Below are 60,948 nucleotides of genomic sequence, written 5' to 3'. Positions count from 1 at the left end.
AAATGGTTGGAAATCTCTCCACCCCACTTTGATAGGGCGTTACTACAGTCTGCAAACTTTCCTGGGAGGTTATCATTCGGACTTGCTTTCCATGCACTAGCTACGACTTCGTTGCCTTCTCCTATCCATGCATTTTCGAAACAAAATCGCTTCCCAGGTTTTGCCCAAGAATTCTGGTCGGTTGACAAGTTAATATATAGTGTTGAATGGTCTGACTAGAACATTGGAATATTATGAACCTCTACCATAACATGCATTAATCGCCATTGATCCGATGATACGACTCTATCCAATCTTTCTTCTACGAAAGCTCTCGTGCCGCGATCTCTCTCCCATGTATATGGATATCCAAGCATACCTACGTCCGTAAGATTACAGTCTTGCAGTGCAGTATTGAACCTACGAATTAGATAATCCAGATGAGGATTTTCTCCTCTTTTCTTTGAGTGAGTTGCTAAATCGTTGAAGTCCCCTGCGACTAGCCACGACAAATAGATTTACCTAAAAGCCCAACCCAAGGAAGTCCCAAGCGTCTTTCCTTTGACTTCTTTTAGGGAAACCATAAAAGCATGGTAATCGCCAAGGATTTGATCCAGGTAGACGTACTACCACATCAATGTGGTTGTGTGAATAGCTAAGGAGGCTAGTACAACCTCTTTCCTTCCAAAATAGGGCTAATTGGCGAGCTGTCGTAGACTCCCAAATTAAAACCTTACAAACGTAGTAGCGGGAGTAAGGATCGATCCCACGAGGAGTAACTAGTTTAATGTATGTGCTCAAATTAAAGGAAAAGGGGTTTAGTATGAAAGTGATAATCAAAGTAAATAAACGAATAAAGCAATAAAAAGAATATATTGAAAGCACTTATAATAGAAAACCTTGGTTAGTAAAGATCTACCACCGGAATTTAGCACTGACCATTGATTCAAAAGGTAATTAATATGCAATTGAATATTTGTCGTGAAATTATTTCATTTCCGTTTTCCCTTAGTTGTAGATAACTAAAGCACACGCGGTTTAATTACCCCTAACTACTAAATAATCTAAGACAAGCGCTATAGATTTAATTTAATAGCAGCAATAGGAACTAGGAAAACCGACAAACTAAATAACACAAGCACAGGCAGTTGCATTTAATTTAGAAAAATATTCTACCTGAGACCAATTATCACTAAAGCCGTCAATATTTAACCTCAGTTGCTACTGAATATTAGAATAATTTGTAGCACAACATTATCTAATATAGAAAATAATTATATCAAACAAATAACTAGTAGGACTCCCTACCGATTAAATGATACAACTATTCAAATAACTTAGAAGAATATTTAATACTAAAATACATAAAAATTATATAATAAAAATAAATAAATAATCTCACCGCATAATGAACTCCAGGGCTTCAATTTACTAAACCGAGCTAGAAGAAATTAGCCACAAATGGACATTAAAACAACTTTAAAGAATAATCTAAGGGGGAAAGAATGAACGACTCAACAAAAAAAATCATCTACTATTTATACGCTCCTCGAAGTAGACTAAAGCCATTTTACGCCATACATTTCCTATTTTTTAGCCGTAGGAATACGTCATCCGATGTTGCCGTACGCCTCTCCGTAGAAATTTCCACTGAAGTTTGACGAAGGTGCTTTGTCCGTACGTGAGCTGTGCAGAGGAACAAAACAACAAAAATCTTTTTTGTTAGTAAAGTGATTAGATTTGGGCTTTGAATTCATTAAATAAATGGGAAATGGGCCCTTAAATAACATATATAAAAATAAACTCAAAACTAAGCCCAAAAATTAATACAAAACATTTATTTTGACTAATTAACTCTTAAACTCTAAAAACAAATAATTATTATATAATTATAAATAACTAATGTAGAAATATTATAAAGATGTACATAAAATAAGAGTGTAAAATATGTCTATCACTAATCCACCACTATTGTCCCTACTATCGATATGGAATTGAATAAGCCATCAAATCCCATGACCACTCGTAATTTCTCAGCATGGTGTTGGGCAACCTTAGTTTCTATCAAACATACGAATTTTGATTGTTAAGTTTTCGGGCAGCAAGGTCCTTGATTTTTCAAACTGTGCATGGTTGCCCAACTCACGACAGTTTCAATAGATAGTACTCATTGGTTCGGCCGAATCTGGGATCCAAAACTCGCCTTCTGCAAGTTTTTTGGTACATCCTCCACAACTTCATCGTATTGATTTGATTCGAGAGTGGAACTAACATCGACTACCCTTTTGCTTTTTTAGAGCTAGGCCATAGAGTCCAGGTTAGGTTCCAGTACAGTATGCTCATTCGTAACCTCCGTAGTGTTTATTGTCTTTTCATTACTACCATCATATGGGATAAGCCATTGAGAACTAATCCCTTTCGACTGCCTTTTCGGATTGGCTCGTAGTTCAGAGTCAAAATTATATTCCGGGGGAGGAACGTTAGAAAGTAAGGCCTTCTCGTAGTAGCGATATGATCGGTGTGTCCAAGAATGCCATAGAAGTAACAAAAAGTATGTAGCCTTTCAAACTTGAAGTTTATCCACACCCATTTGCCATCTCTTTTGGTAAGCTTCATAGTCTTCTGTAATGGTTTAGATACATCCAATTCAACCCGACAAACGGTAAAAACTTCTCCCAGAACCCTGAAATTTGTTTACATCCAGTTTCACGAATTTTCCTAGAAAATTGCCAATTTGTTAAAGAATAACATCTGTGGCATAGCCGTAGGGGAGTGTAAGTGTACAAATGATACACATTTATACCCTATTTATGTTGGCTATATTATTTAAAAAAACTTAGAGAATTTAATTATTATTTTCATAGTAGCAGCCTTCTAGAACAGAGTCAACATTGGTCAGAATTCACAGTATAATTATTCTCAGCAGCCTTCTGGAACAGAGTCAGAATTGGTCAAAATTCACAGCTTATTTGTCTAACTAATTTAATTGGTTAAATTATTTGACAAAACTTAGGTTATAATCTTGTTATAATTTTTTGGACCGTACCCCTATCTGGATCTCTTTCAGTGATGCTGTTTCAGGTTTTCTCTCAGTATTCGTTTGAAATCAGTGTCAGCACATCTCAACATTATTCTCTAACAGAATTAAGTTCAGTCGAATTGGTTTTAAGCTTGAATTTCAAATGGATGGTGTTCATTAATTGTGGATTTCTAGTCAGCTGAGTTATGGGAAGTTTGTTACACTTTGTTGAGTATAAAGTGAAGGTTTTGCTTTTCAAAAAAAAAGTGAAGGTTTTGGGTTTCTTATTGACAAATTTATATACATTAATTCAAAGGACTATCTCTCTATATTTTAAACAGATTATTTCATGTCATTATCATGTATTAAGAGGAAATCGATTGTTATAGCCATTTTGGCATTGTCTTGGACAAAAATAGGACGCTGAAAAATTATAGACAGTCAAAGGAAAATCGAGTTTGGGAAATGCGGTTGGGATGAGAAACACATTTCCCAAACTCGATCGTAATATTTTTTTTTCTCGTGACCATCAACATTAGACGCATTTGGGAATTGCGTCTGATGTATAAAATACACCAAACGCATTTTCCAAATGCGGCTTTCGTATTTTGCTACAAGGCATAATCCGCATATGGGAGATGCGTTTCTCCCACAAGCGGATCTCCTCGCCGGAGTCCGGCGAGTTGATAGGCGTTTATGTTGCGCCATCGGCGAGTAGGATAGATTGACAAAGAAAGTGAGGATGGCAGAGGCTTTGGCGGGTTCAATGCTGCGGTTTCCACCGATCAAAACCCAGTTCGACAACCCCTTATATAACCCAAGCGGTGGTCGCCGGTGAAGTTGTCGTCTCGTCTCTGGGTTGCGAACGACTGGTGGAGTGGTGGTTCGCATGGGGGAGTTCCGGTGGCTGTGGATGGGTCATTCCCGGAGTTGGCACGGAGCTCAAGAAATTGACCTTTCATCAGTTTTTTTTTTTTTTTTTTTACTTTATGCAGATGGTCTCCTCAAGGGCTGTCATAGCATTTATTGTTCTGACTTTTTTGACACTCTAAATGGTGACCAGGTGAGCTTTTGCTTTGCATTTCAAATGAATAAAATTCTAGTTTTGGGGAACTAAAAACAAAAAAATAATCTGGAAATTGAAGATTTCCACCTAATATAAAGAACTTCTTATGGAGATGTGCGCACAACGTTCTTCCTACTATGGCAACTTTGGTGAACAGAAGGGTGGAGGTTGAGATTTTATGTCCGTTGTGCAAAGCAATCCCTGAAACCATGAAACACTTATTTTGTGAATGTGTGTAGGTTGAGCCACTGTGGAATGATACGCTATCAAATCGCCGGCGCAATAGAAACGCCTATCAACTCGCCAGTGCTCGCCGGACTCCGGCGAGGAGATCTGCATGTGGGAGATGTGTTTCTCGTATTATACAAGAAACGCATCTTCCACATGCGGATTACGCCTTGTAGCAAAATACGACAGCCGCATTTAGGAAATGTGTTTGGTGTATTTTATACACGCAATTCCCAAATGCGTATGATGTTGACGGTCCCGAGAAAAAAAAATATTACGACCGAGTTTGGGAAATGTGTTTCTCAGCCCAATCGCATTTCCCAAACTCGGTTTTCCCTTGACTGTCCATAATTTTTCAGCGTCCTATTTTTGTCCAAGACAAAGTCAAAATGCCTATAACTGTCAATTTCCTGTTGGGTAATATGGTTGTAAAATCCCAAAATAATAATAATCCTACGGAAAGATTAATATTATATGGGAAAACAGAAACTGGGAAGGAAAAGGTTGAGTGTTTGGGGTATAGGTTTAGCACGAGTTCGAACACAAGGTTCTTTTCCTTAAAACCTTATTTGCTACCTCCCACAAGTGCTAGGAGCGTTGTAGCCTAGGTTTCCCAGGATAAAACGTGCTACGATTCCTTGTTTAAGCACCTAAACAAGGAACTCGGCAAACAAAGCACAGTATGAACACTGTTGGCAAAAGAAGAGAGTAGAAGCAGAAGTTTTGAAGCTGAAAGCTACTGGAATTCCCTAGTTTCGTGTACTGTATAAAAGGCTACTGCTCTACCTCTCTTTATATAGGGATGTTGGAAGGGATAGCATTCAACATGGCCTTTAATTGGTATTAAACCAATTGTATAACACCTGTAACGGTCACCCACTAAGTAGGATTAAACTCAGAATTTAAAATTGGAATTAAAACAGTATTAATTCCGTAACAAATGAGTTTAATCTGTACAACAGGCTGAACTTAGCCCGCAAGGCCAGCCCATTTCCGGACGACATTCGTGCCCGCAGGTGCCGGCGCACGCGAGCTCGGGCTTGATTTTAAGCCTTTTTGATGTCCTCTAGTTGGATTTTGATTTGCACCCCCCCCCCCCCCGCGCGAGAGAGCCTCTATGCTATACAATTCTACAAGCTTGAAAAGAGCTCATGTATATAAGGGGGGCAAATCTTGTTTCCAAACCAATGTGGGACAAAGTCCTACATTTTCCCTTCATTTCCCAACTTAAATGGGTCTACTTTGAGAATCAATATCTCATTCACCCATTATCCGTTTTGAGCGTACAATATATCAATCTCTTCGTCTTACTACGAAGAATCCGAATCCACTTTGACCCGACCCGAATCGGAAGTGGACCCCACTGATAATTGTACCACAAAATAGCCACTTAATATGCCATTTTAAGCTAATTTTTCCAACAATCCCCCACATGAATGAAAATTGATTTTCGGGGGTAGTTTTAAAACGGAAACAACTGTGTTCAACGGTCGATCCCTGCATAGGATAGGTAGGGTCACACCCTTTGAACCTTCCCTCGTGAAGATACATTTACTCTACTGACTGTACGGTAGAACGCGATGTCTTTGAACCGACTGCCGTTTGTGTAGACGATGACATATCTCACACAAGAACCTCCCAACCATGCTTTGTTCTCATGATTGTGCCCATTTTGGTCGTGGGTCACCATTCCTGGTTCTGCAAGAGTTTGTGAAGAATTGTGCCCGTCAATTCTCCTTTGAAGCGACCCTCACTTCTCTCTCACATAGGTGATTCTTTCCCGAGTATCCCGCATACTCACATATGTCAACCGACATTCGAATCACTAAAGCATTTAACATGCTAACCTTGTGCGGGAGCCACTGTTTCTAACGAGGAGTGGTAGGGAATCCGAGACCCCCACAGTGACACGCTCCGTTCCATAATTTAGTTGTCCCATTGAACCTAGGTGCCAGCTAGGTTGGGTGTCCACTATAGAACTTTATACCAAGGGCTTTAGACCCATTCCTCGTCTCAACTTCTCCACAGCTACTCTACATAACCCTTTGGTTAGCGGATCCGCTATATTGTCTTCTGACTTTACGTAGTCAATCGAGACAACACCAGTTGTGAGAAGTTGTCTAATGGTATTATGTCTACGACGCACATGTCTAGACTTACCATTATACATATGATTCTGTACTCGTCAAGTACAGCAGGATATCTCCCATAGTGCAGTCCAAGGTCTCGAGTATACCTTAAGTATCTCAGAACCTTCACTATTGCCGTCCAGTGCATGGCACCGGGGTTACTCGTATATCTACTGAGTTTACTAACCGCAAAGGCGATATCCGGCCTAGTACAGCTCATTAGATACATCAAACTACCAATAACCCGAGCATATTCTACTTGAGAAATACACTCTCCGTGGTTCTTGGTTAGATGAACGCTTCGATCTAATGGCGTCCTAGTCCCTTGATGATTATCCTTGTTAAATTTTCCAAGGATTTTATCAATATAATGTGATTGGCTTAACACCAGACCATCAAGTCTTCTAATGATTCTAATCCCGAGGATTAAATCAGCCAAACCCATATCCTTCATGTCAAATCTCGTATTTAACATGTTTTTGGTAGACTTGATCATCCGATCGTTACTACCAACGATGAGCATGTCATCTACGTATAAACAAAGAATGACATAACCGTCTATCGTTTCTTTAACGTAGACACATTTGTCACTTTCGTTTATTTTAAATCCATTAGTCAACATCGCATGGTCAAACTTCTCGTGCCATTGCTTAGGCGCTTGTTTTAAACCATATAGCGATTTAACCAATTTACACACTTTCCTTTCTTGGCCCGGAACCATGAACCTTTCGGGTTGTTCCATATAGATTTCCTCATCTAGTTCGCCATTTAGGAAAGCGGTTTTAACGTCCATTTGATGAACTTCCAAATTCCGCAGCGCGGCTATAGCAAGTATCATTCTAATGGAGTTTATTCTCGTCACGGGAGAATATGTGTCGAAGTAATCAAGGCCCTCGCGTTGCCTGTAACCCTTGATTACAAGCCTAGCCTTATACTTCTCGATGGAACCATCGGGTTTCATCTTCCTTTTAAAGACCCACTTGGATCCTAAGGGTTTACTACCCGGAGGAAGATCAACAAGTTCCCAAGTGTGATTCTGTAAAATAGAATCCACTTCACTTTTAATAGCCTCTTTCCACATTGGTCCTTCTGTAGAAGTCACGGCTTCTCCGTACGTTCGAGGCTCGTTTTCTATCAAACAAGATAGAAAATCGGGTTCATTTTCTAATAAACAAGTTAGAGTACTCGAATCGTATTCCAACAAGTAAGTTAGAAAATCAGGACCAAATGATTTTCCAACTCTCGCCCGCTTACTGCGTCTTGGCTCGAGCTCGGGTTCTCTCTCGGATTCCCCACTATCATTATCCATAGCTTCGTCAAACGTTCGTTTTGACGAACTCGGTCCCTCATTGGACCTACAAGGAAATACATTTTCAAAGAAAGATGCATTCCTTGATTCTATTATCGTGTTCTCGTGTACGTCCGGATTATGGGACTCGTGTACTAAGAACCGATAAGCACTACTATTATGTGCATAGCCAATAAAGATACAGTCCACCGTCTTAGGACCTATCTTTACTTTCTTAGGTGTTGGCACCAAAACTTTGGCAAGACACCCCCACACTTTCAGGTACCGGTAGGAAGGTTTACTACCATTCCACAGCTCATAAGGAGTCTTATCAAGCTTCTTGTGGGGTACCTTATTTAAAAGGTAATTACTTGTCAAAATAGCCTCACCCCACGCGTCTTGAGGTAGGCCCGAACTTATAAGCATCGCATTCATCATATCTTTCAATGTACGATTCTTTCGTTCGGAAACACCGTTCGATTGAAGTGAGTAAGGTGCAGTACGCTCGTGTATTATACCTACACTCGCACAGAAGTCACCAATAGGTGCTTCGTACTCACCACCTCGATCGCTTCTAACTTTCTTAATCTTACGATTAAGTTGGTTTTCAACTTCATTCTTATAAAGAATGAATTTTTTCAAGGCTTCGTCTTTGCTTTTAAGCAAATACACATAGCAATAACGTGTGCTATCGTCGATAAACGTGATAAAATATTTATTACCACCTCTCGTTTGTATCGATCTAAAATCGCACAAATCACTATGGATTAATTCTAGTGGTTCAGTTTCCCTTTCAACTGATTTGAAAGGTACTTTCGTTAATTTTGCCTCAACACAAATTTCACATTTGTTATTTGTGTTAATTTGAAAATTAGGAATATGGTCCATGTTAATTAATCTACGTATAGAATTATAATTAACGTGACCTAGTCTACCATGCCACAAATTGGAAGACTCAAGCAAGTAAACGGAATTAACTTTGCTCTTATTCATGATAATAGGCATTACATTGAGCTTAAAAAGCCCATCAGTTACATAACCTTTGCCTACAAACATTCCTAACTTAGACAAAACAACCTTGTCTGACTCGAACACCATGCGAAAGCCATGCTTGTTCAACAGTGAGCCAGACACCAGATTCTTCCTCAGCTCTGGAACATATAGCACGTTGTTCAACGTCAGTTCCTTCCCGGAAGTCATCTTCAGAACCACCTTGCCCACGCCTTCCACAGCAGACTGAGCAGAGTTTCCCATCCAAACCTTCTCGCCCTCGACGGTCTCAAAGGTGTTGAACATTTCTCGGTTGCAACACAAATGCCTTGTTGCACCAGTATCAATGAACCACTCTCGTGGGTTCGAGTCCACGAGGTTCACCTCGGTCACCATAGCCGAAAGGCTAATCTCGACCTCCTTCTGATTTCTTTCCTCAACCATGTTGGCTTCAGAACTCTTGTTCTTCTTCTTTGGAACTTTGCACTCAGAGGACTTGTGGCCAGTTTTGCCACAATTGAAGCATTTTCCATGAAATTTCTTCTTGGTAATGCCTCCTTTCGGACCTAGCTTTTGCTTGTCCTTCTTGTTCTTTTTGGAGTTTTTAGCATGCTCCACAACATTGGCTTTAGCGCCAACAGTGACAGAATTTCTGCCATCATTCGTCCTGTTCCCCTCCTCAATTCGGAGTCGCTGGATCAGGTCCTCCAGGTTCATTTCCTTTCGCTTATGCTTAAGGTAATTCTTGAAGTCCTTCCACCCTGGAGGCAGCAAGTGGATAACAGATCCCACTAGGAAGGCTTCACTCAACGTCATGCCTTCGTCACGGATTTCATCAAAGATTAGTTGTAAATCTTCAACCTGACTTAGCACGGTTTTGGAATCAACCATTTTGAAGTCAAGGAATCGGCCAACCACAAATTTCTTTGCGCCGGCATCCTCACTTCGGTATTTATGATCCAAAGCTTCCCACAGCGTTTTCGCTGTGCCAATCTTGCGATATACATCGTATAACGCATCACATAATTCGTTTAGGATGTAGTTTCGGCATAGGAAGTCCGAATCCTTCCAATAGCCAACTGCCATCACGGATTGGGCATCCTGTTCCCTTAGTTCGGGAACCTTCTCGGTCAAAAATCTCGCCAAGCCGAGAGTTGCCAGGTAGAACAGCATCTTTTGCTGCCACCTCTTGAAATTCGATCCAATACCGGTGAATTTCTCCGGTCTTTCGGCCGAACCACTCGGTACCGTAGGTACCCGAGTCATGGGAATATATCCCTCGGTGCTCCCACCATCTTGTGAACCAACGTTCACTGGTGTAGCCTGGGAATTAGCAACATTATTGCCATTCCCACCACTGTTGTTCTCAACAACATTCTCCTCCCCGAGAGCTGGCAAAACTGGATTCTCCATTTCTTCTAGGAAATTAGAGATAAACAACCAACGGGAAACAGATATAAGGTTTTAAGATTGTTGGGTAATATGGTTGTAAAATCCCAAAATAATAATAATCCTATGGAAAGATTAATATTATATGGGAAAACAGAAACTGGGAAGGAAAAGGTTGAGTGTTTGGGGTATAGGTTTAGCACGAGTTTGAACACAAGGTTCTTTTCCTTAAAACCTTATTTGCTACCTCCCACAAGTGCTAGGAGCGTTGTAGCCTAGGTTTCCCAGGATAAAACGTGCTACGATTCCTTGTTTAAGCACCTAAACAAGGAACTCGGCAAACAAAGCACAGTATGAACACTGTTGGCAAAAGAAGAGAGTAGAAGCAGAAGTTTTGAAGCTGAAAGCTACTGGAATTCCCTAGTTTCGTGTACTGTATAAAAGGCTACTGCTCTACCTCTCTTTATATAGGGATGTTGGAAGGGATAGCATTCAACATGGCCTTTAATTGGTATTAAACCAATTGTATAACACCTGTAACGGTCACCCACTAAGTAGGATTAAACTCAGAATTTAAAATTGGAATTAAAACAGTATTAATTCCGTAACAGATGAGTTTAATCTGTACAACAGGCTGAACTTAGCCCGCAAGGCCAGCCCATTTCCGGACGACATTCGTGCCCGCAGGTGCCGGCGCACGCGAGCTCGGGCTTGATTTCAAGCCTTTTTGATGTCCTCTAGTTGGATTTTGATTTGCACCCCCCCCCCCCCCCCCCCCCGCGCGAGAGAGCCTCTATGCTATACAATTCTACAAGCTTGAAAAGAGCTCATGTATATAAGGGGGGCAAATCTTGTTTCCAAACCAATGTGGGACAAAGTCCTACATTTTCCCTTCATTTCCCAACTTAAATGGGTCTACTTTGAGAATCAATATCTCATTCACCCATTATCCGTTTTGAGCGTACAATATATCAATCTCTTCGTCTTACTACGAAGAATCCGAATCCACTTTGACCCGACCTAAATCGGAAGTGGACCCCACTGATAATTGTACCACAAAATAGCCACTTAATATGCCATTTTATGCCATTTTAAGCTAATTTTTCCAACATTTCCATGTATTAAGTGGCTGGTATCTGCGTGACCTTTAAGATGTCCCAAGCTTGTTTTGCTGTTTGAGCAATCAACACCATGGTGAACTGTCCCTATGCCAATTGATCTCGACGTGTAGCGGCTGCACCAGCTCCTTCTGGTAGATCGGGATCAACAAATCTCCAAAGATTTTGACCTTTCAAATGTGTGGCAATCATAATTTGCCGATAATTGTAATCGAGTTTCCCATCCAATTTGGGATCCGACCATACAATATTAAAATTTGTTGTCATATTTCACTACAGGTAATATCTCGAGGTTGGAAAGTTGACTGGCTCTGATACCAAATGTTAGATATATTTAATATAATATATGTATATATATAATTGAAAGAGAAAGAGAGGAATAGGAAATAAGAATGTTTATTACCTTTTCTTCATAATATTTAAAATGCTTATGAACATATTTATAGTAAATGAAGATAACAATGATGCTAAATTGATGCTAAATTAATGTTCCACGTACTATTGCAATCAAGGAACACTCTACGTACTACCATGCTGCAATCCCACCTCCCAAGCTAATGTTAATAATCCCATGTATTTTCACCCAGTACTTGGTTATATATATATATATATATATATATATAGGGAAGGGATGAGGTGCGAGAGGGGGCTTCTCGTGCGGTTGTGCAGTTGGACGCACATTAAGCATTAAACTGACGCATTTTAATTACATAATACAGCACATTAATCACTCAAACGAAACACCTTAAGAACACTAATCTCACGCACATTAAGAACTAATCTCACGCACATTAAGCACAAAACTCACGTATCTTAAGCACAAACTCACGCACCTTAAGTACAAAACTCATGCACCTTAAGTTTAAACAACTACTCACATTAAGAACACAAATCTCACGCATATTAAGCACAAAACTCATGCACCTTAAGCACAAAACTCACGCACCTTAAGCACAAAACTCATGCACATTAAGTTTCAAACACTACTCACATTAAATACATATCCACATACCTTAAGTACAAAACTCACACACATTGATCACCGCACAGGAGACACTTAACCTCACATGAACATAATTAATTATATATATATATATATATATATATATATATATATATATATATATATATATATATATATAAAACTTATATTTAATATAATAATAATAATGTTATTACCTTAATTACTTTACTTTCTATATTTCTTAAATAAATTATTATACTTTCCTTTTGAATTACTATTTTCCACCTATAAACACAAATTTATAATTCTTTTAATCCCTAGCATCCCCCAGCATTTCCTTCTCCACATCGGTATGGCTTCTCCAACCCTATCTTCTCCATCTTTTCCTTTTATGCATCAGTAGGTTGACGAGCCTAGAACTGCCTTGCAGTTTCGTTGTCTCATCATTCAAACAATCAAAAGTTCCCAAATCTCGCCAGCAACAACAGAAGGCAATGCAGAGCGCTCAGACTCATCTCGATGCTTTCTTTTCGTATGAGTTTTCTACCTTTTTCTAACTATATTTCCCCATACTTCAATATGTTTTGCAGTTTATATCATCTGTTATGAGCTTGAAGATACTTAAGGAGGCCCTGCTTCAGCAAAAGGAAATTGAGGAGGAAGAGACTTGGTAACAGAACCCTAATGGTTTAGTTTTTATAGAAGAGCATAGAGATAGATGCGATCGATGATGATAAAGACGGTGATTTTGATAATTTTTTAAGATTTTCTGAAACTTAGAGTTAATATGTTGACTTTGAGATTTGTACATGCCATTCAAGTTTCTATGTTTTTTTTAACAAACAGTGTTAATGGTTTACGTGATTCGCTGGGCAAAACAGCAATCAAGCAAAAGTTAAATCGAATTGAGGGGTGAAAGACGTTGTAGATGAAGACCTTTTCTCATCCTACTTTGCCTTTTTCTAGAGAGAGTGAGAATGTGACGATGAGGAAAGAGAAAAAGGAAATGGAGAGATTTCTTTTAACCAGAAGTTTCTATACATTTCTTATACAAATTTATAATTGTAAATTTATATTAATAATACTTATTAAGACAAGTATAATTTATTTTATATTGTGGACACATTATTTTTAATAATTTTAAATTAATAATATTATACATTAATTATAAAAACTATACCTAATACTTTTAGTATTAAATGTCATACAATAATTACCATAAACAATGTTTAATAATTGACAAATTCTATTAGGCAATAAAAATTACTATTATAAAATATTTTGTAAAATGGACACATTATTTTTAATTATTTCGATTTAATAATATTATATCTTATTTATAAAAATTTGAAATAATACTTTTAGTACTATTGAATATTGATTAACTAAAAATTATCTTTATTATTAAGGCAATTAACATGTATTTAGCTTTAAAAACTTTTCAAATATATGAATTATACATAGTAGCATGGAATCAATTAGTAGGACAATTATATTAGGTAATCTAATTAATAATTTCCTTTTTACATTATATCCCCTTTTCAATAATGAATATTTTCTTCGAGTATATATACATACTATGCTTATCAATATAGAATTACAAATATATATATATATATATATATATATATATATATATATATATATATATATATATATATATATATATATATATATATATATATATATATATATATATATATATATATATATATATATATATATAATGTATTATATTATTAGTACAAAATAAATTATACTTACCTTAATAATTAATTATTAATAGTATTGCCTAATAATTATGTATTGTCACCTTTTCGTTGTAATTATTATGGTAATTTATATACATATATATTTTTATACTTAATATATAATATTATTGACACAAAATAAATTATACTTACCTTAATATATAGTTAATTTGTAATATAATTTCCTAATTTTTATTAAAAGTAATTATTCTAATAATTTTTCTTTCCTTCTTTTGTGTAATTATTATGGTAATTTTATGATAATACATTTAAATATTGGAAGAGAACAAATATTATAATTAATATAATTAATAAAATTATTATGGTAATTGCCACAATATTTGGTAATTATAATTAATATAATTAATGAAATTGAGAAATATAAGATTTTTTTTGTAGAAATATTTGTGGCAATTTCATTAAATTATAATTAATAAAATATAAAATATAATTAAAGAAATGAAATTATAAAATTAACAAAACATGAGTATTTATAATTTTTTAAATATACATACATACACTTATTCACTATAATAATCATACAAAATTTAAATACTACTTCTTAAATTTCTAAATGTAATTTTTTAATTATAAATCTATCAATATAAATTATAATTAATGAAATATTATGTGTATATACAATGTATTATACAATCATATAAGGAAATGTGTCCCATAAGAATTTAAATTTATTCATACAAAATTTAGAATTTACATTTTTTATTGATTTCTAAGTACAATTCTCTTACCAAGACTATGTGGTCTAATGGTACCCAGGTTGGACTTCCATTTGGAAGGTTATGAGTTCGAGCCTTAGTGGAGGTGTTGTTGGTTCTTTGTGTTTCAGTAGGTTGAGAAAGTATATGAGTAGATACTACAGTGTAATAGGGCCAGTAACATTCAAAAAAAAAGTACAATTCTCTTAGTTATTATTCATATTTTTAGAATTATAATATATATGAAATACAATTAGGAATAAATTAACTTAATTATGTGAATTTTTTTTTCTAAAGTCATCTAAATATGTATATGATTTGAGATTATATTAACCACATAAAATTTAAATTTTAATTTTGTATGTTATGAAATAGATACTTTACCAAATATATAAAATTTCAACTATATTATTATATTGTATATTTTAACATTTTTTCATTTTTTTCTATTTCTAATTTTAAATTCATAATAACAAATAAAAAATAAAAAAAAATCGTGCAACGCACAGGTAAAACACTATATTTTTAAAAATACAATTTGATAATTATCATAAGTTAATTAGTACAATATCATTTTTGTTTAGAATAATTAAAGAAAAAAAAATAAATAATTCAAATATATGAACCAATGATTTCAAAATGAAATTAATATACAGTTACAAATAAATATAGCATGATTAGATTTACTTTAATTAGTTTTAATTTCCTTAATGAAATGACTTTTCTTTATCAGTTTTTTAGGGCAGACTAAGGGAGTGTGCGGGTTGCTGAAAATATTTAAAAAATAAAAATATACTTACTAATAAAAAATAATTTTAAAATATTTTTTTAACCCCCCATAACATGTGTGAATCTTATACTTTTAAAAATACAATTTGATAAATATCATAAATTAATTAGCAGAATATCATTTCTGTTTATATTAATTAAAGAAAAAAATAAATAATTCAAATATGTGAACCAATGATTTCAAAATAAAATTAATATACAGTTACAAATAAATATTGCATGATTAGATTTACTTTAATTAGTTTTAATTTCCTTAATGAAATGACGTTTCTTTATCGATTTTTTTATGGGAGACTAAGAGAGTGTCTCGATTGCTGGAAAATATTTTAAAAATAAAAATACTTACTAATTAAAAATAATTTTAAAATATTTTTTAACCCCTCATAACATATGTAAATCTTATATTTTTTAAAAAATTCTCAAAAAAAAATATTTTTTTAAAAATACAATTTGATAAATATCATAAATTAATTAATATGATATTATTTATGTTTATAATAATTAAAGGAAAAATAAATAATTCAAATATGTGAACCAATGATTTCAAAATGAAATTAATAACCAAAATGAAATAAAAATAGAACGAAAATTAGGTAAAATTGAAAAAGGAAATTAATATTAATAATTGACTGAAAATTAAAAATTAAAAATAGAACGAAAATTGGGTTAATTGAAAAAGGAAATAAATATTAATAATTGACTGAAAAATAAAAAAAAATCCATAATAAACTAAAATGGAAAAGTAATGATCAGATCATTGCTTTTTAATTTTGCACTATAATATTATACAGTGGAATAAATCAAATCACAATTATATCATAAATAGTTCACAATTTTAAACAATAGAACGAAAATTAAAAATATAACAAAAATATTTCAACAATAATATTCTACATTATCAAGTAAAGGTAAATTAAAAATGAAAAGAAAATATTTCAATAATAATATTCTACATAGTAAAGGCATATTTTAAACAATAGTAAATGTAAATTAAAAATGGAATGGAAATATTTCAATAATAATATTCTATATCACCAATTAAAATTTGAATGAAAATTAGGTAAAAATATCATTGCATCTAATTTCTAATTGACTCATTGACTAATTGATTGGAAAAAATAATAATTGGTTGAAATTAATCTAATGTTACTAATTGACTGAAAATATAAAAGGATTGACTACAAATAAATAATGATTCATAACTGACTAAAGTGAAAAAAAAAAGAAATGGTCAAATCATTGCATTTTAATTAAAAATTAGACGAAAATATTTTAATAATAATATTCTACCTCATCAATAGTAAATGCATATTTTAAACAATAGTAAAGGTAAATTAAGAATGGAACGAAAATATTTTAATAATAATATTTTATATCATCAATTAAAAATAGAACAGAAATTAGATAAAAATATCACTGCATCTAATATTCTAATTGACTAATTGATTGAAAATAAAAAAGAATAATTGGCTGAAAATGAATATGATATTACTAATTGACTGAAAATATAAATGGATTACTAATTGGCTAATATTCTACGATTATATATTTTCACGCGAGTCACCTATCCTATTGGACTGGAGATGTTAGCTATAGACGAGGATGGACAAGATTGTGTTGCTACTACCAATGTCATCTACAATGGGGTTTCAATAATGTGTAAATACAATCGGTGATATTATGTTTTTTTTTAATGACAAAATTGTTATATATCTAGACAAAAAATATAGTTTCCATACAAATGAATTAGGATACCAATTCATTCCTATAACTGAGTTGCTAAAGAATGAGCATGTTTGCCTAATTTATAAAAATACTAAACAATAATAAGTAAAATATTCAAAGTTACGACACTGCACGCATACGTACATCTACACATTAGCTATTAATTTGAGTAATTATTTACTTAAATTCATGTAATGATAACATCAAAACATATAAACGATCCAAATCATATATTCAATTAGATTATATAATATTTAATGTTCTAATTTAAGTAATTATATATCAATCTAAATATTCTTAATATATTAAGACAAATTTATTCCATGCACTCCACAAGCGAAAATACTAGTAATATTATAACACTAATATACAACAAAAATTGACATTCTCCAAATTTCAAAATCTTATCAACTCGTCCATTTAACACACGAAAGGAACAAAATAGAAAAATAAGATCATTTGGGAAACATCTTTCAAAAAAAAAAAAAAAAAAATATCATTTGGGCAACACCTTGGTTAATACTAATTTTAGACAAACGTGTCGTTTTCTTGAGTAACAAATTCAACGGTGTCTATCCCATGCATTATCTTAATCACCTTGCTTTTGTCATCATCAATCAATCAATTCATTATTATATCTATCTATACATATCATATCATGCATCGAAATTATATATGTCCTCTATCTTAGGCTACAACAATATCTATCAATCAAATTTAAAATTATTATGATTCTCACTTTATTTGAAGGCATTGATCAAACACACGTGACACTAATCCTACACACAACTTTGGTTGGAAAATATTAGTTAATCTCCGGACGATTATTTCCTAATAAAACTTGGCCTCTAATTTAATATAATGCTATTTTTAGAGCATACAATGATAGGATTGCTCGTTCACATCAACAACATTGTTTTTCTCAATCATGTTTAGATAGCTTGAAAGATATTATGCTTTCTTGTTTATTTATATTTTATTTTATCTTTTGGAATTTGGTAACGAAAGAAATTAGGAATGAAAATAGGAAGAGTGGTAGGCAAATTAAAAGTAATATACTTTTCGTCCCGGTCTTTGAGACCCCTATATCTTGTCCTTGTCCCCAACAGGAAATTGAAAAAATTTTCCATCCTCAACCCAACAGAGAATTAGAAGGGACGGGAATTCCCCGTCCTCGGTCAATCCCCTAGCTAATCAATGTGTGAAATTAGTGTAATTATTAATAGCCAAATAAAAAAATTAAAACCTAAATCTTAATTTCGAAAATTAAAATAGTTAAGGTCTCTCTCTCAATATAAATAAATAAATAAATAAATAAATAAATAAATATATATATATATATATATATATATATATATATATATATATATATATATATATATATATATATATATATATATATATCAGTTCACGTGTGAAGACTCTTTCAGGTGAAAGACGAGCCGTTAATCTAGATTAGATCGACGGCTCAAATCAAGAAAAATTATTAAAAAAAAAAAACGCACTTCTGATGCTATCCTAGCTATCTTTCTGGTTCTCGAAGTTTCTTCCATCAGTAACTACAAATAAAGTAGACAGTTTCTAAATTTATCTAATGAAAGTGGGATGGCAATGTGCCCCGTCCCCGACGGGGATCTCCGATCCCCGCCCCGATGAATACGGGAATGGAGAAATTTTTCGGGGAATGGGGACGGGGACGGGGAATATGTGTGATTCCCCGTCGGGGACGGGGACGGGGATGGGGATACCCCCGCCCCGCCCCGTCCCCGAATAATTACATGTATATATACTGGCATGTAATTATGTAATGAACTATATATATATATAAATATATATATATATATATATATATATATATATATATAGTATGCTGCATGTATATGTTGTATAGTGCATTACGGCCAGTAGCAACATTATGTTAATTATATATATAGTTCATTACATATATAAATGGTATGTATATTACAGTGCATTACTGCTAGTGGCGACATTATGTTAATTATATATATATATATATATATATATATATATATATATATATATATATTAACATTCATATAGGAACTCATCCTTAGATAGGAACCTAGGAACTCATATTAACCTTTATTTTGATTGATCAATGGTCTATATTTATAACAAATTTTAATAGGTTATTTTACACGCGATTAAAAAAATTAAGGGCATTAGTGTCAGTTGTGTTCATTATGCATATATGTAATTCCGCATTTTTCTCCGCATAAACACACCGCAATGGCGCAATCCTTCTCGAAGTGTAGAACTGAAGCACTCCCAATTTGTTGATTTCCCCTCTCCAGTTCGTAGTTTTAGTGTTTGAAGCGATGGACGACGAGAGGAATCCCAAGCAGCGAAATTTGTTGGTTGCTGAACAAGTTTCAAAAATGGAGGTTGACATTTGTTTAGCTTTTTTTGTGAAATTCAGCCGCAAAATCAAATTTTACACCATAGCTTCGATATTTGCAATGCAATTGAGTCCAACCCTTTGTACTGAGCAGTAGCCATAATCCATACACTCCTTCTTTTTTCTTCCAGATGAGAGCAAGTCAAAGTTGCGTTATAGCAAGCACTTGGTGCGCACTCTTTTGCCAGGTTCATCAGTTTTCTTCAGCATCATGGCACAAACTCCATAACCCAAGTGCACACACAGTTCTATCTAAGTGCACACCAAAATGTTTAACGTCTTTTCATACAAAAACTAAGTCTACAAATTATAGCATACACAGTGTAACCCAAGTGCACATAGTCACCCCAAGTGCACACAATATGGCACACACTCATCCTTTATGTTATGGCATAGACATTTTTAAGTAACTACACACAGAAATATATAACATCATTTTGGTTTCCGTGGATTCAATCTATTAGAATTTTTGCACATAATGGCACACACATATCAACCTAAGTGCACGCCAGTTCATGGTCACAATAATTCTACATACATATTATGGCACACTCAATTTTACCCATGTGCACAACGCCATCTTTAATATCATCCTGGTTTACACGGATTCAATCTATCAGTGTTTTTGCACATTATGGCACTCACAGTTCATTTTTGCACATTATTGAACTCATGGTTCACCCTAAGAGCTACATTGTATTAGTAGTATTAATCTGGCTTCCGCGATTACATTATATTAGTAGTTTTACACATTTAGGCACACACAAATGCAATATGGCACACAGTGCAGTATGTCACATACTCATCCTCTACGTTATGGCATTGACATTTTTACATAAGTTCACACAGAAGTGTATAACAACATCATGGTTTTCGTGGATTCAATCTATTACAATTTTTGCATATAATGACATACACAGATCAATCTAAGTGCACGCCAGTTAATGGTCACAATAATACTACAATTATGGCACACATAGTGTAACCCTCGTGCACACCAACTTCTTATTTGCCTTTCTGTGCAGAAACTAATTATGCACAGTATGGCACACACGTGAAACCCAAGTGCACACCATAGCACAACACATCATCCTGGTTTCTGAGGTTTCAATCTGTTAGTACCACTGCACACTTTGGCACACACAGTATAACCCAGGTGCACACCAGCTTCAGTTTCGTCTTTGGCAGTATGTGTTGCTCTTAGTCTATACATCATAGCACGACAATTTTTCCGAAAGTGCACACCGAAAGGTATAACATCATCATGGTTTCTTTGGATTTGAACTCTCAATTTTTTTTTTTTTTTTGCACATTATGACACATACAGATAAACCTAAGTGCACACCTATACTATCAGATTGCATATTTGAAGATTCATTGACAAACCTGTTCAGTGACCAACAATCGGGATTTGATTTCATCGATAATGTATTTTCTGATTTTGAGGCTGCTTATGCAATACGTTAACTAAAAAAATAAGTTGATAATAGTGTGTCAAAACATTAGTTGGTGACTTGGTATTAGTGGGCGGCGTTGGCACAATGGAATGGACGTTTAGAAGTAGGACACAATTATACGGATGCAGATTCATATGAAGCCAAACAACACTATAGTAAATATATGGATAATATTTGAATTCCACTCAAAAATTAACGTTAATATTATTTAAATATTATATAATTTAAGTTCCACTACAAATCATACGAATGCCCACAGATTCATAATCAATAGGACTCCTTTCTTATCTTGTCATCCTAAAATCTTGGAAAGAATCTAATTATAATATTTGATTTTAATCTTGGTAATTGGATTAAATTACACTAATACCCTTTCTAATTAATTATGTTTAAAATGCACATAGAAATATTTAATTATCTAGACCATTGATTAAGCAAATTTGAATGGATCAGATTAGTTCTTAGGTTCCTACCTAACAAAGGGTTCTTACTTGAAGCCTCCCCTATACATATATATATATATATATATATATATATATATATATATATATATATATATATATATATATACACTTAGCATTTTAATTTTTTAAATTATTATTTAGTTTTTAAATTTTTTATTATTAAAAATTATAATTATTTAACATTTTGACTCGGAATTGACGGGGAATGGGGAATCCCCGTCCCCGCCTAATTCCCCGCGGGGACGGGGACGGGGAATATTTCCAAATCCCCGCCGGGGACGGGGACGGGGACGGGGATGAGGACAAAGATAATTGCTCCTTTAAAATGTTTTGCATACTATCATTACTAGATGCATTGTCTAACGTCAAAGAGAACACCTTTCTTTCAATTCCCCAATCCTTAAAAAATTGAAATATTTTTGCAGCTAATTCACAACCTGTGTGTGGTGGAGGCGTCTTAGCAAAACAAAGTATCTTGCTATTCAATTTCCAATTCACATCAACAAAGTGCCCAGTTAAGCAAATATATCCCTCACTAGTGCATGCAGTCCATACATCAGAAGTTAAACAAATTCTATTTTTGATATTTGCCAACACTTGTTTAAGCTTCTCTTTTTCTTGAAAGTAGATCTTAGTAATGTCATACACAAGTGTGTTTCTAGAGATACAAGGCACATCGGGATTCAAATACTTCTGCCATTTTCTAATACCATCATATTCAACAAATGAAAATGGTAAATCATGTTTGATGACTGCAGAAGCTAACAACTCCCTAGCAACATTTGGATCTACTTTCCTAGATTCAAGTTTGCCTTCATGATTAACAAACATTTGTCCAACATCATGAAACTTTAACATCCTACATGTTTCTTTGTGTCTCTTTAATGAAGAAGTTCCATGTTCCCCCCCCCCCCCCCCCCCCCCCCCCCCCCCCCCCCCCCAGCTTTAAATTCTTTTGAACAACCATTGCATTTTGCCCTTGGAATACCATCTTCACCAGTTGGAAGCTTTTTAAAATAAATCCACACATCAGAGGTAAGTTGTTTAGACTTACCTTTCTTTGTAGAACTATCCATTCCTGGCATTCCATCAACATTATCATCGTCAATGGTATGAGTTGTTTGGTCCGCATTAGTTTGGTTCAAAGACATAGAATCCATCACGAATCACGAGCAATCTGAGTAGACGGAACAGTACACATAAAATCAGTAATTATATATTTATATACACATTGAATGGCTTAAATGCTTAATGCCTTAATACAATGTACCATTATCATTATAGTGATTTAGTGAATGACTTAATGATTATATATTAGTAAATTATCATTATCAATACAAATTACAATGTCTAAATTCTGTATTTCTTTTTAAAACTCTAAATTATTATTATATACATTATTATTTGTTATATACAGTACATATATTATATATAGTATAACAGTAATCAAAGCTTCAAAGGAATGAATGATTCATTAAGCATTTAAGCCATTCTTCATAAAAGGGAATGAAAATATACAGTAAATCAGTAATCAAAGATTCAAACTTTATATAGTAAAAAAAAAAAAGAAACAATGACTTTCCTTAAGATGAAGGAATAGAATAGAAGGGACTTAGACACATGCAATACATAAAGTTTGAATCAGTAAAGTTATTCAAGATTTTAAAGGGAATGAAAAAAAATACCTGGAGACTGGAGTTTGCAGACCTGGACAGTGAAGACTGAAGACGGGCGTCGTTGGCCGTAGCTGAACGCCTGAGCGGTGGACTCGCGGTGGCGTCCGCCGCGTCGCCGGTGACTCGTGGGCCGCCGGACGCTGGAGTCTCCGGTCTGGTCTTGGACACTCGCGGTGGAATCGCAAGTCGGCAAGTCTCCGGTCTGATTCGCACTTCGCAGAAACGATTAGGGACTTAGGGTTTTTATTTTTAGATATTAGTAATTATACTAACTAATATTAAATATTTAGAATTAAAAAAAATAATAATACTAGCGGGCTGGCGGGCTAGCCCGCTCCGCCAAGCCCGTGGGCTAGGCGGGGCGGGTAAAAAAGCCCGTTTTTAATACGGCATTCTAAACTACGAGCCCGGCCCGCCCTTTTGGCGGGACGGGGCGGGAAAGCCCGACGGGCTAAGCCCATTTTGACGGCTCTACTTCCTACCGCCGGTGTTTCCGCCCGCCATCTTGATCCCTCTGCTCCCCGCGGCATACGTGCTAAGATTTCTAAGGCCGAACTTGATTGTCTGGACAGTTGGTTGGGCCCAAATGTTGAAATTACCGTGCCCGGGGAGGACCGGACCATGACCGATCCCCCATCGGCCGATAAGGTGGCCGTGCATTATCACTCAATCCAGGCAGGCCTTCAGTTTCCCCCTCATCCTCTGGTCCAAACGTTCCTTGAATGCCATGGGATAGCGCCCTGTCAAATGACTCCGAATGGTTATCGCTTTATCACCTGTTTTATCACCCGGTGTCGAGAAGTCCAGGTAGCACCTTCCCTGTCTTTACTTCTACATGTTTTCAATGTGAGCCAGAGTGGGTCATCTTTCCTCCACCTTCAACCTGTCTCTAATCACCCCCTCGTGACCTCCCTACCCTCTCTTCCAAAAAATTGGAAAGAGAAGTTTGTATACCTTTGTTATCCCACTGGTGATTCTGGGCTGGGGTTTAGTAACGTGTGGGTGCAGCGCCCTCCTCTCTATACGCCCCGCGGATATTCGGCTCTGGATGATGACAGGACGCGACTGTGCGCTGATGGTCCCCATGATCACCGTAGGTACCACGAGCCATCTCGGCTCCACCAACTTAGCACCGGTCCGCCTCTAGCTACGTTTATATATATATATATATATATATATATATATATATATATATATATATATATATATATATATATATATATATATATATATATATATATCTTTTTTTTTTGGGACGTACATATCTGTTTTTTTTTTTTTTTTTTTTTTTTTTTTTTTTACGTACTGATGGTTGTATCCGCTGCAATGTTGCAAAAATCGCGCCTAGGTGTCATTGCGCCGCCGCGAGGAACGGCCTCCGCGGCCGGCTAGGCGGTCTAGGCAGCCGCCTAGACCGCCTAACCGACCGGTTCGGCGGTTCGGCGGTTTTTTTTTTTTTTTTTTTTTTTTGAAAATGTCGGAAAAGTTTCGGAAGGCATAACTTTTGACTCGGTTGGTCCACTAATTTCTCAAAAAAATGCTTCTTTAGCTCTTAATTTTAGTTTTTTATGTATTTAGATGGTTTAAACAATCATTTGAACACTTTTACAACCACTTTCGTAAATAATTTCTAAGAAATAACTATAGAAACCTTATGTTTTATTACTAAATTTTAAAAATTTTAAATTTTAAATTTTATTTTTAATTAAAAAAAATAAATAAATAATAAAAATAAAAATAAAAAATCGGCGCCTAGGCACCCCCTTGGCGCCTAGGGGGCGCCTAGCGTGTTTTGCAACATTGATCCGCTGTGCCCAGCTCCCGTGGAGAGTACTCCCCAAATGCTCAAGGCTTACCAGACTCGTAAGCGACGGTGGGCTCCTAGTTCGGAAGCCGTTTCTGGTGATGATGCTGCTGAGGATGACGATGACGGGGCATCGTCGGTGGGACTTATGGATGACCCTGTCACGGACGGGGTGGATTCCAACATACCATTTTTGCCTGCCCATTTCTCCCCCGTCACTCCTTTGCAAGCTGTGGACTCGCCTTCTCGTGGGCCCTCTCTAGCCGCACCGCAGGCTACGCCTGGCCCTACCAGTGAGTATGATGCTCGGGATCCTCTACCTGCTCGGATTTCGACCGGCCCGGGCCGCCCTCGTCTTCGTCCTTACGATCCTGATCATGCGGACTTCATTGTTCGTGGAGTGCGAGATATGGTACCAGCCCATCGACGCTTCTGGATTGATAGTACACCGATGGAGACCTTGAGTTCCCGCCAAGTTGGAGATTTCATGAACGTGAGTGGTCCCTCTCCTTTTTATTTTTATTTTTATTTTTATTTTTATTTTTTTTTATTTTTTAATGTGTGTATCCTGTGGTTCCCTACTGTATGCAGATGATTATGCAATCCATCGGGCTTCATCAGCACCTGCAGGAGGCCTCTCGAGAGTATGCCGAGTTAGAAAAGACACAACAGGGTTTGGAGCATACTCTCCGGGAAGAGGAGGAGGCTCATAGGCGCGTCATGAGAGAATTAAAAACCTTGAGGGAAGTGCACCAGACCCTGCAGCAAGAGCATCAGGCCTTGGGAGATAAGCAACAGGCCCTCTGGGAGGATCACCGGATTCTGGGGGAAAAGCACCAGGTCCTCCAGGAGGAACATAGAACTTTTGGAAAGGAGCATCAGGTCCTTCAGGAGAAACATAAATCTTTGGGGGAAGAGCACCAGGTCTTGCAGGGAGAACACAAAACTTTGCAGGAGGAACATAAAAGACAACGGCTAGATCATGACAAGGCCCTTGAGGGTTCCGTGGAGGACTGGCAAAGGACTGAAGATTTTGCGCGTGCTGCTAGTGAATATTCGTGCGCACGTATGCCTGGGCTAATCCGCTGGTGGTTGGGGCATTCGGATCGTTCTGGCGAAGGCATGGTCGAGGCCATGTTAGGGTGGCAGTCTGTGCAGGAGTACCAGGATTATACGGGCCCTCCACTGGTACAAGTCCTCCAAGAATGGGCCACTACCCCCGGGGGCAGGGCGGCCATGGGGCCGGTAGCGGAGGTGTGGTTGCGCGAGACGCTAGAAGGTCAAACCAGGTTGGTGCAGGAATGCAATGCGGCGTTTTACATGGGGCAACGAGATATGTAGGATAAGCTTTACGGGAAGCTGGAACGTCGATTTACCTCTTTCAGTATTGAAGGGTGGAAACTGCCAGGCGTCCTTCCTCTTCGACCTACTCGAGCTCGGGCCACTCCTTCGTCTACTACGCCCGCTGGCGGCGATGTGCTTATGACTCCCGAGGCGGCCCAACATGGTGTGACGTCGTCTGTTGCGGCTCCCTCGGAACCTGTGGCCGGATCTGGTATTGTCGGGAGTGTAGACCCTTTCGATCTTCATCTCACTATCAACTCAGGCTCTGGATTTTCCAGCTCGGCTGCTGCTTCTGCAGCCCCATAGTCTTTAGGCGTAGGTAGCGGTTTTTTTTTTTTTTTTTTTTTTTTTTTTTTTTTTTTGTAATTTCGAATATTTCGGCAACCTTAATAATCTAGTGGTAATCTAGTTTCGTTCCTTTTTTTTTTTTTTTTGCCATGCAATATGCCGCCAACTGCATGCGACTTGCTGGGGGCAAGTCCGCGCATGTGGGTTGCGATAACCCACATGCCCCATCCGCCGATTGCATGCGGCTTGCCGGGAGCAAGGCCGCGCATGTGGGTTGCGATAACCCACATGCCCCATCCGCCAACTGCATGCGGCTTGCCGGGGGCAAGTCCGCGCATGTGGGTTGCGATAACCCACATGCCCCATCCGCCGATTGCATGCGGCTTGCCGGGAGCAAGGCCGCGCATGTGGGTTGCGATAACCCACATGCCCCATCCGCCAACTGCATGCGGCTTGCCGGGGGCAAGTCCGCGCATGTGGGTTGCGATGACCCACATGGCCCTTCCGCCAACTGCATGCGGCTTGCCGGGGGCAAGTCCGCGCATGTGGGTTGCGATAACCCACATGCTCCATTCGCCAACTGCATGCGGCTTACCGGGGGCAAGTCCGCGCATGTGGGTTGCGATAACCCACATGCCCCATTCGCCAACTGCATGCGGCTTGCCGGGGGCAAGTCCGCGCATGTGGGTTGCGATAACCCACATGCCCCATCCGCCAACTGCATGCGGCTTACCGGGGGCAAGTCCGCACATGTGGGTTGCGATAACCCACATGCCCCATCCGCCAACTGCATGCGGCTTGCCGGGGGCAAGTCCGCGCATGTGGGTTACGATAACCCACATGCCCCATCCGCCAACTGCATGCGGCTTGCCGGGGGCAAGTCCGCGCATATGGGTTGCGATAACCCACATGCCCCATCCGCCAACTGCATGTGGCTTGCCAGGTGCAAGTCCGCGCATGTGGGTTTCGATAACCCACATGCCCCATCCGCCAGATGTTTGTAACACTCAATGCAATGTGTGAAAATCACGGATATTATTAACATGCGACACAATGTCGTCTACAAGGGAAATATAAGTCACTTACGATGCAACATACCACGGTAATGCCATGGGAGTCGCGTTATTTGTCATTCCTCGAGCTACTCTATTTACTGAAAGAACCTTCGCAGGTGGTGGGCGTTCCATACGCGGTCCACGGTCCTACCCTGCATTGTTTTGAGTTTGTAAGTGATTTTGTGCACAGACTCCGCCACTTCGTACGGCCCCTCCCAATTCTTGGCCAGCTTGCCTCCCTGAAGTGGTTTGCTGGCTTCTCGTCGTCGTAGGACTAGGTCGCCGACCTGGAAATTGCGGGGGCATGTCCTTGCGTCGTGGTAGCGTTTAATTGCTTGTTGATAAATAGCAATCTTTCGTCCGGCTTCCTCCCTCCTTTCCTGTAGGAAATTTAGTTCAACCCGCAAGTCCTCATCATTCCGGCCAGGTTGGAATCGGGTGCTCCTACTCGCGGGGGTTGTCACTTCTACTGGTATCCGTGCTTCGCACCCGTATGTGAGGGCGAACGGGGTATCTCCTGTTGCCTTTCGGGGGGTTGTTCTGTAGGCCCATAATATGGACGGTAGTTCCTCGTACCAGGTGGATCCTGTTGCTTCGACTCTTTTCTTAATTCCGTCGATGATGGTGCGATTGGCGTTCTCTACCTGACCGTTAGCTTGGGGATACGCCACGGCGACCTTGATATGCTCCACTCCGTAATAAGCGCAGAAATGAGCAAAATCTTGGTTGTCAAACTATTTGCCGTTGTCGGACACAATTTGCTGGGGTAACCCAAATCTCGTGAAGATATTTTTCCATACAAATTTTCGGCACTGGGTCCCTGTGATGGAAGCAAGGGGTTCTGCTTCTACCCACTTGGTGAAATAGTCTATGGCCACGATCAAGAACTTCAGGCCTCCCACCCTTTTGGGAAAAGGACCTGCCAAGTCGATGCCCCAGCGCGCGAATGGGATGGCTGAGGTGACCGGGGTGTAATAAGAGGCGGGCTTGCCGGGTAGAATCGCGAATTGCTGGCATGTAGGGCACTTCCTCACGTAGTCTTGGCAATCGGATCTAATGCGGGGCCAGTAATACCCTTGCAAGATAATTTTCCTGGCCAGGGTTTGGGCGCCCTGGTGTGCGGCGCACACTCCTTCGTGGACTTCCGCTATGACTTTGTCGGCTTCTGCTCTGGTTAAGCATCGGAGCATGGGCCTTCCAAAGGATAGTTTGAATAGTCTTCCTTCCACCATCCGGTAAGACGGGGCCATGGACACTATTTTCCGTGCTCTTTGGGGTTCGTGGGGCGCGAGACTTTGTTCCTTGTAACGGATCATCTCCTGCATCCATTCATCCGGGGATGGTATTACAGCTAGGACCTCATCCTTACCTATGCTGGGTGCATCGATGTCGATTGTCCGGGCTATCTTAGACACATAACTTAGGTGGTCTTCGACACCTTGAGCCACACGGGACAGAAGGTCTGCCTCGCCGTTGTCTGTCCTCGGAATTTGGGCTAGTTCCCACCGCTCTACGGATGCCAATAGTCTTTGGACTACATCTCGGTATTGCCGCATCCTGTCTTCCCGTGCTTCGAACTGATTGTTGACGTGGCCCACGACCAGTCGTGAGTCTGACCGAATCTTGAGGTTGCGTGCTTGCAGGGCCTGGGCCAACCTCAGGCCCCCGATCAATGCCTCATATTCAGCTTCGTTGTTGGAGAGAGGGAAGCAGAATCTAAGGGCTTGGTAGGCCCTGAATCCTTCCGGCGAGATGAGCACGACGCCCCCGCCACAACCCTTTTTACTTGAGGCGCCATCGGTATACATTTCCCACTCTCCTGCGCCTTCTTCAGTCTGTCCTTCCTGGCGCTCCGGGATGGTGCACTCCACGATGAAGTCAACGAGGGCTTGACCTTTGATAGCTGTGCGGGGGAGGTACTCGAGGCTATACTGGGGGAGTTCGACCGCCCACTTCACCATGCGGCCTGACGAGACTGGGCTTCTCAGGATGGTGCCCAGGGGCTGGTCTGTCAGGACGATTACGTGGTGTGCTTAGAAATAGTATACCAGTTTTCGGACCGTTCTCACGAGGGCGTATACTATTTTTTCAAGCGGGGTGTACCTGAGCTCGGCGTCATGCAGGGCCCTGCTAACGTAATAGATAGGTTTCTGGATGCCTGTTTCCTCTCTGAGTAGCACCGAGCTAATGGCCGCGGGTGCCACCCCCAGGTATACATACAATGTCTCCCTTCTCTCCGGTTTGGAAAGGACTGGTGCCGCGGACAAATATGCCTTAAACTGATCGAAGGCCTCCTGGCATTCCGGGGTCCAGGTGAAGCCACTCCTTTGCTTCATGATCTGGAAGAATGGGAGGAACTTCTCCGCAAGCTTGGACATGAATCTGTTCAAGGCGGCCAGCCGGCCGTTGAGTCTCTGGACATCTTTTATCGATGTGGAGGGTTGCATCTTGAGAATGTTCTGTGCCTTTTCGGGGTTGACCTCTATCCCCCGGTGAGTAACCATGAACCCTAGGAATTTTCCCCCCGTCACCGCGAACACGCATTTCTTCGGGTTCAGGCGTAGGTTCTTCTGCATCATAATCTCAAAGCACTGGGTCAGATACGCTGGGTGGGTACCGGCATCCTTGCTTTTGACCAGCATATCGTCCACGTATGCCTCCATTATGTTTCCCAGGAGGTCCTTGAATATTTCTGCTACCATGCGGGTAAATGTGGCCCCGGAATTTTTTAAACCGAACGCCATGACCCGATAACAATATATCCCATCCGGGGTCACGAACGCTGTTTTCTCTTCGTCTTCTTCTGCCATGAAGATCTGGTGGTATCCTTTGAACGCATCCATAAAACTCAGCAGTTCACATCCCGATGTCTCGTCTACCAATTGATCCGTATGGGGCAAAGGGAAAGGATCTTGGGGGCATGCCTTGTTTAGATCCATGTAGTCCACGCACATGCGCCATGTGGGCGGCTTTGGGGCTAGGACCACATTGGCCAGCCACGCCGGATACATTGCCTTCCGTATATGTCTTATCGCTAGGAGCGTGTCTACCTCTGTCTTCACGAATGCCCTCCTCTCAACCGACAAGTGTCGTCTCTTCTGCTTAACGGGTTTAAAACTGGGATCTACTGCCAGTCTGTGCGATATGATGGAGCGATCGATCCCAGGCATGTCTTCGGGACCCCACGCGAATATCATCGAGTATTCGCGCAAAACGGCAATGACCTGTTCCCGCAGTCCCGGGGCAAGGCCCTTGCCTATCCTGACGCACTTGTCTGGTCGACTAGGGTCCAGGGGGATCTCCTCTAACTCCACGGCTGGCTCGGGCCCCACCTTTTTCTCCCTCTCGGCCTCCTTCTCCACTGTATGGACAAGTAATTCTTCCGTCAGCATTCCCTCACATGCCGTCTCATAGCACTTCTGGGCGAGATGCTGATCACCCCGTACCGTCCCCACCCCCTTGGGTAGAGCCGTCGAAACGGTCTCGTGGGGCGGGACGGGCCAAAACACACCAAAGCCCGTCCTCGTAGCGGGACGGACTAAAAAGCCCGCCTCTTAGCGGGCTTGGAATGTGGCCGGCCTGCCCCGCCATACCAAAGCCCGCTGGCGGGGCAGGCTAGCCGCCAATCAATTTTTTCACTGTGTTAATTTAAAAAAAAATCATTGTACAATATCCTTAAAAAAAAAAAAAGAATCACTGTATAGACGTACAGTAACACTACCTAGTATTGTATTCCTCTATAATCCTATAAGTTATAACACACTAACACAATTACACAAACCAAAATAACATATATTAAATGCTAAATATATATACAAAATATATATGTATTAGCAAGTCGTGGGCTAAACCCATGACCCGCCCCGCCTGGACCCGTGACCCAGGCGGGACGGGCTAAAAAGCCCGCCTCCTGGCGGATCAAAATTTGAAGAACCTGTCCCCTACCTACGGCGGTACGGGACGGGTCGACCCGGCGGGTAAAATCCATTTTTGACGGCTCTACCCTTGGGGGGTATGAAATTTCAAACCTAAATGCTCCATCGAAATAAGTCCGCCCAACGCTGCCAGCCCAGGCCTCCCTAAGATGAGGTTATGGGCGCATACTATCCTCACTACGAGGAACTCCATGTCCACTTTTTTCACATGCGGGGGATTGCCAACTTCCACGGGGAGCACTATCGACCCTTCCGTCTCTATGGTGTCCCCAGTGAAACCAGCCATTGGCGTCCTCACCGGTCGGAGCTGGTCCTCGCTCAGTCCTAGCTTCATGAACACGTCGTGATACATCACGTTGACACTGCTGCCTGTATCCGCGAGCACGCACTTGACGCAGAACCCGTTGACCACCATGGCTACCACGAGTGCATCCTTCGGGGTAGTCTCCCGTGCTTGCAGGTCATTGTCTGAAAACCAAATCGGTTCCCGGCGGGGCCTTTTCAACTGGGGGTGTTCATCCACCGCACCTACATAACAGCCACCATCTACCTTCGAGGCCCCTCCTCCAAAGATGACATTGATCACTGGGCGCCTCCCCGGGCCTTCCCCGGAGTCAGTCGATTTTTCCTTAGCCTCCCCTGCAGGCCCAACCGTCGGGCGTTTAGTGTTCCTCGCAGCCAGCCGCTCCCAGTCTATGAAATTTGTTAACTTCCCTGCTTGTATGAGGAACTCTATCTCTTTTCTCCATGCCTGACAATCGTTGGTGGCGTGGCCGTAGCGGCGGTGAAATTTGCAATATCTCGTGGTGTCTGCACCCAGCGGGATCGGGTTGGGACCAAATGTTTTCACCAATTGACACTCCTCTGCATAGGCTAAGATATCGCTAGGTGGGGCGATAAGTGGGGTGAAAGGTGCGATCCGCGGGGCCGGTCGTGCTGCCGGGGGTGCTGACGTGGTTGCCCGCGCCGGGGCAGGCGCTGGCGGCGCCCACGGCGGGGGGGCTCGTGAACCCGCCGCGGGCCTTCCCCTCCCCCCGGGACTAACCTTCCTATCCTCCAGACTCTCCCGCGAGTAATTAGCTCCCTTCTTAAGACGTGGCGGTTCCTCGAGCCGTAGCTTCTTGCTGCTGCTGTGCTCTTCTATACGCTTCATGCGATTGGCTTCTTCAGCTTCGGCATACCGGTCTGCCTTCATCATCAAGGCTGCGTACGAGCCGGGGGCCTTTCGGCGGAGGCTCTTGTACAGTTCCCCAGCACGGAGAGCTGCAATGAACATGACCATTGCAGACCGGTCGTCCATGTCCTCCACTTCGGCTTCCTCCTTCCTCCACCGCGTGAGGAACTGGGTGAGGGTTTCATCCTCCCCTTGCTTAATGCTAGCGAGATGCGTGAAGTGCTTCTTGCGCCTCCTCCCCCTCAGGAAATGGGTAATGAACTTGGTGGCCAGGTCTTGGAACGAGCCTAGCGAACCGCCTTTCAGGTTCGTGAACCATCGCTGCGCTCCCCCTGACAGCATAGAGAAGAACGCGCGACACATCAGGGCGTCTGACGACCCATGAGCATCATAGCCGCCTGATATGTCAGGACGTGCTCCTGGGGATCACCTGTACCGTCATACCTCTTCATGTCAGGGGCTTTAAGGTTGGGGGGAAGAGGTTCGTTCATGATGTTGGGGGTGAAGGGCGGAGTGAGAGAGATCCGGGGGATCACGATGTGAGCGCCATGTTCCTTCCACCGCACCAACTCATCTATCTTGGTGTTAATCGCGTCCAGCCACTCCGCCGGGGGCTGGCTCGGGTCGCTGGCCCCGGGGGTCGATACGCGCTTTCGCCTTCGGCTTCCTCCAATCCGACCTCGCGGGCGTCAGCTCTTCGCGACCCTCGGCCACGTGGTACCACTATCGGGCCTACCGGGGGCTGTTCAGAGTGAATCACGTTGGCTCTCTCGCCATCCCCGCGTCTCCCGTCCTCGGCGCAAACCGAGGCGGGTGCTTCCTCCGACACCTCGCGGTCGGTGTTCCGCCCCTCTCCGCTGCGCGGGGGGTTAGGCGGGCGCTCTCCTGATGGGTTGACCATCTCGGCGTACCTCGGAATTCTGTTTAGAGTGGTAGAGACTACAAACACGGGCTAATCGTAGCGTATCCCCACAGACAGTGCCAATGATGGTTTTATTGGAACCGGGTCCACCATAAACCGGGTACAGGAGTACAGAACGGGGGTAGGGCGCTAGGCCCAACATGATACGTATAGAAGCCCGAGGTACAGGCCCAAGAACAGCGACCCAAATACAAAGAACAAGGCCCACAGGATGGGCTATTGCTAACTACGATATTGACAGGAATCGAACCCAGGTGACTGGATTGAGAGTATGAGACCAAGACCACTAGACTAGTGTGCCTGTCGTGTCTGAGTTGTCCCCTTGCTAGAGATCCAAGGCCCCTATTTATAGCAAGCCCCCCTCCTCCTCATGCGTCCACGTGTCCCATGCAATCCATCCCCACTTCCCCACTCTGCTTGCTTCTCGCCATTTACATCACGCTCTCCGTCTTTCTCGGCCCCTATTGCCTTTGTCATCTTACTCACACCAACCCCGACTCACCATGCTCGGCGAACCCACCCCCCCTGCATGCGGATGCCGCCCGAGACCAACACCCCGGGACGCTGGGACCGCGGTCGCACAGGACCGCGCGCCGGATGCCCCGAGTGCGCCACGGCCAACTGGCCATGGCCCCAGCGCGCCGGGCGCCAAGGCCACACTGGCCCGCGCTCCGGGCACGCTGGTCGCGCCGTGGCCGACTGGGGCCAGCGCCCCGGTCGGCGTCGCTATCTGGGGCCGGTTGTGGCTCCAGCACACGCTGGGCGCCGAGGCCACGCTGGCCCGCGCCCAGGGCGCGCTGGCCGTGCCACTGCCGACCAGGGCCAGCGCTCCGGGCGGTGTCGCTGTTCAGCCACCAGCGCCGGCCCCCGCCTGGGGCTGGCTGCGACCCCCCGCGCGCCGGGCTCCAAGGCCGCTCTGGCCCGCGCGCTGGCGCGTCGTGGCCGGCCGGGGCCAGTGCCCCGGTCGAAGTCCCGGTCTGGCCACCGGCGCCGAGTGGTGCCAGCGGCCCCTCCCGGCCTTCGGCCCAAATTTGTCGCCGAGTGGTTTTTTCTATTGTTTTCTGTCTATTCTAGTGTCCGCTAGCAGACTGTCATCTTCATCAATATCGCCATAACCCGATATTGGCCATTTTAACAACAGAAAGTAATTATCTGCTCAAAAGAGTTTGTTGTGTATATAGACAACAACGTCGAAAATGTGCTCGCAGTTATAGAGCTCCACATTATATGTTCTGCTTCGTCTGCTTGTACAGACTAATCTCTCTATCTCTTTAGCTCCCAATCAGTCTCACTCTACTTGTGTGTTAGTGTGTATATATGTTTATATTGCATTTTAGTGTGCCAGTAGAAACAAAAAGATGTCTATGCAAAGTTATTTAATTTGTTCTCCGTTTAGAATTTTATTTTAAAGAAATGTGCTTTAAGAAAAGAATATAATGGAACTTTAATTTAATTGATGATAGATTTAGATCTGCACATATGTATTTGTTTCCTCTCTCCTTCCTGCCCCCACCCTTTAATTATTTAATGTGTGATATTGTTTTGATCAGAGAGTTAAGGTATAATGCAGATAGATAGGGTTGCATTTTTCTATATACAAACATTTGTGTGATATTGTTGCATTTTTTTATTTAATATGTGATACCAAACAAAAAGATAGATACTCTACTTTTGTGTTTGTGTGTATATATGTTTCTATTGCATTTTTTTCTGTTTATTTATCATGTGGTCAGTTGTGGATATGTAAGTTTGGTATATTGATTATCTGATGTCTTTTCGGTTTTCGTTGTCAAAACTTGGCTGCTGAAATTTTTGAATTTATTGTTTTTATTCTTTTAGTTGGTTCACACACATACATGTTACTGTACCCTGGTGTGTGCATTTCTCAATTCGAATGTGTGCATAAACCTGACTTATGTAGGAAATAGACTTTTTGAATTGGGTGGGTGGTTGATATTCTCTTGTGTGTTGGTTGGTTGCTGCAGGTAAGAAATTCAAGGTATCACATTTAGAAGTTGGTGGTTTGGGGGTTTCTAATGATGACGATGATTTTGTGTTGCCACCTTTGACATTCCTTTCAAGACAGTAAGAAGACCCTGTGTGGAATGGCCCCGATTATGAACTCATTGTTGATGAGGCTACTAGGTTTCCTAGGGTGAAGCCAATGGCACCGTCTGAGATATTGGTTAAAGCGCTAAAGGACTTGTCCACTCAACAGAAGACTGGCATTCATGACCTTGGTTTTGGGTCGTTGTTGGAGTTTAAGGTTAATGATACCCCACCACGTCTTCTGCGTTGGTGCTCTCTAACTTTGATCCCCAGATGAGGACATTTGGTCTTGGTGATGGAAGGTCGCTGAAAAATATGAAGGAAATTGCAATCTCCGAGTTCAATCTGCATAGAAGTAGGAACCTCACACGGACGTTTCAGTTTATTTCTATTGTTTAGTGTTGCATTCATTAATATGCCTTATTTATGGTTTGCACATGTTTTGGGAGAACTATACTAGTTCTGGGTTAGGCTTACTATTGCCGTAGATTGATTACTTTTTGACTGATACAATATCCTACTACCTACTATACCTATTTCATTTTTTAGAACCATATTTATTACATTATGATACTTTTATTATTGTGGTTCAGTGTTTTAATCTGCTTCTGTAGATGTGCGTGGTGTTTTAAATGTACCCTTTGGCTTGTTGTTTTGGTGTGCACCACTTGGTACTGGGTAGTGCACACTGAATTAGCTATGTCAACCCGTGTGCACATCAGCTCTCAACTGAATACAGCACTTTGTGATTAGTGGATTACACACCCAACTACGATACAATACATGCACACATTTATATAGATAGATGTCGTTTACTTCCACGCTTCATTACCATTCCAAGTTCCAATGGATAGCTGAGCGCATCCACACCAAAGTAAATTTATGATTTTGCAATTTTGTCGAATACCCCACTCGTTCTACATGTGTGCACGCACTACCAAAACCATGTGCATACACTAGCGACAATAGTGTTGAATCTGTCAATTTTCTATTAATCTGTGCTCGTTATTTCAGAAAGGAGGAAAGGTGCATTAAGATATGTTTGTGTCATTAAGTAATTACCAATTATCAATATCATTTATATTGATTTACCATATCATTATTTGCTTTAGTTAATATAACATATTAATTATGGTAATGGTAATTATTTAGTTTATTATTACCATATTTATATTACCTAATTTAATATTTTATATTATTTTGACAAATGGTAAATATATGGTAATTGCTTGTTCTTGGATGATGCCTTTTAGTTTCCTCTTAATTTTAGCATTGAATTCATTATTAAATTATCATTCAATTTGGGCAAATATTAAGTTTTAATTTGCTATTTGAATTTTAATTTAATATTGAGGCTTATATTAAATTGCCTGAAGTATTGCAATTTATTTAGAGTTTATGGGTTATTAATATATTAATGTGCAGATCCAAGCATGTTGCGTATATTTATAATCGTTTTATTGTTATAATTATACATTTAGAAAAACATGCATTAAAGTTGGATTTAGTATATTATTAACTCATAAATTCTTTATTAAAATATCATTCAATTTTGGATCTTTAGGCAAATTTTGGATATTATGGTCTATTAAGGTAGCTTGTTTTTGTTTCCCATTAATTTTGAGCACATTTTAGTATTATGTGCCTCTGGGACTTTAGAACCTATTTTGAACAAGCTATTTGGGACCTATCTTGGGTCATTAAAGTATGGATCCCACCATTTTGATTGATATTTTAATAATAATTATAGCTCCTTATAACATGTTTATTAAGTTTTAATTATTACTAACTACCATATTTTGGTATTCATCGTTGGTAATAATATTAAGTTTGGGTCTATTTCAGTACTTTGACCATTTTTATTCATGTTATAATTCACTTGGGTCATTGAGGTTTATGAGCCTAATTTGAATGATTAAGTGCTATAATTATTGTCTCGGCCTGTTTAGAGACATTAAGGATTTAATTGTTATTTTGGCCATTAAGAACTATAACTATTGTTTAAGTTGATTAAATTTTTAATCTATCAATAGTTTTTCCAGGGTCTTAATAATATTAAGTCTTTAATTTTAGGGCAAACGCAATATAGTTGGTATATTGTCTGTATAGTGGTAATTTGGTTATTACCTTAACTTCAGTCTCCCTAAGTATCATAATAGTCCTGGTTAATTATTATGTGGTAAATTGAGATTAGTATTTTGCATCCCTTAATTACAGTTTTGCCTTCATTGTAATTATTATTAATTAGCATTATTAATTACTGTTATTAAGTTTAGGGGCTAATCTCATTTTATTACTTTTCATAATAATTATCATTTAATGGTAATCTGCTATATTTGGTACATTGGCATGATTACCACTTCATTTTATATGACTATTAATGTTGGTAATTAAGTCCTACCAATAAATTATTAAACGTACCATTGGATGCTGCATCGAGGCTACTCGCACCAACAGTGAAGATGGGGGAATTCTGGAGTTTTTTCTTCTCTTGTGGATCGTCATCGTTGTTAGCGCAATGGGGAGATGCGGTTTGCATCATTAAGGTTAGCCATTAATTATCTTTTATGATTATTATTGATAATTAGTGCTAAGTTACAAATAACCGCTAATTTGGACTAGTCACATATTTTATCTTTAGAAAAATGAAAACATTAAAAGTGCATTACCATACTTTAGTTTGTCATTACTAATGTTAATAGTGATTATAATGTTACTTATTGCTATTAATAATTAGTTAATTAATTATGACATTAATATTGTTATGGTATTCAGTTATGCACCTTGAACTGTTTTCAAATAAATTTATGTGACAATACTCCAGTTCAGAAAATAATTTTCTGGACATTAATATTTTTCGGACTTTAAATTTTATTAAGTTTTCAAAATTTTATCCGAAAATGTTTATAAATGTTAGCGGTTTTAACCATTGTTTTTTCATATTTAGTCTCCTACTTAATGTGATAATATTATTATGGCAATTTATTGCTATTCTGATTGTTTGCAATTTTGCCATTAATAATAATAATATTATTATTAACTGAGTTATATGGAGAGTGATTTTGAATCAATTTAGTAATTTTGAAAAAACATATTTTCTAGGCAATGGACTTTTGCCATTAATTTCATAATTCATTTAGTTCTTTGAATTATGATTTTAGATATGATTACCCATATTTGGTTAAGTATGAATAGATGAATATTTGGTGTAAATTCATATTTTTTAGTTGGTTCATACTCTTTAGATAGTTTTATGCATTCGATCACATTAAGTGCATAATATTAAGTTTAATTATGCAATTAGGGTGTGTGAGATTTTGATTTACAAATTATAGCATATCCTTTTGGTGTGATATTGTTTAAATTTGTAAATTCAGTTATTTCTCATGAATTTGATCTTTATGCATTAAAACATTTTCCCATGGGCTTACAGTTTAAAAAATAAAGAAATAAAAAAAAAAATTTAAAGTATATATTCAGTACATTATTATTCAAACTGTTGGGTCTCTTTTGGTTTGGACTCATCGGTGTTTGAATATTAAGTTTATACTTTAAAATCTCATATTGTAAATTGCTTTAAGTTATGCAATTTATTTGGAATATATGAGTTTAATGTTTAATTTTATGCATATTCGTCCTAAGCATAATATTCGGTTTTAAATTATGCAATTTTATTATGCCTTTAGCAATGCATTCTTTGAGATGGAATTATATTAGTTCCTATTTAAATTGGACTTACGCATAAACTTTAGTTGCGGTAGTGCCTGAATTTAAGCACGTTTAGTCCGCTATTTTTAGTTCACCGTTTAAGCTTTAATCATAGGTGAACCCTACAGTTTTCTGGTGTATACCATACAGTTTACTGGTTTATACCCCAAACAGTTATACATTAAGTATATATGAATCGGTGAGACATACTAGTTTTTAATGGCCATGACTTAAGAACATTTTGAGCCACTAGTCTCCTTAAATTGATACTTTATTTAAGGAATTGGTTTTCAGTGAGGCTTAGTCTCTAACCACCTTTCCTTGGAGTATATTTAGATTTTCCCATCACAATCTGGTATAATCTGTTTGTCAAAATTTTAAGTATTCCTTGCCAATGTGATTTGATTTCGGTTCATTAAAGTATAGCCAAAACATCTTTAATTTACTGAAATATCTTGAGTTTTCAATCTTGGTTAATTAAGGAAATGCTACAGCATATTCAGCTGCCTAAGATTGTTAAGTTTCAATCACATAAAGTTTAGGCAATGAATTAATAATTGTCTAGTGATCTTATAATTTTAATTTGGTTTTGGAGTAGCCACAGCATCCTCAATCTGTTAAAATTATATATTAAGCGGTTTATTTTGATCACATAAAGTTTTGGACATATAATTTGTGATTAATTGTATGTAATATGATGAAATTTAGCCCACAGGCAATTTCGTTATATTTGTATAATTAATCAGGATGAAATACTGGACTACGGTCATAATTTAGCCCACAGGCAATTATGTATCGGAATGTAGTTTAGTAGTTTTATCAGTGACGATAGAAATAAATGAATTTATTTACTTTATGGTTGTTTGTAAATAATTTCCAATTCTATCATGAAGTTTAATTTTTTGATGTAAACTTTAGATCATATTTCTTAATTTGCCCACAGGGATTAAGAAAATGAGCATGATTTCTTAAGTTTTATCATAATGGTTGTAATGAATCTTATTGAATAAAACTTTAGCCTACAGGCAAGTTTTATGTCATTTGATTCTTCAACTCATTTGATAATGGTTTCATCATAAATAACATTTTTCCGTTGGATCTAATTGAGTAAAACTTTAGCCCACAGGCAAGTTTTATGTCAATAAATCCTTCAACCCATTAGATAATAATTTTATCACAATTCTTAGAAATTATAAATTTAGCTCAATTATAATTCTAAGTTTCATGGTTTGCATTGGCAAAACATGTATTCAGTCACTTCCCAAAATTTAGTCACTTCTATTAATTAATCCACGAATCTTGCTCGGTTTTTCGGACTAACTGTAGTAAGTTACGTGATTTGACATACCTCTTGGATTCCAATAATAATACAATGTATCTTTTGAGCCAAATTCTAACTTGGTTTTGGAAGATGTATTTTGTTTTTTAGTATGTTCAACTATGGTGGGGAATTATATCTTCATTATTTAGTTGGACTTTAATTGGAACCAAAAATTGATTATTTAGTATGTCCAACTAATGGTGGGGAATTATGTCTTCATTTGTTAGTTGGTCAATAAATCGATTATGAGTATGTATATTATTAAGTTCACTTTATTAATTTCGCTGAAGAATGTTTTATTCAGTGGGAGTGATCATTTTTAGAAAAAGATCATTAAGATGCTCCACTAAAGTTTATGGATTTAATTGGCTTCATACATCCTAAATTTAATCCCTCAAGTCCAAAATATTCCACAAATATTAATCTTGTATTTGTTCTTATAAATTCATAAGTTCAAATTATTGAACATTTGGCTGTGCAACATATTTATGAAAATGTTGTAACCAAGGAATTTATTAGAACAAAAACATTTAATTTGTGGTGCACTGTCATTTAATAAATTCTTCACTGATTAATAGAGTCTTTAGTTTCTTCAAAATTGATCCTGGGCCATTTTAGTTTGTAAGGCTCAAAACAATTTTGTGGGACGTATAAGTAAGACTCATTATGTTCAGTTCATTTAAAATGAACGTTGAAGTTATTTGGGAAGTTATGGTGTATGATTAAGATTCCAAATTCATGGACTTAGACCTTTGGTTTATTGTCTAAGTTATTGGAATGCTTCTGTGACTTGACTATCTTTTGGCTATTTTTGATGAGTGGGAGTGACAGACGTGTCAACTCCAAACTCTTAGCCGTTAGAAATAGTACTTAAAGTTAACTTATAAAGAAGTCATGGAATATAGTTAGCATTATGCTAACATTAAGAGATCTCTACTTAAGGCATGCTTATAAAGTTTTAGAGATCATACAGTGTACTCTTTTGTACAATTTGGATGCGTTTTCTCCTTCAGTTGTGCACATAATGTATTTTGAGAAACATCCCTTAAGGTACCGAGAATAAACATAGGGTTTGTTCATAAAGGACCTAAGTTGGAGAATTAAAATGCATGTGACCATAATGGATACTACTCTGATTAAATAGAGGACATATCACTATGATTCGTGTGTTTTGTTCTTTGATGATGGTTGTGCTAGTACTTGCACCAAGTGGGAGAATGTAAGATTTTCCCTAATAATATATATGATATATTATATATTAAGTCCTTAATTAAGTGGTGCTAGTTGACTAGGCTTATTAAGTGGTCTGGTTGGACTTAATAACTAGTAGTTGTTAGTCAACCAAACTCTGTGCCTAATATAAACCTGGATTGATGGGATACAGGTTTATGGATTAGATAGCACATTCAGTTACGGTACTCAGACCGCTCAGTAGATACCAATACGCCATCTAGGGTTCTGAGTCAGGTCTGAGACAAAACATGGCTGACGGTCTACCGTTAAGAGGCAACACAACAGGAACATCAACTATGGCTGGAGATCAACACGGCTACGCTTCCGCTATCATACGAGGTTAGGTTTCTCGTATACTATGGTTCATATAGTTAGACTATTAAGATCTAACATACGACATTGGAAAACCAAAACCTGTAGCCCTTTCTTTATTCAGTTACGCATCCTTTAAGCAAAAACAATTACAATTGTAGTCTGTTTAGAACGTACTCCATATATTGTAAACTTAGTAGATTCGTATTTAAAACATTATGACTTTCTAGTCTTTTGTTGGTCCTATTTAAATTCATCAATTTGCAATATTGTGCAATTCCCCACTCATTTTGCATGTGTGCACGCACGACCAAAACCGTGTGCACACTTGCGACAATAGTGTTGAATCAGGCATGCATATGACCTTGAAAAACCAAAAACTCTAGCCCTTTATTTATTCAATTACACGTCCTTTACTAGTTTGTATTTGTATTAAAATCACGACAATACTGTTAGTGTGCACACACCAGCATTTTAATGCACACAGTGTAATAGAGTATTTTAAGCCATTGCTGTGTTATTTTTAGACATTAATCTATTGTGCACACACCTAGAAGCCACTGTGTACACACAGTATCTCCTGAATGATGATCACGTCTAAAAAATTCTCAGTGTAATAACTTTATTGTGTCCACACCATTTTTCAAAAAAATAAAAATAAAAAATACTCGTTGGAATGTGTAACACATTATGCTTTCTGATGTAATGTACCTATTTTTTTTTAACTAACATTCTATACATGCACGTAGTTCCTTTAGTGAGTGCACACAGTTTAACATGGGGTTTGCTGCGTGCATCCCCATGTCTTCGTCTGTGCATGTTCAGTTCTAGTCTTGCATAACTCTATTATGCTCTGCGATAATTACATTGCTTAACCATGATCATACCATATTCTCACTATTCCCTTCTCTGCATGCCTAGTTCCTCCCGCGTATAGTTTATTAGTCCCCCAATCATCAAATTCTGATCGTATCTTCATCTTTTTCTCTTTTCAGACCTTTAATCCCTTCGCATGGTTTGATTGCGAATTTATGAACTCATTGCAAGAATTACAATACACGCTGAATCGGACATAAATGCTTACTTGTTACTGCGGTTGCCATCTTCTTTTCCATGCTCCAAGCCGCTTGTGTTGTGCTAATTGCTTGATGCAACTAACAGGAATTACTGAATGAAATTAGAGTCCTTCCTTAATTACAATGCAAAATATCCACCGTTATGTTGAATTGTTATATTATCCATATATAAATTTCCCATGCTTTACCTTTTCTACCCTTATTTTAAAATTCAAAGCCTAATTACTACGTGCTGCTTGGCTTAATATCTGCCGCCCAATCTCTCTAATTTAATAGTCTCATTCTGTCCACACGTTTTTATTTTAAGGGTGTTTGCATGTGAATGCAACCCTCTCTCTCTCTATATATATATATATATATATATATATATGTGTGTGTGTGTGTGTGTGTGTGTGTGTGTGTGTGTGTGTGTGTGTGTGTGTGTGTATGTATATATACATATATGTATATATACACATAAATATATGTATGTATATATTACATATATATGTATATATATACATATATTACATATATGTATATATATTACATATATGTATATATATAGATATATTAAATCCCTCAAGAAATCCCTTAAGAAATTCCGAAGAAGAAAGAACGTGGCTTGAAGTTTGCATGAAGCTATCTTGAAGATCAAGTATCTATAGAAAGAAAGAAGTACACCAAGTGGAACAAGATGATAACTAAAAGGTTGTACGGATGAGTTGGTAAAAGCTTGAAATATTATACGCAAGGTCACATGTTTGAATCTCACATCCCACATATTTTCGAGAAGTATGGGCGATAGAATCCCATGAGGCGTGATTTGATGAAGATTTTTAGGACGCCATTTTTGCGAAAACCTCAAGCTCAACTTGCAAAGAATCTCTGACATATCTGCAACGTTATCTTATCCTCTGAAAAGGCTATACAGCTAGAAGAAATTAAAAAATGAGAACGTTTCTTTCCAACGGACAGATTCTCATTACCAGCTATAAAAGGATGAAGATTGAAGTAGTGGAAAGCAGAAGCAAATAGAAAGAAGCAAGAATACAAAGAACAAAGAACAGAGCTAAACAGAGCATACGAAATTCAAAGAAAGCTTTCCATCTCAAGAGCTTAAATTGATATATTCTTTGTGAGATAAACACTCAGAGTGATACAGAGCTTACAAAAGAAATATCCAAGAGTGTTAGAATCTTCATCAACTACAAGAGACTAAGCGCATCATTGAAGATCATCTACAGAGTCTCAAAGTTGGAATCAAGGCAAACTTGTTTTGGAGCAAAACAAGAGAAAGGAGGAAAGTAGCACGGAGTTGTGAAATACTGGATTGTCACACGGAGTTGTGAGATCCGAAGCAGCAGTATCGGAGACATTGGGCGTGATTAGTGCGGGCTTTGTGATCAAAGCACTAGATTACGGAAAGAGCATTTCTACCCGAGCGTAGAAGACGGGGGGAAAGTAACGCGGAGTCGTGAAATCCTGGGAAAGTAACACGGCGACGTGAAAGCCGAAGCAGCAGCGTTGGTGGCACTGGGCGTGATTAGTGCGGGCTTTGTGATCAAAGCACTAGATCACGGAAGGAGCGTTTCTACCGGAGCGTAGAAGACGGGGGGAAAGTAACGCGGAGTCGTGAAATCCTGGTAAAGTAACGCGACGACGTGAAACCCGAAGCAGCAGTGTTGGTGGCACTGGCCGTGATTAGTGTGGGCTTGGTGATCAAAGCACTAGATCACGGAATTCATTGTATCTTAGAACCAATAAGTGGTGGATATAGTGAATTGCTCTTGGAGATAAGAGCAAGTGGAGTAGGAGGATTACACCACCTCCGAACCACTATAAATTGCCTTGTGTTCTTTACTCTTTTCTTTACCTACTGCTCTTGCTTGCTTCTCACGAGAATAATCTTGACACAATATACACACACACCGTATCATTTATCATTTCCGATGTGCACCGGAATCTAACAATCTAGTTAAGAGTCTTGGTTTCTCTGTTGCCTTAGCAATTGTTGTACTGTGCTAAAAAGTTTGAAAGTCTACTCACTACTAGCATTATTATTATTATTATTATTATTATTATTATTATTATTATTATTATTATTATTATTATTATTATTATTATTATTATTATTATTGTTATTATTATTATTATTATTATTATTATTATTATTTGTTATTAATATTATTTGTTATTATTATTATTATTATTGTTATTATTATTATTATTATTATTATTATTATTATTATTATTTGTTATTATAACTATTATTATTATACCCTTTTGGTCATTTTATATGTTAACCGCTAATTTTACCAAATATCTTTTTATGTAATCGCTGATACAATCCGCTGGTCAAATCTGCTAACACAATCCGCTATTTGTTAACTGCTAATACAATCTGCTAACCGTTGTTTGCCAAACAAGCCCACTGTGTGGTGCTTTTATTTATACCTAATGGTGTGTTTTGGTGATGCGTACCGAATTTGTGCGTTTTTTTGTTGTGCATTTCCTAATGTTGATGGTGTATATTTGCATAACTATTGGTGCGGCCGCACTTACCGCACGGGAAGGCGCAACCGAACTCAACTATCTCTCTCTCTCTCTCTATATATATATATATATATATATGTGTGTGTGTGTGTGTGTGTGTGTGTGTTCCAGAAGAAAGGTTATTTTCTTTACTAAGGGTTTAGCATAAATGGATTTGCATAATTGAAAAGGAACTAAACGCATCAATTAATTACTAATTCTACGAGAGGATTGACTATGAGAAAGTTTCAGTTTATTATATTGTACCCAATATTTTAATCATGATTTATATGGTGACAGCATGCAAACATAATGAAAATAAGGTTTAATTTATACCATGACCATAAATATGTTCATTGGAGAAGGATATTCAAAGTGTTGGGATCGGTGTCGCAACAATAGTTATTGCGTGAATCGTGGTCCACAAATGTATGGACCACAGTAAAAAAATGACATCGTTTTATTTTTTTTTTTTTTTTTTGCACACTCAGTTGTAACATACATTTTTATAAAGAGTTAATACCCAAAGTCGTCCTCGACTATAGTGGTTTTTCTCAATTTCGTCCTAAACGACTTTGGTGACCTAATATCGTCCCAGACTTTTGTGTTTCGCTCAATTTAGTCCTCCATTTATTTTTCCGTCAAATTGGTGTTAAATAAATGGACAATTCAGTAATGTCAATATTGATCTCTCTTTACTTTCAACTTGTGAAGTGCGAAATTCCTCTTTCTTGTACGAATTACACCCAGAATTACTCCCGGACCTGCAAATCAAATTTTATATTCGCAGTTTTAGGAGTAATTCTGGGAGTAATTCGTAAAAAAAAAAAAAAGGATTTCGCAGTTCACATGTCTATGAGCAAAGATATGCCAATATTAAAATTACTGAATTGTCTATTTATTTAACACAAAATGGACAGAATAACAAATGAGGGACTAAATTGAGCAAAAACACAAAAGTCTGGGACTAAATTGAGCGAAACACTAAAGTCTGAGACGATATTAGGTCACCAAAGTCGTTTAGGACGAAATTGAGAAAAACCACTATAGTCGAGGACGATTTTGGGTATTAACTCTTTTTATAAATCATAATGTACATTATTCTAAAACACAGTGTACATTATTCTAAAACATAATGTACATTATTTTACAACGTAATGTACATTATATTACCCCAAAGGTTTTATTATTCTAACACGTAATGTACATTATTCTAACACATAATGTACATTGTTTTAATTAACACATAATGTACGTTATTCTAACATATAATGTACATTATCCTAACACATAATGTATATTATTCTACTCATAATATTCACGAAGATGTTTTTGAATTGTGATCCACACAATAATTTGTCGTGTCGCAACTAGTGGAGGTAATTTGGGTGGAAATTTTGGGTATGGGTTCTACCTCTTATTCTAAATGGCAATTAAGGTCGTCAAGAAAGGTGTATATCTACCAAGAATCTAAGGGCCCGTTCGGTTCGCAGAAAATATTTTAAAGAAAATAGGATTAAAATTTTATGGAAAAACAATTGCTAGAAAGAAGAATCTCATTGTTTGGTCGTTGGCGGGAAAATAATTATTGGGAATACTAATTCTATTGTTTGGTTAGATTTAGAATGGTAAATTATAATAAGTATAAAAATCTATATGTCCCTACAAATTAATAAGAATAATATAGTTAAGAAAGAAAGCAAGGGCCTTTCAAAAAAAAAAAAAAAAAAAAAAAAAGGGCTTCAGAAAGAAAAATAAAGAAAGCAATGGTAAAATGGTCAAACCATATCATTTTTACTTTTCATTTTCTAAACAAAACAAAATCTCACATTCAACCAAGGATTTTTTTTTTCCCTCAAATTTGAAGAATTCATTTTTAATTGGAAAATGAATTCAATGAATCAAACATAAAATAAATAAATAAAAACATTTTTCTCCCCTTTATGGAAAAATGGTTATAAGGGATGGTATGTTTTATAGAAAACTTTTTTTTGAATAATGTTTTATAGAAAACTTAAATTAGGGAAGCAACATTAAAATGTTTTGCAAATTTTTAATTTGTAAGAGAAATGTTTTTCAAACATGAAAGCGCTCAATTTTGGCAACATGTTTAGTTTACGAAATAGATTTTAATTGAATAGGAATGTTATTCCACAGTGAATAGAATGAATAGATAAGGAATATAATATGAAGTCTATTATATTTCATTGTTTTGTTAGTTAAAATTTAGAGTTAATACCCAAAATAGTCCCTCGACTATGTCGTAATTATCAATTTGGTCCTCGACTATCATTTTTACCCAATTAAGTCCTCAACTATACAATTTTTATCCAATTTAGTCCTTTGTCAATTTGACTGTTTGTTTACTGTCAAAAGTGGAAATAAAGTTGTAATTTTACAAGTTTTCTCCTTCCTCCTCATTTAGCAGCGCCAAACCATGTAGCAATAAGCTCCGGTTGGGTTCTAAACCTGTCAGTATCGAAGTAGTGGTTATGCATCGGATAGCCCATGAATTTGATTTCCAACGATTTTTTGACGATCGAAATATGATCGGAGTGTATTGCTGCATGGTTTGGCGCTGCTAAATGGAGAGGAAGGAGAAATCTTGTAAAATTATAATTTTATCCCGACTTTTGACAGTCAACAAACAGTCAAATTAATACAGAGGACTAAATTGGATAAGAATTGTATAGTTGAGGACTAAATTGGGTAAGAATTATATAGTCGAGGACTTTTTTTTGAAATATATATGGTGCTTCATTAAAAATAGGCCGAAAGAATGTCTGGTGGGAGCAGATCCCAATACATAGTAGCAGTTTGCTGGTAAGCCGTTGTTGCTAAAGCATGAGCTAAATAATTATCTAATCTAGGAATTAAATGAAACAAACAAGACTGAAATAAAGATGAAGTAAGCCTGCAGCTGTCAATGGCATAGCCTAAGTACGTGCGCAGCACAACGGTTGGTGTAGTAAGATAGTGATGCAGTGCCAAACAGTCCGTATATATCTCGACATTCTGTTCTCTCCGATCCTTCAACCATGATAGAGCCTCTTTACATGCGAGCGCCTCGGCCATAAGTGGCGAGGAGCATCCTCGTAACGGTCCGCTGCATGCCGAGACGTAGCCTCCGTTCGTGTCTAGTAAGACCGCCCCAAATGCAGCGTTGGCCGTCTCGTGCATAAAACCCCCATCCACACGGCATAGCCTCCTCGACGGACCATGAGACGTCTCGGCAGTGTGCAACTCGAAGCCATGCTGCCCGGATCCCACCGTCCCGGATGATAGCATAGCAGTTCGGGGCGTGGGCAGTGGGTGCGCCCGCGTCCACGCTAAAACGGCAACAGCTGCGGCCTTGAGTACCGACCCGGGGCGCGGTAACGTTGCCTCCCAGACCGCCCTGTTCCTTGCTCTCCAAACATTGTAAAGAATTGCTGCTGCATATAACATTCCATCAGAGTCTAGAACATTTAAGAGTTCACTAAACCAATCATGAAAAACATTTGTGACTATATTGGGGATCGTGAGGTTAGATTTTTCCCAAATGTTTCTTGCATAATCACACAACACTAAAGCATGCATTGTGTCCTCTTGAGATATTCCACACATGGCACATTGTGGATCCACATCCACCCTCTTTATAAGCAAGTTTGTAGTGGTAGGCAATATATCACTAGTGGCTCTCCAAAGAAACATTTTCCATTTTGGTGGGACTTTGAGCTTCCATAGGTGCAGCCATTTCGTAAATATCCCATTATTTCCTTGATAATTTCCTACTATTAGCCGGTATCCACTCTTAACAGAATACTCCCCTCTTGGGTCCCCATACCAGTACCAGGTATCATCATAATCCAGTGAGATAGGTATTTTCAAAATCTCTGTTACATCACTAGGCTGAAATAGATCAGTTAGAATTGAGGGGTCCCAATTACCCGTTTGTTGATCAATCAAACCTGAGACCCTGGCTCCTTGTAACTGTAATGGCATTTCTATTTGTACCATAGGGTCATGATCATCCTGTAACCAGGGGTGAGTCCATATAGTCGAGGACTTAATTGAGTAAAAGTTACATAGTTGAGGACTTAATTGGGTAAGAATGGTAGTTGAGGACCAAATTGGTAATTATGACATAGTCGAGGGACTATTTTAGGTATTAACTGTAAAATTTAAAAGAATAGACTTCAAGAATTATATTTCATTCGTTTCCAACCTATTTGATGAACCGAACATGCATGTTGTGAGAGTTCCATTAACATAGCTAGCAATAAATAATTAAAAAAAAAAACATAGGATTAGACCAGAGATCCCAAATTTCATTTTCAACCAACTTCCTGACAAAAAGTATAGGAATAAGGGTCAAATAGGCCATCGAACTGCACACGATAATGCAATTAGGCCACTGAACCTAAAAAACCAACAATTAGGTCCCTAAACTAACCAATTTCAAACAATTCTTCCAATTTATAGGTTCCCAACAAGTTAACAGGTCATCCTCCCAAATTAATTATTTTTTAAAAAATAAAATTTAAAAATTAATTATTTAAATAATTAAAAAAAAAAACAGAATTCAGCCGATCTGTTTTTTTTTTTAAAAACAAAAATTAATAATTAATTTTTAAATTTTATTTTTTAAAAAATAATTAATTTGGAGGATAACCTGTTGACTTGTTGGAAACCTTCAAATTGGAAGAATTGTTAGGAATTGATAAGTTTAGGGACTCAATTGTTGGTTTTTTGAGTTCAGTGGCCTAATTGTATTATCATGTGCAGTTCGATGGCCTATTTGACCCTTATATATAAATCAATAATTTTTGCATTTTAATTTGTGAACATTTTTCCCTTTCGTTTTATAAATATGAAACATAAAAATTATTTGTATTCATTTATTAAAAAATTAGCTAGACATATATGATGTTTGTATAATCATTTCAAATTTTTAACAGATGATAATTAATTCCATTATATTGTGATTAATTGTGGTTAACTCATTGCAACGGACACGAATTATGTTACAACTAGCTTTTCTAAACAGATTTTTGTTCTATTGTGAACATATTTTCCTTTCTATTACTTTTTAGTTCAACTTTCTTTTCTTCTTTTTGAATTTATTTCTCACCCCTCCCATTATGTTCATATTTAACAAACTTTACATTAATGAAATTCAATAAAGTTGATATTCACTAATTTTTTCAATTCCCGAATGGGAGTATGCGTGGGGTGGGAGGTGAGAAAAATTCATTATTTAAAAAAGACAAAAAAAATATTCATAAAATGCCAAAACTGTTTTTATTCATTTATTTTAAAAATTAGGTACACATACTAACGACAATATTTATTCCATGACCGTTGTCCACCCAGCTGTGTGGATCACGGTCCAAAAACCATGTCGTTTTGTTTAATTTTTATTTTTTTCACGCGCTCAACTGCAACATACATTTTTATAACTCATAATTTTCATTATTTTAAAATATAATATACATTATTTTAAAGCATAATGTACATTATTTTAAAACATAATTTACATTATATTACCTCAGATGTTTCATTATTCTAACAGGTAGTAATGTACATTATTATAACACGTAATGTACATTATTTTAAAACATAATGTACATTATTCTAACACATAATGTACATTATTTTTACTCATAATATTCACAGCAATGTTTTGGACCGTGACCCACACACAATAATTTGCCTACTAACGAGGCATAGATCAAAGGGCGAGTCTCCAGTGAAAATGCATGAGATTGGTCGGGTCAAGTTGAAAATGTAATGCTTATAAATGATAAAAGATATAATATTAATCAAGAATAAATTGATTGTTTCTTATAATGAAAAGTACTAGTAATACTTTTAAGAAAATTGTACACTTTTAAGGAAAAATTCAGTATTTAATGATTGAATAGTTACTTATGAGATAAGTATTATACGGAGTACAAATCAGGATAAATTCATTGATTGTTACTTATGAGAGAAAGTATAATACTTATGAAGGGAAGTGTAATAACCATGAGGATAAATGTGATACTTTTGATGAAAAATGTAATACGTTTTAATCAAAATGTAATATTATGAATTGAAGAGTTACTTGTGAGGAAAATTATAATAATTATGAGGAAAAGTGTTACACTTATGAAAAAAGCAACATGCCTCGCATATGAGGATTCGTGAGACGGTCTAATAGGAGACTTTGCCTAGATAAAGGGTTAGTCTCCTATGAAACCTCCTCACTGGTCTTAATCGTTAGATGTACTAGATTTATAAAAATGGGTAATTACAAAATTGCATATCTAATAAATACATTAAACTTTATATATAATACTTTATATTATAAATATAGCACTTTATAGCAAAGCTGTAATTGATATTTTGCAAGAAATAAAGTAATAATATATCAGAACTGACGATATCATCAATACTTTAAGCCTGATACATAATACTTTATAGAGAGAAGTGTCAAATAGGCCCATGTACTATTGTCAAGTGCTCAATTCCCACCATGAACTAAATTAAACGCTAATTAACCACACTTACCTACTAAATTTGTTCAATTAGCTTTTTTTGTAGGTAATTGACTTGTTTTTGCAGGTTACCAATTTAGTTATTAAAAAAATAATTTCAAAATAATATAAAAATTATTAAAAAAATACAACCACCGGCTATCCTCGCCGGACAGCCACAGCTGTCTTTGAAATGGCAGCCACCGGCTGTCCGGCGAGGACAGCCGGTGGCTGTATTCTTTTTTATTTTTATTTTTTTATTTTATTTTATTTTATTTATTTATTTTAATAATTAAATAGGTAACCTGTTATTAACCTGTAAAAAAAGCTAATTGAACAAATTTAACTCGTAGATGGACCTATTTGACACTTAATTTAGTTCGTGGTGGAAATTGAGCACTTCGCAGTAGTAGATGGGCTTATTTGACACTTGTGCCTACTTTATAACAAAACTCTAACAGACAATTTGCATGAAATAAAGTAATAACATAGCAGAATTGCAAATATAATTAACACTTTATGCCTTATATATAATACTTTATAACATAAATATAGTATTTCATAGGAAAACTATAATAAACAATTTGCAGAATATAAAATATCATTACATAGCATAATTACACATATAATCAATACATTAAACTTTATATATACTACTACATAAATAACATACACCGTCTCACATATAAAGTCGATTATTTCAAAACCGACGTTAAATGTCAATAAAATAAATAAAAAATAATATATAACCGACGTTATTTTTTACGTCGGTTATTTATGTTTAATTTTTTTTTTAAAAAAAATTGAGCATTTAACGTCGGTTCTAGTAGAAACAGACATTTTATGCTCATGAATTTAAAAATTAAAAACAGAATTATACATATAACGTCAGTTCTGAAGCGAACCAACGTTATATGATTATTTTTTTTAAAAAAATAAAAAATTTTACTTATAGCATAAATGTAATACTTTAATTTATAGCAAAATTGTAATAGACAAATTGAAAGAAATAATGATACTAAGTACATATATCATAAGATCCAAATTTTCTTAATTCGACCTGCCTCACAAATTAAAACACATGAGACGGTCTTACAAGAGAATTTATCCTACATAAAATAGTACGTGTAGATCACTTCAAAATTATATAAAGAGTAATATTACATATATACCTCTATGAAATTTCCAATCTAATTTCTCTTTTTGAATCTGGAAATGACATTATCTTTTTAATATTTAATTATTAACTAATTTTTTAAATTAGTTGTGGGATCCATTAATTTATTATGGATACCCAATAAATAAAAATAACACTAGAAGGGAAAGATTAATGGAGAAATTCATGACTTTTGATAATTTGATCAGTTAACATCTGCCGACAAAAAAAAAAAAAGAAATTAAATTTAATTACTTTTGATCAGTTCTCAATCTCTTCAAACTTTCACTTTCAACTAGTCTTCTTCCACTTGGGATTTGTCAAAATCATATCCTCCCAGCATTCACGGCAACATCGTCCAATCTATGGAAGACTTAACATGTTCAACTTTGAACAAAGATGTTTTCTATGTGTTTTTTCTTTGGGATTCGTAAGAAACCCATTTTATTTTATTGCATTTCCACCAATTTTCCACATATTCCAATGAGTGATCTGAAGAAATTTAATGTTCTATTAAAATAATTGAAGCGAAAACCTAACGAAAATAAATTTGAGAAGAAAACATAAGCATAATGGTGGAAGTTTGAACTGATTTACATAGTAATATTTTAAAGAAATTGTTCCTAATGAAGTTTGATTAGAAATAGTCCTATTTGATGAATACGGGGCAAATTATATCATGCACTAGGGCGCACAATTGTGCGTCCTGGCCCAAAACGATGTCGTTTTGTTTTGTTTTTTTGTTTGTTTTTTTTTTTTTTTTAAATTTCATTTTCTGTGTTTGTTGTTAACTTCTTAAAAAAAAAATTCTCATGTTTCAAATTTACATGCATAATTGTATAATAGAATGTACATAATTGTATAATAGAATGTATATAATTGTATAACAGAATACACATAATTTTTTTTGAAAGGACAATAGACATAATCTACCATAATATACAATACACAAACTCAGAACATAATAGACATAAACTCTTAACTCTTAAAAAAAATTCTCTGTTTCGAATGTACATAATTGTACAATAGTATGTACATAATTGTATAACAAAATACACATAAATTCCGACGCGTCAACTCCCACACAACTTAACAAAACGACGTCGTTTTGGAGAGGACGGACACAATGCATTGTGCGCCCTAGTGCATGATATAAGGATTGCGAATACGGATAGTAGACTATCTTTACCAAAATAATTCCTTAAAATTAAAATTTTTGAGGTATTTTTTTATAACTGCAGCACAATTCAAAACTTATTAAATATTGTACTATTTATTCATAATCAAACTATGAGGCCGGGATGACAAGGTCATCATACTATTCAAAACATATATAACAATTTCCTATTTTGAAACCCAAAAATTTGTATAAGATCACCTCATATGAGATGCATTTTAAATATATAATATTTTTTATAAAAATAAATTAATTCTTTTCTACAGATTAAGTATTAAATTTTCAATCAAAAGTATTACTTATTCTTTAAAAATTTCAATAATACTTTTCAGTAAAAAGGTAATACTTATTTTACTCATAAAATTTAAAAATATTATACTTTGTTTAGAAAAAAGAAAAAGAAAATATTATCCGACTCATGTAAGGAATCCAAAATTCCACTGTACTAGAGGATCATACAACTCAAAAGTCAAAACATATTTAACCATTTTTCTATTCTAAAATGATGGTCAATTGAAAATTTCGCCAGAGAAGAATGTGTATGTTACAAATTTAATTGAGGTAAGTGGGTCGTACAATTAATAGTAATTGATGCATATACCTGGTTGGGTACCCAGTCAGGTATGCTTCAGGCAGTCAGTCAAAACACTCAGTAATATGAGGAAGAGGGCCCCAATGATTTGTAGACTATGTGCCCCTCGAATGGGTTGTTAGTCGGCTCAGTTGGGCAATCAGGCTAGGCAGTCGGTGTGTCCCCGACTGAGTGCACATCCCAGAGGCGGTTAAAGCAGATTCAGTGAAGATTCTTTCCTTGTATAGCAAGTAACTTCGTTTTCTTACATTAGGAAGATATTCCGACAATTTTAGAAGCTTTCTTCATATTATCTTAGTTAGTTTCTTCTTTCTTAGCTTGCCTTCTTCAAAGCCATGTTCCTTGTATAAATACCCCTGGAGTCACATTGCAAGCGGTTTTGAATTCAATACACTTATCGTCACTCTGTCTCACCTTTTTCTACTCTAAATATGTTGGTCCCGAAGGGTTGGGGAACAAATCTAGAGGGGGGGGGGGGGGTGAATAGATTCGTTAGATTTTGAAAAATCTTTACGAATCGTTAAGTATAAAAACTTATCAACTCATCAAAAAATCTTTCAGAGTTTGAATTCACATCGGAAATAAGTTAACCATTTTCAATGAATGTTTGCACGAATGCGTGGTTGATAAAAGATAGGGTTTGAGCGTGTGAAATATGCAAGCGTAACTGTAAGTAAAAGAGAGAGAATGAGAGTTTTTATAGTGGTTCGATTATTAACCAAGCATACTCCACTCTTCTTCACAACACGTGAAGGTTTGCACTATCTCCTTAGTACAAGAACACCCCAAGATTTCTCATTGACACAAAGGTGGACACAATCTTGTTACACAGGTTTTTCGGCTTCTTCAAAGTCTACTCCGCCTCTATCTACTATCCAAGTAGAGGAAATAAGGCGAAGAATTGAGTTTTCTTCTTCCTCCAACTGAAGATCTTGGCTTGAAATCTAGATGAGAATATTTGTAGCCGCACAAGTCTTCTTCAAAAATCTGGATAAGAACTTAGCGTATTTTCTCTCTCAAACTGGTCACAAATTACTTGATGTTTTAACAGAGCTTTTGCACTTGAAATTTTTCAAAGACCAGCACCTCCTTCTTTATAGGAATAGGTTATTTATAGGCTTGAAAATTGTTCTATTGGAGTGAGAAAAAATTTCAAATTGCCTATTAACCAGTGAATAGAGACTGTTGGTTAATTCGAGGGTAGGTGAGTTGTCAATACTTAATAGCCGTTAACTCCTTAAAGTGAGCTGAACGTTTGTCTTTTGTTCTGCACAAAAGGACATGACATTTAATGAAAGTTGACTTTGAGATTTGTTCCTATGACTCGTTTTCTCTTGAACAGATTAACTCACTTAAAAGAATTCAGGGTATTCTCGCTCAAAGAATGTCTATGGCTTGTCCTATCGAGTTGTTAGCATAGCTAACGTCTTGAGCCTTTTATTCACTCGAATATGATTGGTTGACTTTACCAATCATCTGTTAATGCCCAGAATGATTTTTCCTTTATCATTCACCCTTGATAACACACAAGAGGTAGACCCTTCCATATTCGGTCTTTTGTAACCTCTCGGCCTTTGTCTTCAAGTCTTTAGGTCTTCAAGCCTTCGTTTAGGACTATAAATCGTTGAGAGATAACCTTGTGGGTTAGGGCTCGATACGTTGTCTTCAACTTGCCTGAGTGTTGCCATCTCACATGACATTCATGACACCCATGAGTGCTTATTTTGTTCACTGGGGATAGTGATTCGAATAACGATTCGAAAAAGGAAAGACTGGACCTAAGTCTAAGACAGAAAATGAATTAAGGGGTCTAAACTTCTAAACTTGGTATCATCAAAATCTAATCACAAAGTGTTCCTTACAGTTTCCCCCTTTATGGTGATGTCAAAACCTATACTCTTACTATAAGGCTGAAATTATCCATGAAAAGGATTTTCATTACATACAGCCAAATAGTTGAGTTTAACAAGAATTTCTAGGATTAAAATTACTGAAAATAAAACTCAACGCAACCCTAAAAAATACATTTTTATTCATCAATAAAGTCATTACATTCAGAGCTATTACAAAAAGAACTTTAATTATTTCAAAGATAAACTTCAACAAAGTCGACCTTTGTGATGAATGTCTTGAGTGTCGATGTACTCGTTGACTGCTATCCTGGACTCGCGGATACTTTTGCCTTCGATGAACTTCTCATAATTGGGACTAATCCTGAAGCCCATATAATTGTTGAACGCCTCGAGAATATTGCTTCCTTGGACTACTCCTTGGTCCCTCCATATTATGAACTCGTTTATGTTCATCCCTTCTACAAAATTTCGTCCAGATTGCTTCATTATTTTGTAGACAACTTTGTATTGGACATTCTGCTCTTCGTTCTTTCGAACCTTGGTGAGATCAGCAACTTCCCTCAACATAAGGCTGTAACCATTGAATATGTGACCACTTCCCTAGACATAAGGCTCATAAGGAACTGAATGTCCTTTAGCAATATGAGCCATCACTTGTTTTGAATAAGATTTCCTAGAACGAATCTGGTGACATTGTCTACCAGTCAACTTATAGGGTTGAATATCTCGAGAGACGTTCATGAGCTGATGAAACTGGGAAGGATGAGACGACGAAGATGGTGCATGAGCTGATGGTCCAAGTGACGAGAAATCAATCGGAGGAAAGTCGATTTGAGGGATCCGAGGTGTGCTACCTTCAGTTCCTCCTCTATCTTCTCTGTCATCCCGATCACTTCTCCCTTCTCCCTTTTTGGCATCATAACTTTGAATTAATGATAGGCCCTAGACATATAAGAAATCAACTTTTTTATGTTGGCAATGTGCCATAGGATTTCAGTTTGGTTTTGGCTGATAACTGCTATGTTTTTTGTGAGAATGCTCGTCCTCTCACAAGCTAGATCAACTCGATCTTTGAGACCGAACTGGTTGTGCTTCATAGAGTGTTGTTCTTTTTAGATCTTCTCCCGGCCTTTGTGCAAATTATCCGTGCCTTCAAGAGCAACTTCTATAGATCGCATCAATGAGGCTATCATCGTTTCAGTACCGGCGAAAGACATCATCACTACTTCGCAGAACTCCTGAGTACGAGACGATTTTCCAGTTTGTCGCATTTGGGGACACCGAGTCTCGACAAAGTTTCTGGTTGCGTATGCCTCTTGAACCACACAGGCCTTTGTTTCATCAGTTGCGCGGCGAGTGTGGCGGATCGCCTTCCTCATCTCCTTAAATTACTGCTTGTTGCCTTTGGCCAAGGCATTGAGAACATTGAGAATTGAAGAATCTTTGCTCATGGGCCTTGGAGTTTGAGGTGGCATCTGCCTTTGTGTAGCACTGAAAGGCTTGAAGTCGTCGTGGCTCGCACCACGTGGTGCGTCCCTGTTTCCACCACTAACTGAGCTCGAACTCGGCTCATAAAGGTACCCTTCCACAAGAGGTGGATAAGATTGTGCTTGGTGAGTGGTTGCTGGCTTACCATCATGCCTCGGTACACCTGCCTCGCGAGGTATGAAAATGGTTGGCGGCCTGGCAAGCCTCGAGTTGAGTCCCTCTTTAGAGTTTCAACATTTTGGGAGGAGGTGAAGGACTGCTCGACACATCAATGACTTCAACCTGTGTTCTCGGTACTGCATCCTCTCGAGCAAGAGGGGTTGAGTCGTCTACTCCTTGGTATAGAACCATTTGCATCGAATTGGTTGCCTCCTCAAATTGCTCGATTGACTCATCGGTAACTGATGGTGTTGCTTCCTCGACCTCTAGAACATTCGGTTGAACATCTGTAGGTTTGGCCTCAGCGACGGAAGTGTGATCCACTTCGTCCATCATGGTGTCATCTTCAGCTCGAGTTGTCTCTTGGTCAGTCTCCTCGGCTGGTTCATCTATGGTGCTAGGGCCAGCAAGAGCATTTGGATAAATGAACTCCGCTTCGAAACGAGATATGAGTTGAACTTGTCTCAATTGCCTTTTGAAGGCCGTATTAGAGTCAACGAGAGTCGATCTGTCGTCGTCCACCACTCTACTCTTGCCTTTGGCAAGAGCTCTACGAGTCATCTTGTCTTGAAAGACTCGGTATATCTCATCAGTTCGGGTGGCTGCATAGATGGAAGAGGTGCCCATCCATTCGAGAGCAAAGGCCTCCTCATCCCATATGTGAGTTAACCCCTCAACAATGACTTCAAGGCTCGACATGCGCCATTTCTGCCAAGCAACTACTTTATTTAGCTCAGCTAGCAGAGTTTCTTCACTAGGGTTCTTGATAAGTGCTAAAATGTGCTACTTTTATGGGGTATTTGGGAGTCATATTTTTCTATAATTGGAGTCTTTTGAGCCTATTATATGCTTAGAATATTTTATTTTTATTAAAGTTAGGTAAAAGGACTAATTGTGGTTACATTTGTGAAAAATAGCAAAAATTGACATTATTAGGACATTTCGATGACAGTTTGGTAATTTGAGCATATCTGCAGCTAGGGATGTCCAAATGAGGTGATTCAAGTGGCATTAGAACGAAAACTCAAAGGGCTATAACTTTCATGAAGGTCACAAAGGCTGATATGGACATCTAGATAGTCATTTCCGGCCATGAACGCGTCTAGTTCTCATTCACGCTGGCGTCACGCGAGTGACAACAAAGTGAATAGGTCGAACCCATTCACGCCGGCGTCACGCACGTGATGACGGAATGAATAGGAGCCAGAAGGCTTTTGGCGAGATTTCAGCACTTAAAAGGAGAAGTTGGGCGAGAATTCTTGACTCATATTTCATTTTTCAGATATCTTAGCTTAGATTTAGAGAGAACTTTCTCTATCTAGGGTAGATTTTGCTTAGATCCACCTAGCTATACATCTTGATCTAAAAAATTTCTAGTGATGGAGTGATCTAGAAGATAGAGAATTGACAACTATCTTGATTGTGGAAAGCTCTTCTCCAATTTGTAGATTGATCTTCACATTGTGATTCAAATTGGTAATCCCTAGACCTGTGCTTGTAATTTCCTGTCTCTATTGTTGATTTGCTAGTTTGATTAATCTATATTGTGATTTCAATCTATGATGATGTGTAGCTAGATTTCTCTTAGTGAATTGGATATTTCTTGTGATTGTTGATTTATTAATTGATGTGATTTGGCTATGTGTTTGATCCTTGTTAGAAGTGGGTTTTGTATAGACTTGTGTGTGTGTAGTGCGCACTCATGCATGAGGTTTAGGATGAGTGTATTGGCAAGAGATTGTGATACACTCTAGCCTCTCCACTTGCAATTCCCGTCTTGTGATCCGAGAGGGCCAAGTCCGGAAGCAAACACGTAGGCAAGGTATTTGATGAAATACCTTAGGCATAGAATTTTCCTAAGAGTCTAAGTACATATCATCTTAGCATTAGCAAAGCGTGTGCCAATGATCAAACCATTACATAGCCTCGATTCTCACTAATGTCTATACATTGCAATCCTAGAAATTCCAATTCACTCCCCCTTTTATTGTATAGTTTCATTTTTATTTTCCTTTGTTACACTCCTTATTCCCTGCCTTCGCATATTATCAAACTAGTTAAGATTCGGTCAGATCACAGAAGGGAGTTTGAAAATCAAGAGTTTGCTTCTTTCTGCAATCA

The 60,948-nt window shown here is 37.7% G+C and overlaps 3 protein-coding genes and 1 long non-coding RNA gene across 4 annotated transcripts; 1 reads left to right on the top strand and 3 right to left on the bottom strand.

Moving 5' to 3' along the window:
- Window positions 1-378: 378 nt before the first annotated feature.
- On the top strand, window positions 379-22,301 carry LOC109171119. Its single transcript, XR_002052534.1, has 3 exons — window positions 379-390; window positions 2,309-2,312; window positions 22,000-22,301. It is a non-coding gene; the product is annotated as an uncharacterized LOC109171119 (long non-coding RNA).
- Window positions 22,302-28,392: 6,091 nt separating this feature from the next.
- Window positions 28,393-29,619, bottom strand: LOC109171093. The gene has a single exon (XM_019320222.1). It carries the CDS (start codon window positions 29,617-29,619, stop codon window positions 28,393-28,395), a length of 1,227 nt encoding a protein of 408 aa, XP_019175767.1.
- Window positions 29,620-31,657: 2,038 nt separating this feature from the next.
- LOC109171091 lies at window positions 31,658-33,130 on the bottom strand. Its single transcript, XM_019320221.1, has one exon. It carries the CDS (start codon window positions 33,128-33,130, stop codon window positions 31,658-31,660), a length of 1,473 nt encoding a protein of 490 aa, XP_019175766.1.
- A 15,532-nt stretch (window positions 33,131-48,662) lies between these two features.
- Window positions 48,663-49,886, bottom strand: LOC109171090. Its single transcript, XM_019320220.1, has one exon. It carries the CDS (start codon window positions 49,884-49,886, stop codon window positions 48,663-48,665), a length of 1,224 nt encoding a protein of 407 aa, XP_019175765.1.
- Between the last annotated feature and the right edge of the window lie 11,062 nt (window positions 49,887-60,948).

This window comes from Ipomoea nil, unplaced genomic scaffold (assembly GCF_001879475.1).
Source record: "Ipomoea nil cultivar Tokyo-kokei standard unplaced genomic scaffold, Asagao_1.1 scaffold3394, whole genome shotgun sequence".
NCBI classification, from domain to species: Eukaryota; Viridiplantae; Streptophyta; class Magnoliopsida; order Solanales; family Convolvulaceae; genus Ipomoea; species Ipomoea nil.
The sequence above is the reverse complement of the archived record's forward strand: the minus strand, read 5'-3'. Positions and strand labels throughout refer to the sequence as shown.

What these genes read in the sequence shown, in the direction of transcription:
- LOC109171091 (XM_019320221.1), bottom strand. Translation starts at nt 33,130, where the DNA reads ATGTGTCGCGCGTTCTTCTCTATGCTGTCAGGGGGAGCGCAGCGATGG.
- LOC109171090 (XM_019320220.1), bottom strand. Translation starts at nt 49,886, where the DNA reads ATGCCATTACAGTTACAAGGAGCCAGGGTCTCAGGTTTGATTGATCAA.
- LOC109171093 (XM_019320222.1), bottom strand. Translation starts at nt 29,619, where the DNA reads ATGGTGAAGTGGGCGGTCGAACTCCCCCAGTATAGCCTCGAGTACCTC.